The sequence below is a fragment of the Pecten maximus genome, chromosome 15 (genome assembly GCF_902652985.1).
Source record: "Pecten maximus chromosome 15, xPecMax1.1, whole genome shotgun sequence".
NCBI lineage: Eukaryota > Metazoa > Mollusca > Bivalvia > Pectinida > Pectinidae > Pecten > Pecten maximus.
The window spans coordinates 28,932,390-28,993,337 of record NC_047029.1 but is presented as its reverse complement, the minus strand read 5'-3'; the positions used below and the strand labels follow the sequence as shown (position 1 = coordinate 28,993,337).

General features: G+C 34.2%; 6 protein-coding genes across 7 annotated transcripts in view; 5 read left to right on the top strand and 1 right to left on the bottom strand.

The window, feature by feature from the left end:
- Positions 1-489: 489 nt before the first annotated feature.
- LOC117343596 (tubulin alpha-1A chain-like) lies at positions 490-4,345 on the top strand. The gene is made up of 3 exons (XM_033906027.1): positions 490-618; positions 902-1,124; positions 3,085-4,345. Exons 1-3 carry the CDS (start codon positions 616-618, stop codon positions 4,212-4,214), a joined length of 1,356 nt encoding a protein of 451 aa, XP_033761918.1. The 5' UTR covers positions 490-615; the 3' UTR covers positions 4,215-4,345.
- Positions 4,346-9,171: 4,826 nt separating this feature from the next.
- LOC117343593 lies at positions 9,172-16,827 on the bottom strand. Of its 2 annotated transcripts, XM_033906024.1 has the most exons (6): positions 16,697-16,827; positions 15,714-15,845; positions 14,004-14,702; positions 13,135-13,392; positions 12,059-12,236; positions 9,172-10,294 (listed from the first exon to the last, which is right to left on the bottom strand). In XM_033906024.1, exons 3-6 carry the CDS (start codon positions 14,695-14,697, stop codon positions 10,063-10,065), a joined length of 1,362 nt encoding a protein of 453 aa, XP_033761915.1. In that variant the 5' UTR covers positions 14,698-14,702; positions 15,714-15,845; positions 16,697-16,827; the 3' UTR covers positions 9,172-10,062. The 2 variants fall into 2 exon arrangements, with proteins under 2 accessions (XP_033761915.1, XP_033761916.1); XM_033906025.1 differs by lacking the exon at positions 15,714-15,845.
- A 6,564-nt stretch (positions 16,828-23,391) lies between these two features.
- LOC117343592 (monocarboxylate transporter 13-like) lies at positions 23,392-30,026 on the top strand. The gene is made up of 5 exons (XM_033906023.1): positions 23,392-23,569; positions 23,910-24,053; positions 27,404-27,547; positions 28,437-29,249; positions 29,651-30,026. Exons 1-5 carry the CDS (start codon positions 23,509-23,511, stop codon positions 29,992-29,994), a joined length of 1,506 nt encoding a protein of 501 aa, XP_033761914.1. The 5' UTR covers positions 23,392-23,508; the 3' UTR covers positions 29,995-30,026.
- An 8,515-nt stretch (positions 30,027-38,541) lies between these two features.
- On the top strand, positions 38,542-48,819 carry LOC117343591 (monocarboxylate transporter 3-like). The gene is made up of 7 exons (XM_033906022.1): positions 38,542-38,594; positions 38,882-38,972; positions 42,491-42,634; positions 43,777-43,920; positions 44,555-45,437; positions 46,133-46,292; positions 46,676-48,819. Exons 2-5 carry the CDS (start codon positions 38,912-38,914, stop codon positions 45,055-45,057), a joined length of 852 nt encoding a protein of 283 aa, XP_033761913.1. The 5' UTR covers positions 38,542-38,594; positions 38,882-38,911; the 3' UTR covers positions 45,058-45,437; positions 46,133-46,292; positions 46,676-48,819.
- LOC117343367 (monocarboxylate transporter 4-like) lies at positions 45,177-47,004 on the top strand. Its single transcript, XM_033905708.1, has 3 exons — positions 45,177-45,437; positions 46,133-46,292; positions 46,676-47,004. Exons 1-3 carry the CDS (start codon positions 45,177-45,179, stop codon positions 47,002-47,004), a joined length of 750 nt encoding a protein of 249 aa, XP_033761599.1.
- Positions 48,820-53,670: 4,851 nt separating the features above from the next.
- Positions 53,671-60,948, top strand: part of LOC117343590 (monocarboxylate transporter 12-like) — a 7,651-nt gene continuing 373 nt past the window's right edge. Inside the window, exons 1-6 of the mRNA XM_033906021.1 lie at positions 53,671-53,809; positions 55,904-55,973; positions 57,423-57,566; positions 58,107-58,250; positions 59,058-59,972; positions 60,653-60,948. The exon at positions 60,653-60,948 is cut by the window's right edge and continues 373 nt beyond it. Coding sequence (XP_033761912.1) covers positions 53,702-53,809; positions 55,904-55,973; positions 57,423-57,566; positions 58,107-58,250; positions 59,058-59,972; positions 60,653-60,909 — 1,638 coding nt within the window. The 5' untranslated portion in view covers positions 53,671-53,701 and the 3' untranslated portion in view covers positions 60,910-60,948. The remainder of the gene's footprint in view (positions 53,810-55,903; positions 55,974-57,422; positions 57,567-58,106; positions 58,251-59,057; positions 59,973-60,652) is intronic.

Sequence of the window (60,948 nt, the reverse complement as noted above, 5' to 3'; positions counted from 1 at the left end):
TATCGCCGTTTTGATCAGTCGGAAATTCTCACAATCAGTCTTTAGTTTCGTCAATAAAAACGGTAATAAAATCCCTGGACATTCACATACAATTTATTGACAAATCAAAGATTTTGCGTAACTTCAAAACGCTTTTTTAACGTAACCATAAAATACCTATAATTTTTATATATTCACTCCAAGTTCTTAGGTGCATTTCAACCTAAATGTAGAAGCATTCCGAACTTTGTCAGTAAACCATATAAAAATCAAAACACTTTTACTTATCATAAGTACTGGAAATCAATGCCACTAAATATTGATTTCTACCAAAACATATGTATACTGTACAAATCGATATGACCTCACAAAAGGTATTTTTACTGAATGTCATACACTATTACAGTACTTTAAAAGCCTAACTGCCAGGCCGTAATTGTAAGCTCTCTCGAGTCAAATGATCCTATTTCACTCCCAGACTTCCAATCGATATCGGTGTTTGTGCGTCGTCCATGACGACATTCGAGTACGCCAGGTATATAATAAGCTGTTGTGAGTTTAAACCCCACTACAAATCCTCACACAGACCATTACAGTTCTACTTGCGAGCCCTTTGGAAAGCCTTAAAAACCAATCATGGTAAGTGATATAATTTTTTGAATTTAGAAATAATTTTTTTTTAATTTTTTTTTTTTAAGATTTCGGACTTATTTTTACATGGCGTTTAACATCATTTTTAACAATAAAGTTTTCCAATTTGAAACAGATATCATGTGTGTCTTATTTACATCTAATTTCTAAAGCAATTAAATATTGCATTAATTAAGAAAATGGTCTAATTATTATTGTGTTTACCTGGAAACATTCACAAACTCTAAAACGGTGGAAGTTTTAAATATTTCTTTTCTTTTCCCCCTTCCAGAGGGAATGTATCAGTATCCACGTTGGACAGGCCGGAGTCCAGATCGGAAACGCCTGCTGGGAGTTGTACTGTCTGGAACACGGTATCCAGCCTGATGGCCAGATGCCCTCAGACAAGACCATCGGAGGCGGTGATGACTCTTTCAACACCTTCTTCAGCGAGACTGGCGCTGGCAAGCACGTGCCCAGGGCTGTCTTTGTTGATCTTGAGCCCACCGTAGTCGGTAAGCATCGATAGCCAACATTAAGTAGTAGTCAACATTAAATTTCTAAATTGACGATAAATTCAATCGTATTCTTTAAGTATATGAGTTGAACAGAGCATTGCTAGTTAAAGCTATGACAATTAATGTATAATACATAAATGGAATGAATAAATGTTAATGGAGTAATTAGGCAGAGACACAGGGTTTCGCTTCTAGCTTAAAGACGGACACAAATGTACTATATTTAATCTATATACAGTATAATTATAAACTTAGAAATGAACTCCTGTGATTAATGATACAGTATGCAGAGGAATTGTTCGATAGGTTACCAATAACAAAAACTGTCTGCATGTTTATATCAGTCTAAAAGCTTCTTCACGACACCTATCCGGGAGTCACGTTCAGACAGGCTGTACATTAACACGCTTAAATGTCGACATTCAAGTTTTATCACGCGGATAAACCTCCAATAAAAAACATACCACTCGTTAAGAGTTAAATATCAAATTAATCTGATTTAATCTGATATAATCTGCTACAATTCAATTCTACTTTAAAACTTGCTTCGCGCTTAACGATTATTTGATTCGAAATCCCGTCATGCGATTAAACAGGGTTTAGATTGTACACCCGCAATTAAGTCTTAAACGGGCAATACATATAATCAAAAGGTTAATTAAATTGATATTGTGATAGATATTTTATTACATGTAGTTTGATATGAACGGTTACAGTTAAATTACACTTCAATAACTTAATTCGCCATTTGATTCAATCCCTGTCATGCGACTAATCGGGGTTAGGTATATATATATTCATTAAGAACTTTAATTGAATGGATATTGTGACTAATATTTGATTCAAATTTTATCATGCGGTAAATCAGGGCTTAGGATATGTAACAATCTCTAACAGAACTTAAACTTATATTAACTTCATACCAGCTTAAACACGTTACACGTGTATCACGTGATTTCATTTCATTTTTTTTGAAATTCAAGACTAGACAGATAGACAGAGTTAATATCTTGAGTAGATGAGAAATGATATTTCACAGGTTCAAATATTTGCTGTTGTCATACCAAAAAAGAATGGAAGAAAAAATTAAAATCTTAAAATATCGATAATAGTCTACCCCGAAAAACACGACAATAAATGTTTATATAAAATACCCCTATCGTAAAAGAGTGCTGAGATCCACTTTAGATAATTCTGATAATATACCCTTAACACATCTCACGTTTTAAATGTTCCGTTTTAAATGCGAGTTGGCCATTCCGTTTAAGTAATCGGCTTTTCAGCTGGCGAGATATTGATTTTCACTTATACCCGCTTCAATTAAACTTTTCAAAACCTTTGTACAGATTAAATGTTTGGACACAGTCCAGTAAATCCATATAATTAACAGACCCTGGGATTAACAGTATTGTTAGTTATTCGTTGGACATGAAGAGTTTTTCTCTTAGCTGGGACCATAAGGATCGATTATACTTTGTGCAGTTTACGATAAGCTTAAACTAATTGCCATTGTGCCAATAAACCCAAAAGTTCATATATAGAAATTAAAGCGCTCTGAGTACATGCCAACTGGCTATTGTTATAAGCATGTGGGATTAAGTTCCATGGGAGGTTTTTGAAATCAGATAGGATTAATACATATATGTATATACATCAATTAAAATACTGTTGGGAAAATAATGACAAGATACTTAGACAGTTAGGTAATCAATCCCACTGAAATGCTTATCACAGCTTCTCTTAATCTACCACTCTCCTGAATAAATCCATAAATAAAAAAAAATAAATCAATAAAAAAAGAAAATGTAAATAAATGAATAATTTTATCCATGAATGGATATATAGGTAAATCAATAATACGAATAAATAGATAAATTCTACTATGTTTTCATCTTTATTTCACTTTTTTTGTGTGCTTTTATTCTCATTCTCATAATCTTTCCCTTGTGTTTTCCAGATGAGGTCAGGACCGGAACTTACCGCCAACTGTTCCACCCCGAGCAGCTCATCACCGGTAAGGAGGATGCTGCCAACAACTACGCCCGTGGTCACTACACCATTGGTAAGGAGATCGTCGATCTCGTCCTTGACCGCATCAGGAAGTTGGCTGATCAATGTACTGGACTCCAGGGATTCCTCATCTTCCACAGCTTCGGCGGTGGTACCGGATCCGGATTCACCTCCCTGCTCATGGAGCGTCTCAGCGTTGACTACGGAAAGAAATCCAAGCTGGAGTTCGCCATCTACCCAGCTCCCCAGGTCTCCACTGCCGTCGTTGAGCCATACAACTCCATCCTGACCACCCACACCACCCTTGAGCACTCCGACTGCGCCTTCATGGTCGACAACGAGGCTATCTACGATATCTGCCGTCGTAACTTGGACATCGAGCGACCAACCTACACTAACTTGAACCGTCTGATTGCCCAGATTGTCAGCTCCATCACCGCCTCCCTCCGATTCGACGGTGCCCTGAACGTCGACTTGACTGAGTTCCAGACCAACTTGGTGCCCTACCCACGTATCCATTTCCCTCTGGCCACATACGCCCCAGTCATCTCCGCCGAGAAGGCCTACCACGAGCAGCTGTCTGTTGCTGAGGTCACCAACGCCTGCTTCGAGCCCGCCAACCAGATGGTGAAATGCGATCCCCGTCACGGCAAATACATGGCCTGCTGTATGTTGTACAGAGGTGATGTTGTGCCCAAGGATGTCAACGCTGCCATCGCCACCATCAAGACCAAGAGGACCATCCAGTTCGTCGACTGGTGTCCAACTGGTTTCAAGGTCGGAATCAACTACCAGCCACCAACCGTTGTGCCAGGAGGTGATTTGGCCAAGGTCCAGCGTGCCGTGTGCATGTTGAGCAACACCACCGCCATCGCCGAGGCCTGGGCTCGTCTTGACCACAAGTTCGATCTTATGTACGCCAAGCGTGCTTTCGTCCACTGGTACGTCGGAGAGGGTATGGAAGAGGGAGAGTTCTCCGAAGCTCGTGAGGATTTGGCTGCTCTTGAGAAGGATTACGAAGAGGTCGGTGTCGACTCCGTCGAGGGTGAGGGCGAGGAGGAGGGTGAGGAGTATTAAACTCTTTTACCGTCTACTCAAAGAACTTTGCCAAAATAAAATGACGTCTACAACATCAAGACGTTTATGATGTAAACAAATGGTTGAGCTGTGACAAACCACCTATGCCAGCATTAAAGCTTAATATACAATTTCGTGTTTATTGTTTGGTATTTCTTATGAACGCAAATGTAAGCTTGAATTATTCACAAATTATACATCTGTGTTCTTATTCAGTAGGATAGCGCTTTAGGAAATTTCATTTTCTACCGACTTTTGCTGAAATTTCACAAAAGAAACAGACAGACAAAAACAGGCTTATATCCATTCATCCAGAGTTGTCGTTCCTCATGTATTGCCTAATACTCTCTAAATTAAGATCACAGGATGATGAAAAGTTATCAATTTTTTCGTTTTTAATACAACTTGGCCAACTTTATATCATAATAAAATATTCATGTAGGTTTTTCCGATTCTTGTAAATTGAACACAGAGTATGCAAATGCATGGAGCGACAACTCTTGGTAAAACCGAAGTACTCCATTGGAAGATATTCTACATACGCAGCATGTGAACATGAGAAACATGTTTCTCGAGATGTATATCAAATTGAATCCAACGCTCATGTCCATGTAAAATTTAATTGGTTATCTCTTTTCGTTAATTTCAGATAAACTCATAAAATTTCATAAAAAAAATTATTATGTGTTACCGGGGATTCCGAGGTAGATTATCTATATAAAGGTATGCTTCTAAGAGTATAGTCAAGGTAACAAATACTGCCGTATTTAAATCTACATCACATGCATAATAACATAATGACATAATTTTAATGGCTATAGAAACTAAATTTGAATGAAATATAGTTTCACTACTAAGAAAATAATTAGGAAAGGTTTACTACACGACAATATGGTACAACGCACTGTATGGAATTTTCTATTGTCTTTGGTAAGAACATCATACTATTGATAAATTATTGATGACTTTCGTGCAGTTTATTACTTTGTTAAAGTTTAAATAGTTTGGTGTCAGCTCAGAGAATGATTATCAGTTGAAACTCATTTATTTGATATACAATTATACCACAATGGCCGGCAAGGCTATATAGTCTAAGCGTCCTATCCACTTTTTTCTGTACCTTCTTCTAAAGGTAGAAGATACGGAAAACAATAGATAGAATTATCCCGTAATTGTATGCGTCCGACATGTCACCATTTTCCATTTCACAACATATTTGATATTCTTTCATCCCGTTATAAAACGTTTATACCAATAAAAAAAGTTTATACAAATATTACATAAAACTGACAATATATAAAATCATACACAAGATAAGTCCGGTAATTGGAATGGTACACAGGTATGTTTATTTATGCGAGTGTTTATGTCACATAACATGTAGCTTAACAATGACCGTCAAATAATACAAAATCTCCTGTGGTGTTTTGTTTGTTGCACAGTTGTCATTTTATGATTAAAACAAAATATTAATTGGTCAAGGCCACTTTGGAGTTCTCTAAAACCTGCATTACATTACACAGTACCCAGTATCACAAAACGACTACAAACCTTATTTTAAACTAATAAGAATAGGAATAAGAAAAAAAATTCACAGAGACAGAAACGACACCAGGAGATTTAGATATTACAGAAAAAACAAAGATAATGAAAACGAAATTTAAAGTGCTGCAATAAAACTGATTTATATTTGTCTTGTGAGGTAACTTGGGCAACCAGATAATATAATAATCCAAATAAACACTGCCTTATGATTAAATTAAATATAGGGTGCATTTATACAGGAAAAGGTCAACCACAATAAACAGATGAACGTCAAACCTAGACACAATTAAAAGATTAAAGATATACAATGGTGATAAGAGTTGGTTGGGGGTAAGTTTACATACCTTTGTGATATGGAATAGCATAACAACAGAGTATCGTTCTAGACATGTATATACAGTATAACAGTATAGTAGGGTAGTTATAGGTAGTCCATAAATTAGAGCGAAATATCAGGTAAAGTGATGACAACAGAGCGTGGTTCTAGGCATGTATATACAGTATAACAGTATAGTAGGATAGTTATAGGTAGTCCATAAATTAGAGCGAAATATCAGGTAAAGTGATGACAACAGAGGTGATTCCAGGTAGCTTTAAATGTGTTTCAAGTGGAAGATACAGATTAATGAGAACATTGCGTGTTCTCACGGACAAACATTCAACTATTATCTGTAACAAGTATGGAAGGGATTTCATCGTCAAATACGTCATTTTGATGTAAAACAATGACCATTTATGGAACGCCATCGACCGCTGTAAATGTGATATTAATAGAAAATACCATTTGAATCGGTGTATTTTCATCATAATGTATGATTTCATCATTATAATATTTATATGGTTTCACCATTATATCACATTACATAATATGGTTTTATTGTTGTATACTTTTGGCGTTATATGTTTTTATCGTTATACAATTTCGTCATTAGTTTAATCACAAATATCATAAATATGATTGAATAACTTCATTATAATATTATAATAGATAATATAACTTTAAAAGCAGGGCTGTATCCTTAAACCATTTCCACGCTGAGAAAGGAAATCTGTACTTCGCTTAACTTTCTTTAAACTCGCCTAAATGATCAAATTGACATTGTAAATGATATCTCAGTTTTGCGAAAAATCAGATATCATATCGTTTACCAAAAGTGTTTGAGCCTGAGAGCTAATATGTATTTGTTAAATGGCCCAGGTCATATAATGGCGGATCCATACCAGATATAATATAATATAATATAATATAATATAATATAATATAATATAACAAAATCAAATTATGTACTGATGAAATCATAATCATAATATGATACAAATATCAATTTATAAATGTTCTTACCATCTGTGACAGATATGATGATCCATAAACATTTTTGCTTTGTGGTGTTGATGGCAATCATTTCGTTTAAAGCAAAACATTAAAAGCCAAAACCGTATACAAGTCTTCTCAAAACAACCTCGCTCCTTGAATCCTTGAATGAACGCTTATCATGCTACAAGTAAGCACCTTTTGCATTGTGATGTTTCCTTGACATAACTTTGACATACCCATCATATATCACCGTTAGAATTACAGACACAAATGACGTATCCTTCAGATCAGAGGCGTTATGTAGAATCGAGAGCATATACGTTAGTGTCTTGATTATAGGAGCTCGAAGATTTAAAAAATTGTTTACTCCTTCGTGACTTTCCCGGTTACCTAATATTGCCAGCGATGACTCTTTAGACGCCAATCTCAATATATGATTGAATGGCAGCAAGCGGTATATCATTTTAATTACACTCACAGGGCATAAAGATAAAAAAAATATTTGATATCGAAGCCTTTCTTCTTACAACATCAGAGATTTAGATTTAAAAAAAGGGATTACAGTCAAACTTTGTTGTCTCGAACTGTGATTCAGCTACACAGGAGCTACAGTTCCAAGGATTTTATAACAAATTCACTCTGTAACAAACTTGTAATGATTCCATGATGTTTCTTCGTGATAACGGGGTTGGACTGTACGTTTCTCTTCAATTAGATATTAGTGATATATTAGGGAACTTAAGCAAATTAAGCTATTTCTATCATATCTGAAGATGAGAACAGGGAATAATTAAGGGTCTGTCTTAGAAATAACAAAACGATTGTTTTAATTTTATTTCTATTTTTTATTTAACTCAACAAAGATGGCATGATATAACAATACACGGTCAAAGAAAATGCACACACCTCACTGACATAATTACCTTTCACCACGCTTGTATGATCAAACTTATTTTTTCGGTCAAAGTAAAACAAGTCTCCAGTATCACAATATATTCCACCCAGTGGAAAAGTTTTATGTAAATCTTTTTAATTTTTTTTTTATTGGATTTTGCTTTTGATGAGATAGTTAATTAAAAGCTTTTGATTTGCTCATTCAAAACTGAATATTACTCGGTCTGTCTAAAGAGGCATTACACATTGTTACAAACTAAGTGATATTTCCGTCCTTTGATTTAAAAAAAATTAATAAATAAATAAAAAAAATATTTTTGACTTTTCGGTCGTTCTTTAAAGTTGCGCAATTACTGCTGATGTATGGAAATCGTACTTCTTAGGGTCTCGCCAAATTTCAAAATAATCGCTATAGATTTACATTATTTGCGTACATTAGAAATAAAAAGACATTTTGACAAATTATACAAATATTTAGTGATCGGTTTCCCAATTTTGGGCGACATAGGGACATCAAATCTGAGAACTTTTATTTTTAATTGAAAACTGAGCACATGTTTATACGGATGATGTCAAACACAAGTTAAAACAGACCAAACAAGATTGCAACGGGGACCATAATAAAGTCTCTAGTACTAATCCAACATACACTGTTTGGTCGAAATCAGACAACGTTTTGTCTAGACCAATCGGAGCCAGAGAATATTAGCCGTTTTTAATCGGAATGGGCCTTGTATATTTTCAGATCCTCACTAATATCCATGTGAAGTTTCATTTGTTTACGATAAGTAGCTTTGGAGGAAGCGCGTAAAGTAAAGGAACAATGTAATCCCAATTAGCAATAGGTAGCAGTGTACGGTAAAAATGCCCAATTCTGAAAAATATGGCACATGTTTTAGATATGTGAACATTGCCAGTTAACCCTACATATTACCTCTAATAAAGTATATATATTTGTAATCTTTACAACATTTGCAATTTTAATACAGCTCTGAAGGATAAGTAAACTTAATTTTTCTGTGATTTTTAGAGCTGTGAATACCATGGTAACAGCTTAAAAAGTGCTCAAAAATTGCAAAATATTATGATATTTGACCCAAAAGTACACAATTCTCTACACAATTTTTTTTCTGAAACCTATTTAAAATTAAATATCTCTTTCTTAAAGACAGAATTAATCTAGTTCAGACATATGTTGTACATTAAGTTTTCCTGCTATCTTACCTCTTCTGTGGGCTTCCATATTTCGCTGTAGGCAAAACTAAATTTCCTGCTTAAACACACCTTCGGCAAATCCGGAAATTTAAAATCCGGAATCAATTTATTAATTTTTGTTTTAACAAATGTGAAGCCTGTATGTACTACTTCACACTGAATATACCAATTATAGTGTACATTTCTTTTTTCTTTTTTTATGCATATCATAATAAAGTTATTTACTTAACAAAAAAATTGCCCATGGCCAGCCTGTCCTACTGTAGTCGCAGACCTGATCTTTACAGACACGCGATATATTTCACGTTGTGCTTAGGAAAATACAATTTTAATAATGGAAACATTTCAGTTTTAAGTTATGAAAAGGAAACTTTGGTTTGTTTGGTTTGTTTTGTTTAACGTCCTATTAACAGCCAGGGTCATTAAGGAAAAGGACACAAACTCTACATTAACTAATATGCACAAAATTACGTCACTGTCACTATCAAAGTCAAGTATTTGTGACATATTGTATGTTATATAGAGTCACTGTATTATAGTTATTGAGTAATATCTACTAGAAATGTACTATCTTGTATGGTAATTTACCGTTGATTTTATAACATTGTTTACTCTTCACTGAAAACATTATTTTTTGGTATCCATACCTGAATGATTTACGAATAAATCTGAATTGAAGACAACTTAAAAAAAAAACCCAAAAAAACCCAGTACAAATAAGCTCTATGCATCAAAGAAACAAGTAACATTTACACTATATTTAGATATTTGAGAATTCTGCCTTTGTATCAAGTTAGATTTCTTCTTGAATGCTCCCTAATTTTTGTTCAAGTCTTGGTACAGATATGTTTGCGTTGCCTCCACCAATATATATGCCAATTATAACGCCTTCTGGCGGTTATACCGACAATTCAGGATCTTGGTGATTTCCTCGGTCAGAACCTTCCACTGAGTCCCATGCTCCTTCACATTCGCCCTGTCCGGATGGTAGTTTACCACGGCATGTTGGTAGAGCTTCTTCTTCTTCTCAAGATCTAGTTCCTTTAATTCTTTTGGATCTGTCGGCATAACAAAGACTTCCTTGTGAAGAGGGTTCTTCGGTGGAAAGTTCCTATTTGATGAAATTTAGTCTAAATTTAGACAATATTCAGTATAGGCGTATCAAAGATACACAATGTTAGCAAACACGAAACACTTTGTCCTGTATTGGACTATTTACATCCTCGCTAAACAACTTACTATACAATATAACAACTATGGGGCGCCGTTTTACTATTTATTAACAAAACTGGATATCCATAATTCGAATTTTGGATATCCATAATTCATTTTTGGATATCCAAAATTCGAATTTATGATATCATTAAATAATTTTGGATATCCAATATTAATTTTGGATATCCAAAATTAATATTGGATATCCAAAATTCGAATTATGGATATCCAAAAATGAATTATGGATATCCAAAATTCGAATTATGGATATCCTAAATTCAAAGCATTTTAAGATATCATAAATTCGAATTAGGGATATCCAAAATTCATTTATGGATATCCAAAATCCGAATTTTGGATATCCAAATATCATTTCTTGATATCATTAAATCGAATTTTGGATATCTTAAAATGCTTTGAATTTAGGATATCCATAATTCGAATTTTGGATATCCATAAATCGGGGAAATGTTAATATTTTACTGTCTAATGATTTCTCCCTGCTACATCATGTTCCCGCGGGCGCGTTTTTTCGTAGGATCGGAAGTCCTCGGACTTCACTATACGAATCAATGCGAATGCAAGATGGAGCGAATGGTGTCAAGTGCTTTAAGAGCATTAGACATGGACTTGGACGATGAATTGTTCAAGAGTTGTTTGGACAATCACGGCATTTTCTTCTGACACATTGCCGTTATATTTCATGACTTCTATGTTTCTAGATGCTTGTCGAAGATCGGACAATATTGTGTTGCAGTAAACGTCGTCACATGATAAACAACGTTGCGCTGCCAAAATCTTCCCCAAAATGTGCCGCAGTATGTCTGTCGCCATGTTCTGTTTTGTACAAATTCCTCCGTTGACTTGTCGGAGCACCCTAAGTAGTAACTTTTGGTAAATGTTGTATGTAAGGGCCTAAGGAACTTTGTCCTTTGGAACTCCTCTGCTGTATTCTATTTCGTAAACTTTGTTTCCGGTCCATTACGCGTATTTACAAGTTCGTAACAAGGGTCGGTTTTGACCGGTAGTAGTGCCGGAAGCAATCCAATTTGATAACACTAAGCATTTTTGGATATCCATAATTCAAATTTTGGATATCCAAAAATGAATTATGGATATCCTAAATTCGAATTATGGATATCCAAAGATGAATTAAGGATATCCAAAATTCGAATTATGGATATCCTAAATTCAAAACATTTTAAGATATCCTAAATTCGAATTATGGATATCCAGAAATGAATTATGGATATCCTAAATTCGAATTATAGATATCCAGTTTTGTTAATAAATAGTAAAACGGCGCCCCATAAACAACAAGCCCTTGTTAGAATGAAACAGAATATAGGTCTTCCATAACTAGAAGTGTCAGTGTATTGGGAAGTTTGCCCGATCTATTTTCCCATTGCAAAACTGGAATTTTCATATTTTCCTTTTTCCCCGTTTAATCTTTCTTTCGCTACTTAATTCCCTTCTGTTAGTCCCGCATTAATACTCTTTTTCATATAACCATGACTGTTAATACCAACCCACATCAATACCAATAACACTACCATAATTGCTTACATCAATGATTACTGCGAGTTAAACATTCTCCTGTTATGTTCAAAGACATCACAGTTTGTTTCTATATACAAATGAACTAGATACGTAGACGTACTTGTATAAGTATTCGAGAAGTTCTAGGTCTCCCTTTTTCTCAGCTTTGTAGAGACTTTCCAGTTGTTCAGTCATTTTCTTCTTAACCTCTTCTCTTTGTTTCTTCCATTCTTTGTCCTCCTCTGCTGCCTTTTCATCTTGATACTTTTTCAAAATTTTAGAGGCTTCTTTAAACCAGTCTGTAATGAAATTAAGCTTCGGAATATAACGACAATCTAAACTAATGATACCCCAAAACAGAAAAAATTGTTATATTTTGAAAAAAAAGCAATTAAATAATTTTACTTTGCATTACTCAACTCTCGTTGCGATACTTTTTTTCGGTTGTAGTCGTTTAGGGCCACGGTGATTCGTTCGTTGCGATACATTGTAATAAGTATCAGTTTACAGGTATACATAGAATGTGGTGTTGTCAGTAGATATCCTAAATTTAAAAGCTCTACTTAATCAATCTAAATTGTGTTCTTTATTGAAGTTAGCAATTGAAAATTACAAACAAAACTATGCAGCAACCCAATTTAAATGAATATCTTTTTATCTCAAAGTTTCCAATAAAATGCATATGAAAAACGTTCGGCTAATTAATTCCATGATTAATTCCGTAAAAAGAGGACTTATAGAACCGAGGAAAGGAGAATTATTTCTTCTATCATATGGATACATTAAGTTGGCATATACTCTGATAGAAAAAGTGAAGAAGTATCGTGATTCGATGTCACAGGTCGGCTCCTAGTTTTGTATTGATCTGAATATGGCATTATCGCTGTTAAAACAGCGGGATAGACTTTATCTACACATATGCGGAAATATAGTATTTGTATTTTATTACAATTATATTCGGAGCAACGGACAAATGAAATCTACATGAAGGGTGCGCAGTAAGCATTTATAAGTAATTTTGGCTCCCTATACAAAACGAAGAATGCACCCCATACGTATGTGAGCGAGTACGGATGGACGATAATTGATGGTATCATCTTCAATTCTCATTTGTGTAAATAAGTTTCGATCTTTACTACAATTCAATCTCTTGTTTCATACCAGACTTAGATTAAAAAAACATTTCAGTCAATTTACCCTCCGATGTGAATGTTCGAGGATGCATGCTATGTGCCAGTTGCACAGACTTCATCACATATTCATGGGCCTTGTCCTTCATCTTCAGCACCTTATCATATAGTTTGCCTAGTCGACTTGTTGCTATGGCTTCCTGTTCCATTTCTGTCCTCTCGCGCGTGCGCAGAACAGCAGATTTATACCAATCCACGACGTCCCAGACGATGTCCATGTTAATGTTCTCTTCGTCTTTCATTATTTTCCTGAACAATTTGTCACCTGGTAAAGATGTTATATTGTTTGGTATAAATGAGCCATGTTCTTCGACCGAACGTAAATTTTACTGAGACAGTGTTATAAATAGGAAATACAAACATAAAAAAAATGTCACTTTAAATAAGTACATGGTAACTTACTAAAATTTGCGGAATTCTGCCGGAAATGGAAGGAATCTGTTCATAGAATATCATCTCATTTCAGAGTTATTACTATTTTTTTCGATTTGTCCCTACGTTAAAGGGGACACCTAATATTTTTACCCTCAAGAGACGAAATGTAGGTATGTAGAAACACTAAAGTGAGTAGGTTTTATCACAATATTGATTAGATACTATTGTATGTCTTATATTATACAAAATGAATGTAAAAGATATATAGAATAATGGTACCAAAATAAGGTCATGCATTCTATCAGAATATAACTGAAATTAACTTACAAATATAATATCTTACTCCAGACCTTACAATGTCTACTTTCCAAAAGTATCATGAACTTGTATACGGCAAATGTTTATCAATCGTCATTTTTTTTATGGTTTATCAAAGAATTCAATTTTTCGAAAATATTGCTTCTCGAAAATTTCAAATATCACAGTATACTTATCACTTACCCACATCTATTGCTTGCATGGCATCGGCAGTACACTGATGCATGATGACGTCATCCTCTAAAATATTACACTCCAGACCTACATTGTTGACATCTAAACAATGTTTCCTAGCTTCGTGTATCGGCATAGAACAGTTTCTCATTTCGGACAACCCACGTTGATAGCGTCCATTCTGAATGGCTGTTACGCCACTCCGGAAATGGAACCTTGCAAGATTTAGATAAAAGTTCCCGCGTATATAATCTATTTCAACCGTCTCAAGAACATTGTAATAATGATCGATCCTATCTTCTAGAGAAGCGTGCTCGTTCATGAAAAAACTGAATTCCGACCAACATTCATCAATTGACGAGAGCAGCTTGGTGATCCAATCGCTGGGTTTGCACGAAATACCATGCCTGTAAGCATAGGAGAAATACTTAAATGCCTCTTTATAATTGCGTGCAACTCTATCAGGTTTGGTATCCATTTCAGTTTCAGTTTCTGCTATTCTCCAGAAGGTCATGGCTGCATTTTTGGCAGCTGGTACACTCTCTTCGTCACCCTTTGCCGCATCAAACGCCCTACGGTAGCTATCTGCTGCACTACTAAACCTCGAAAATTTGATCGAGACGCACAGGCCGTCCCGTACAGAGGTGTACACATCATTGCCTTCCTTTCTTAACTTCACGGAAAGACTGTTATTGTCTGCCATATTTTCTACAAGACGAATAAAATACAGTAATTCATTAAATCAGGTTTAAACTTTTCATCACGAAGTCCATTTAGAACGAAGTATTCGTTACAACCTCAGATCTTCGTGTGATGTCAGATTCTAAGACCTCGTTATATATAAGCAATCTCTACGATACAGTACCCTTAACTTTTCTTTTAATTAGATATTAACACATTGCCTACTTTTAAAATGAAAGGCTCAAAACTTACTGTAGAATGCGAAATATTTTCGTTAATAATATGTATTGCAATATTATGATGAAAAATGCTTAACACCCTCTAACCTAGCAAACTCCAAGTCACGAGGGCTGATTGATATGTTGTGAATCTCGTTTTGAAGGAGGAACGCAAGGATGTTATTCTTAAATCATACTACTTTCTGACAATATAGGGCCGTGTACCAAAAGACTGGTCTCATTTGGTAAGTTTATATCAACGAGATAACACTCTAAAGTAAACAAGACAACCGGCTTTTGCAGGCACCCTAACCCTAACATGCAGTTGATTACTTTCTGAATAGCCAAGAAAAGGCGTTCTATAAAAGTGGTATTAAGGCCCTTAAACACCACTGGCAAAAGTGTATAGATGCTGAAGGGGATTATGTTGAAAAATAATATGTCGGGAAAAATTCAAATCCTTCAATATGAGGCTCACAACTTACCAATCAGTCCTCGTACTAGATCGAGTAAACTACATCCTTTCCCTACTGTTTAATCTTATAGCACCATTCTGCATCCTACTCCTATAACACCTTTGCCATATCTTATACCATCCTTCTACATCCTATAGCATCTCCCTGTATCCTATAACAGCATCCTGGATCCTACACCACCCTTGCAGACCCAAAAGGCACCCGTTCGAGTCATATCAACACTCATATATCCTATAGCTTCCTTCTACATCCTAAAACAGCCTCAGAGATCATTACACCATCTCGAATTCTGTAACGTCCTCATAGACCGTTAAACACCATCCGGAAACCTATAACATACTCACATCCTGTCACACCTTCCGAAATCCTATAACGTCTTCATAGATCCACACCTCTAGAATCCTGTAACATCCTCTTATAAGCAATAACACTCTCATATATATATATATATATGAGGTTATAGTTCTGACCACCTCCTAGATTAAAAAAACCGAAATCCATTTTTCCAGTAAAGGGTCTCAACTGATGCACATAATACTTTAATAGTAAGAGTTCAGTCAAAGTTATGTACAATTTAATAGTTATGTTTGTTTATTGATTAGGTAGATATAAAGATCGTATGCATACATCTGTTATATTATCATATATTCTTGTTGACACTGACATTGACACTAATATCGGCGTTATATGTTAATCTCGACTTCATAGCTCATAAACACTATGTATGCTCTCAGTATAATATCCAACATGAAATTGTTCATGACGTTTGTATTAGCTAATTGAAAAAATAAGAAATAAAAAACCACAATAAAATAGATTTTAAAAAAGCAAAACAAACAAAATAACTAAAAAAACAGACATTTAAAGATTGATTATGCCTTCGTTATCACTGTAAGTATCCTTATCGTTTTAGTTCTGTGTAAATATCGACTACCGTATATATATACAAAGGATTAATGCCTTAGACCACGGAATAGTTATACACTCTGACCAACTGTGTGAGTACAACCGATAAAGCCTGTGTATAGAATTCTGAAATCATGATTACGTACGTGTTCTAGTCTCGTCAATTATAATGACAGCATATTATGAAATCGAGAGAAATACAAGTAATGAAACACCTAGTACGATTTAGCTATGTGTCGTTTATGGGTACTGACTGGTCCCCAATCAATATCGTCATAGGAGGTCATTCTGGTTCTGACTGTTGCATGTACTGCTTTAAAGTATATACAGCCTGTGTAATGTCTATTAATAGATACTACACCAGTTTTGTTTACTTTGGATTAACTGCATTTTACGTGACTGTAGCGATGATAATACGTACCAAAGTGTCAGTGATTGAAGTAAGATATGGAATCAGAGATAGTATCACCAAACTATGTTAATGTGATTTGAATCGATATCCATTTTCCTCTCAGTGGCTTATACGCAAAGCCTCAGACATATCGCCATGTTGTCAGACTTGCCTAGTAGTTTATTTATACTTCCGGGTTGCTAGGGAATTCTAGTTAACAAATCAATACTTATATCCGGAATATTCGGATGTATTAAAGCATCAATAACTCGTATTTATTTTATCGTGAAAGTATAATGCCGTGAATCTGGAATAATAAACACTTATTGTCAATAGTTGATGAATACACTTCTGTAAGATATGTAACTTAGGTTTTTAAACTATAAGCTTATGTCCAATAAAACGAGCACACTCAAACGCTATAAAATATACTGCATACTAGTACTGTGTTGAATACTTACAAATAACTAGCATTTTCTAATCCAACGGTATCATTCATGACGCAAAATTTGTTGAAATGAAAATGAGCCATACATTATTTTGCAAGTTTGCTATAACAATAGCTTAAATCATTGAGTGTATATTGTAATTGCCAGGAATTGACATTGATTGACCTTTATTGGATCAATATTGGGTTAGTGAGAATACCATTAAGAACATAATTGATATTTGTTACAAATGAAATATAAACAAATTTCGACTGAAATAATTCGAGTCCAAGATATCGTATCGAATATAACGCTTCTTTAATGCAAATCTGAACACTGATACGCTATACGTTTGCTGAATATACATAATATATCTATATAAGCTATACATATTTGAATAGATTAAAATAATTGACAGTAGGCTAATGAAGAGCTGAAATGTACCATGCAGCTGTTTCAACAGTCTAGGATTCATTAGTGACGTCAGTAAACTGTGTTATTTGATAACCAATATTCATACACAAGTCATTTTGCCGTTATGACGTTACAACTGATTCAATTCTTTAAACATGGTAACTATGCAGGTCAACGTTGACATTTCCTACATCTTTTGTAGTGTTTAATTTGTTATTCACAACAGATTATTGATTAAATTGAATTGCAAGCGAGCTGTCGTCATCTTCAAAGATTTTACTGAACCCACATAAGATATCAAGACCTTGTAAGTGACCAACAAACAAATTGGTTTCACGTTGACTTCAGTGAAATTTTCACCTGTTAGTTATTATGATTTGAACTTTTGAAAAAAAATCAACAGGAATTTTATATCAACATTACATATTAATAGTTACTTATCGAGCAATATATCTATTTTGGAACTTCATTATATACTGGCCAATCAGTGGCTGGCAAACTTTTTATCCCTGGCGTAACATTGTGTACAAAGGGAACCATTCAATTGGTTGGTTGTTCCCTATACACATCAGATCGAGAGTTAGACACAGTAGAGCCAAAATGAATTAAACTGCAAATAGCCTTAATTGACCAAGCAGGCGAACAAAATCTCAAAATAGGTAAAACAAATGTCAAAATCTGGATAGGGAATGCAAAAGATCTATTTTATATCTGTTTATTTATCTATTTTTTTTTCTTCATAATTTTCGATATTCGGTTTCAAGGTTACGAGCATGTTCTCTGAAAAGCTGCGCGATCGATATCATACGAAATCAAGTTCTCTTCTTTCTAATTAGCTTATATCGTTATTGGTTTGTATATCTTTGGTGCAAGAATGTGAATGATTATTGAAGCAGAATTTTAAGGAATACCTAAAATAATAAATTAGTTATTAATGTTCACTCGAACACAGCAAATTAAAACTTTATTGATTTAAAAACATGCTGTACCAACTTATATTAATCACTCTTGTTTTCTGGGGTGTTGATCCACGTCGTCGGACAGTTGAGCCAACACCCTTTTACGTCCGATCGGGGAAACGAGCTCCGGCCGCCTAGGTGAAAACGCAAGTGTGTTACCAAACGTTTACATTTTAAAGTTTTTTAAAGGTTTTCTGCTTCCAAGTTGTATTTATTTGATGATCCCTAAAATGAAAATTGAGTGTTGGCACATACATAACGAAGCACAACAACATACCTCAAACATATCGCAAAGGAGTTTAAAAAAATGAATTAGATCATGATGGCGACCACATAACGTTCGCATGGTCTTTCATCAATCAGCTTCTTTCGATATCTTGTGCTGTATTTCCTTCAGCACATGCTATTCCATCAGTAATATGATTTTAGTGAAATCGCGATTAATCATTTCGCTTTCTTATGATTGCTTCAATTGAAGTTCCGTTAAGCTGTTTATTATTACACAAATCGTACAATACGTATACCAATTCCTCAATGCATTAGTCGTACTGCTTTACAACATTACTGAGCCCCAATACTTTTGCTTTTGTGTATAAATCTGATGAGTATTGGTATAATGAATGTTCATATGGATAAAGATGTTTCATGAAATATCATTACTACAGAAAATAAAACAATAATATGCAGTCTGAAAGGAGACAGTGTCATATTGAATATCACGTCTACCCCTGAATGTCGTGGATGGTCACAGATAAAATGGCTAATTCCCAATGCCAATATTCGTAATATGTTTCCACGTACACATCTGGTTCTTGATTTACCGAAACATGCAATTATTTCCCATTCACACAAGGTTAAAACTCCTTCCACAGGATGCCCTGTGGTAGCAGTATTATGAACTGATTTAGCATGTATTATATATACCGCCATACATTTAACGAGACATCCTGAAATCGCTTGATTATTTTTTGAATTTATTGCAGTTATGAATATTGTTATAAAATAAGAAATGATAGAATAGGATGAATTATAATACTGAGCAACAGCTGTTTGAAATCAAATTCGAAATTTAAAACCGTAATATGGGTTTAATATCTGTCATATTTGTTTATGATTCGTGAAACATGGAGATCCTTGGCTCAGTTGTTCAAATGGTGAGTATGCTAATAACAGTTTAACAAGAGTATTTCTGTAAATATGTTTACTTCATATACCTGTAACCTTTTTATAGATTTACATCAGTTAACATTAAAGGCTTGATCATATTTATTCTTCTGAATTTTAAACAACTTTTTTTCCCCCCAGGAATTTTAATAAAGATCTAATTCATCAGTTGCCATACCGTACGTCTATATACACATACGACCCGCTTATTGACACCTGAAGGATAGGAAACAATGGGATACGTCGGTCGCTTGTCGTCGCCTGAAAGGATTTAATATTTCTTCTTACAACTGTTAATGCATTTCGTAAGTATCCCTGTGTTTTATGTGAAACGTGGAATGGAAAATAAATGTTAATTATGATAAGACGGTTCGATGACGTAATTTGGCGATGAGAGAAGATTATCTGCCGGTTAGGTAAAGAATGCTTTTTATACACATCGTACTATTCATTTAGGTTGCCCTTTTTGTAATTCTTGTGCACAAATGTTATGTTTTACGAAAAGCAGAAGATTAAATGACCTTTTAAATTCACTCGATAACCATCGAAATCTAATCGGGTAGAGATCGGAATGACCCTACAATTGATTTGACATTAAACAAAACTGTTGAATGGTTCATCATATATTTTGTCACCACGTGTACTGTGGGACCCATTTTGGAACCCGAATAACACGAGATAACACGAGATTATCTTGGTTTATGGTGTCGGCGATAAAACAGAGGACACTTAAACAACCCGGCTTTATTCTCTTTATAAACTTCAATTGTCTATGTGCAATTTTACTTCGATATTTTGTCCCTCGCAATGTTATAGCATTTATAACCGGAGGACGACACATATTCATACTCTCAGCTAAATAATTAGGTCATCTATTTTACTATAGTCATGTGTGAAGAAAACCGTAAGGAGACATTATTTTAAGATATAGTTACTGTTTAAACATAAAAGGTCAAGGTTTTTATGTTATCACTGGGTTACAGTCCCACGCTGAAGAACTGTGGATTGATGCTTGTTTCTATATATATACTTCTGGATTTACTCCGTTCCAACAATCAGGTATACTATATCACACAAATGAATATTGCTTATAGCTGTTTTATGAACGGAGCTATTTTTTTTTACATATCTGTCTTTGTCTTTTGTCCATTACAATGGATGATTAAACGCAGTAAGTGTTTAACGACATGCCTGGATTAAAACTCTAGTTATTGCATGCGTTATGCATGTGTATGTATATGAGTATGTCAATGAAAATGACATGACCAACTAGCTAATACACATGAGAAATCTGGATTTAAACTTAAAGCATATATATTTCGTATCTATATGCTCATATTCACAAACCGGATGTTATCTATAAGCTGAATGAATACACACACACACACACACACACACACACACATATAATATATATATAAACCACTGGTATACATCTATGTGAGTAAAGTGTGCAGTCTTGTTTGTTTAGAAATCTATATCTAGCGACACTCTTCGCTGGTGATCAGAATCTTAATCAAGCGTTCTAGTGACTGATCGCTGGTGATCAGAATCTTAATCAAGAGTTCTAGCGACGCTGATCGCTGGTATCAGGATCTTTATTGATTTACTGTCACTTGAGTTTAAAGATACATCACATTTTATTCCGAACAACGGAACACAATTGAATCCCATATGTGTTTCCAAACTTAAAACGTAAGCTCTTGAAATATTTTGTTTTTTTTAAAACAAAACGTGCTTTTAAGGACGAATGGTGAATTTCAGACACGCCATCTTAGGTCAAAGTGGAAAGGTTTTGAAAACAAAGTACGCAGACCTGCTCGGTACGGCTGAGTTCCAGTGCGAACTGTACTGGTATAAAGTGACACAGACTACAGTATATGATAAACTCTTTGCATCCATGTGACTTCGCGTTTCTACAGTTGTGTAACCCATCAACGTGGTTCCGTTGCCATTCAAATATGAAGTTTTCTGTTGTCAGCTTACAATCCATGTTGTTAACCTAGGTCATGACAGTCGTTAGGTATCACGATAGCATCGTACTTTTGAAATGAAGTTGCTACTCTATATATACTAAAGCTTTAACACCTTTTATAACGTAAACACACTTTGTATGCACGGTAGAATGTTAGTTGTTAAAACAATAGGTGGATTACTTTTATAACCTTAAATGTAGGATAATTGTAGGTTTCGATGTTCTTCAAGCATGTTGTTGGTTGACATTGAATTGATTATTTTACAACTTGTCATCGCTATCATTTATCTTTAATAAGTTGTTGGATTTGTTAAACACAAAATTTAAAATTCATGAGAAAATATGCCAAATATTAAAAACACTATTTCTCCAAGACCAAAATGGTCTTATTTAGACTCGTGTGTTTCGCTTTTTCATTTCCGAGATTAAAAAAATAGCCCTATATTTACCTGATTACCCCCGTGTTTTACAGTCATACCTTATAAAAGAAGGACACAATTATATCATACAATCGATAGAATTAGGACAGAGATATGAACAGAAATATATCTACACCCGTTAGAACGGCAGAATCAAAGCAATTTTTTGGCATAGTTAACATATTTTGTCTCTTAAAGAACACAAACAATGAAACATTTGTGTTAACAGATAACACGTGGTAAAAACGAACATTAAAACCACTCTTCATTATAAAGTACGATAGAAATGAATGTATCCTTTTGATATGTTGTCAACAGATATATTTGCAATGACTACCGTTGTTGCGTGAAGGAGCATATAACCACCAAGAAATGGAAAGAACAAAAAGGAAAAAGAATATGGTTACGCTGCTTATAACAAATGGAAATATATCACGAGTGATAACAAAGCCATTACAATTAAACCAGTAGTTTTTTTCACATTACATATTTAGGCTATTTTACAATATACATGGATATTGTGATGAATTTCAACGTAACAGGGCTTTCTTATCTAGTTCATATATAACCTGCCGCCAGCACGTCAAACGTATCCCCCCCCCCCCCCCCCCCCCCCAATTCAAAGTTGAGACCATATTTTTTTCACATAGTAATCTTTGTAATCTACTGCAAAAACTTATAAATTTAAAACAATAAGAAATTGGAATATGTTATATTGATTTCAATTTAACAGGACGTCTTTTGTTGGTATTCATTGACGATACATTATTTGTAAGTCGGTTTGTACAAGGATACTCAAGAATTCCGCTGTTTATAAAAACCGGAAAATGATTCCATAGAACCTAGTAGTATATCCGCAGCACTTCCGCAATTTTTCTTCTTAAAGGGCAACAGCAGATATATTAGTAGTTAGAACCAGCAAGTAGGCTTTCCTTAGCTATGTATGAAGGTGGGATGAATCATGTGACCTGATGGATTGTTTATTGACGCAATCAGATATTAATTTTGATATCGGTGTCAAAAATACATTTTTCCTTGTAGATTACAAAATTGATGTTCCCGTTATGCCGCCATATCTTCATGGCTTGAGAAACATTGTCACCAACGAATCAGAAAAGAGCGTTTACAAGCGTGTCTGTATCATAAAATAACCGTAATCATTCTGCATCTTCGATTTCGTTCTTTGACAAGAAACTTAACATACATTGTAATGTTTTCTTTTTATCTTCCCAGATGCTTACTATCTTAAAATATTTTCATGTAAAATCCGCTTTATCTTCCCCTTTAATATAACAGAAGTTATAAATTTCAATTAACGGTATCTGTTGTACGGAAATATGTCCTCATTTTCATTTACAGAGTTGTCAAGGTATCGCCTTCATTGTACTGCCAGCGTCCATAAATAAGCAACAAAAAAAGGTCCGGGACGATGTGACGTAAAAGGTTTGGGTATTCAGCTAGAAGTGGACTTAAATCTAAGAGGATGCCTACAACAGCGGAAGCTATCCCGGTGGATTCTGGATATGCATGGGTTATCCTCTTTGGTAAGATTCATAACATCGAGAGTTTGATTAAAACCAGGCGAACATTACATCTGACATAGGTTGCATCAAAGATAGTTCCAAACTCAGTTCTTAAGTACAATTTGATCATTTAAAATATATCACTTCATCTAAAAATCAAATGAACATACATTGAAGGTTTGTAAACATTTAAAGTTTAAGCTTGCTAAAAGACATAAATATCATTGGAACTCACAATTTCATTGTCAGCATCGAATATTATCCATTTCCACATACAATGTACATACCATTGGACACTAAATGGTCCTTCAGCTGCAAGCGGAGTGTCCGCCATTTTGATTCTGATTCCTGGTTACTTCAGCTAGTTCCAGTCTGTATATGTTACTGTCGGGAGTGACAAAGGCGTTTGGGATACTGTACACAGAACTCCTGATTGCTTATGATGTCGGGGCTGGAAATACGGCGTGGATCGGCAGCTTACAGTCATTCCTCTACTTTGCTATGGGTAAGCTAAGGACAAAATATCCTGCGTCACGGGTAAAATTTGGTTTCAAAGGTACGCATTCAGTCCAACCTTGATAATCTTAATAAAGTTTGTGCAAATCAAATAGTTAGGCTTACCAATATACTTTGTGTTTGGATGTTGCCGCTTGTTGTTGCATTTTAGCAGTATCCAATTTTATTACAACATTTAATGTTATGCTAGTTCTGTCTCTTATTGTAATGAACTCATGCGTCGAGATATCCAAGGGGTACACATTTCTTTTTTTCAAATATTAAGTATAAAAAAAAAAAAAAAAAAAATACTGCAACTGTGAATAAGATTATACATTTGTATGCAGAAATTCCTTGTTTATGCAAACCATCATTATGTCTCGAAGGCCCTTCGCGTTTATATGTTCTCATGAAGTGTTACTTTTGTTTTTCTAATGAAGGCCCCGCGTGTGTATATACGTGTATGTTTTGATGACAGTCCAACATATGGTTATGTTGGTGTCTTCTCACTTAGCCAACATTCTGAATTTTGAGGTATACAGGTAAGGTATATTGTTGGCCAAGTGATACTAGGTGTGAAAGGTAGAACAATAGGCGATGATTACAGGTTAGGCTATAGACTGCTTCATAAAACTTCAAACATTAATGAGGATGTCATCATGATTAGAAAATAATAATGTATAGCATAAGAGTAAATAAAATGCATAGTAAGAACAAATACGGTATATAAAGAGCATACACATGTAAAATAGAATTGATATCCGAAATAAATATCATCTAGACAATCATGTTATGAACAGCAAAAAACCTAATTCTAAAAACAAATCTCCAAGTCCATCTGAAATATTTCAAGTAAGAAGTTAAAAACCTGTCAGAAACATGCCCAATGTAGTAAGAATTAATTTGGACAATTCATTTTCTTATATTAATCCGGCATTTACAGGGATAAAACAGATTCGAGCTACTTAACCTTAAAAACCGATCTGGAACTTAAAAGTGAAATAGCTACAAAGTTCTATCAAGCTTTGGTTTGGTATGGTTTTATTTGTTTAACGTCCTATCAACAGCCAATGTTATTTAAGGACGGCTTCCAGTGTTTGCGATATGCATGCGTGTGGTGAGTGCGTATGTGTGTTTTGGGAGGCTACGGTATGTTCGTGTTAATCTCCTTGTGATAGGCCGGAACTTTTGCCGATTTATAGTGCTACCTCACTGAAGCATACAGCCGAAGACACCCAGCAGGTCACCCCACCCGGTCACATTATACTGACAATGGGCGAACCAGTCGATCAGGCTATGTACAGATTTGAATAAACGTATAAAATATATGAATTTACGTCTATATTCCAGACTAGGAAAGTTGAATTGTGTACACATTTGCAAGCAAGATAGACTACCAAAGTTGATTTAATGCAGAACCTTTAAAAACTTTCTTTGTACTACTTCAACCTGGTGTATGAGTTGTTTGATATGGTGACCATATTTCAGAGCAGTCTTCTAACTGACCTTACCATACTTATGTACAGAGAGCAGATAACAGTCACGTTTGTAAATGGCATGCAAGTACGTTTTAAAAATCCAAACATTGACATCGTGTAGTATCCGGACTGACATCATATATAATTTTTTGGTATCATCTCACTAACATCATCTTATCAAACTTCTTCACGGCAACCTTGCTTTACTTCATTAAGAAACACATCCGCTGTTGGTTTGATATAATTTTAAACAGTAAAACACTACAATAATATTTTATTTGAGTGTCGACGTTAAATATTCACAACTTTTGTTCTAATTTATCGTATGAGCGAACGTCTATGCTTTATAAATACTGGTATGCACAGAATAGATTTCATTTTCCCCCCAAATCCGTCATTTTGTTAAGAAAAGATACCTAAACGCAGATTTAAGTAACAGTGATTAAAGACAATTGTACTGAATACATATACTATCAAAAGCACAATTTAAACTTGAAACACTAGATATGAAGCCAGGTTTCATAATATATGTCGATTAAATAAAATTGGGTATTGTTTATTTACTGCAAACATCTAAGCTTTATTATGATAAGTAGCCTACAAAAATTCATTTAAATCTTTATGATATAAGTCATATTCAATTGTCATTTTCATATTTTCTTTCATGAAAAGTAAGACAGACTATAACTGAAACTCACTCAGGTGTAAAATTTAACATGTTGGCCAGGTAATACAGGTAAATTAATCCTTAAGTTGTCATGAAGACCCCAAATATGTATATGTTCTAATGGATGTTTCACTTTTGTCTGAAGGCCCCGCGTGTGTATATTAACGTGTATGCTCTGATGACACTCTCATGTTTGGTTATGTTATCATAAAATCACTACATATGTAAATATTTTCATAAAGGTCCGACGAATGTATACTTTGTGGTAAGATGTAGCATGAAATAGTTCTAAGTCACACAAATAATCAAACCTGAAAAATAGCCAAGCTGATATGCTCATAAGTGTCTTTAACACAGGGTAGGAGCATTTGTTTGACCGGATTTTACTTAGGTACGTATAAACACTTTATTTTGTTTTGACATTGAAATGCAAAGGGCGGTTGTGAATATTATTACACAAATATGGCATAAAGGTAGGCATTTCAATCAATACAAATACTTCAATATCAAACTGTTAAGACAGTTGATCTTAGTAAGAAGGACATTCTTTAGACAAATAGTTAAACTGGTGAGTTTGGGGGCTTTATCGGAAATATGCATACTTTACTCCAAACTCAAAGGTCGACGATCTTTTCTAAAACGCAGTCTTTTCGTCGTTTCTAGAGTTCTTTATAGTGTCTTATATGAACATTTTTGATGTTTGAAATACCCACCTATACTATATGTGAGTGGTATCATTCACAACAACCATTTGCGTTTCAAGGTCAAAATAAAAACAGTGTTTATACATATCACAAAGTCAAATCTGGTCAAACCAATCTTCAAATATTCCTCCTATTTTGTGCTTTAGACTCTCGTGAGCAAAACGACAGGCTATTCTGTGCAATATAAGCGAAACAAATGAGGAAATTATGTCCCCCTGAAACATGCATTTTCCGCATGTTTTCTTGAAATTTACAAACAGCTTAGCAAATTGCATGTCAACAACAAGTCCCATGATACATACTAAAATCCATCATGCTACTTCTGTTAAAATGAACTATAGTAGGAATTTATAGGCTTGTAAGAATGTATAGGCTTGTAAAACATCACTGTTTTGACTGGATTTGCTGTTTAGATGCTGCTTAAGAGACAAATCGAATATCCAGTAGATACATGTTTTATGTCAAAAGATAATACCCTTCGTAATAAACATGTGTCCATCTTACTTACCAGGACCTATAGCGAACCACCTGGCCGTGAAATTTTCGTTCCGCATGACAGTGATGCTGGGAGGAGTAGTAATGTCGATTGGGTACCTTGTGTCTGCCTTTGTACCACGAGTTGAGTGGATGTTTCTCACCATCGGTATTATATCTGGTCAGTTAACTTGTCGTTAGAACTAGTAACAATATCACAAATACACATATATTCTTATTGGAGTTTTAACCAAAATATGGAGTATCAGAATAGCAGCTAATCAATGCTTTTGCACGTGATTTGTAAAACCTCATCAAAGATACATCCGAAAATTTGAAGAACAAAAAAATAAGAGTCACATGTTTTACTATGGAGAAAGCAATCCAATATTGGTTACATAGAAAAAAAAGTATAATTATGTATAGGGCTCCAATTAGTAAACTACATACAGTGAACTTGCAAGGAAGGTTTGATAATGATGTGAAGCACACTGTATACGTTATATACACAGTCTGTATATTCATTATAACAAGAAACATTCGAATTACATCCTCGATTCTCCCGATGTCACGTTCACGTTTGCTAATTTGCACCCTGGAATATGTCATGGTAAAACTGGATTGATATATATACTGTATCAAAATGAATATGGAGAACGTTGTAACGTTCAATTGGCTAGTTTTGAGCCTGGGAGTCACCCCTCTGTAGACGTCGAAAGAAATACATCGGCGTATCGATTAGTCAGGCTTTTTTCCTGATACCAAATAACTAGTCGTGTTCCTTCAATTCTGTTATGACATATTCCAGGGGAGCAGAAAGCAACATCGAAGATAACCACTCGAGTATTAAGAATGTTCGGATTAAGATATGCTCACATGTACAAAAATGACAATTATTTTCAAAATGTAACTTGTATCAATATATATATATAATAAAGAATTAAAGGAAAAACCGAACGATGTTTTTTATCAACCTGATTAAAATCTTTATGGCTTGTACCAGAGACCAAGCCATGAACATCTGATTTTACTCAGATTGATCTTTTTATTTTTTTTCCCTTTCTCTTCAGGATTCGGAGGCGGTTTACTTTATTCGCCTTGCACAACGTTAGTCAGCTTCTACTTCACTAAAAGACGAGCCCTAGCCAATGGAATAGTTTTATCCGGAAGTGGATTAGGCAGCTTCACGTTTCCCTATTTCTATCGATTTGTTATAGATGAATTTGGTTTCCATGGCTCCATGTTTATAGTTAGTGCTGTTCTTCTTCATATCTGTGTTGCTGGGGCGCTTCTTCGTCAGCCTTATCAGCTAACCAAAGGCAAACGTTTATCAGACCATACACCGGAAGTGAAGGCAAACTTGATTGGAAATGATAAAACAAAAGAGAAGAGAATTAATAAAAAGAAAATTCCTATTGTCGATCTAAGTTTATTACGTATTCCTCGACTAGCAATGTACGTTATGTCCTTGACCATCAACATATTTGCATTTTCTGCAAATTTTTCGGTCTTTCCAGCGCATATGCAATCTATTGGACTAGAGAAACACAAAATAACTATAGCATTATCTATGATAGGAGCGACAGAGATATTCGCTAGATCATTTTTCGGTTGGTTAGCTGATTTAAAGATATTTGAGAAGAAAAAGATAATGATATGTTCTGCTGTTGCAAGCGGGACAGCCGCCATCGTGATTCCGTTTCTTCGAAACTTCCCTGCAATGATTGCTTACGGTTGTGTTGTTGGAATATTTCCGGGGGCATTCTGGAGTCTGATGGCTGTAGCGATGCTGGACTGTGTTAAACTGGACAGACTGACATCAGCGATGGGAATACTGACAATGTTTTTATCGCTTGGTCTCGTTATCGGTCAACCAGTGATGGGTAGGTACTGGTTATTTAGAACATTTAACCTATAAAATATTATACGGCATATTTCTCCAGACATGTAGTTCCGCAAATAAATAATTATTACGGTTGATCCCTTTATGTAGATCAACGGTAGCAAAACTAACATGTATTTATATCCCCTTTATATCAGGGAAGCCCTAGCCTTTGCATAGCATTTATTTTCAACGAACTACGTTTTAAAAAGCTTTAACGAAATGTAATATTTTACGATCTTAGAAATATTTTATTTTATTTGAATTATTTATCTATTTCTATTTCTTTTTTCTATTTTTTTTTTCTTTTTTTTCGTAGATAATTTCGTTGACTACCATTGATATTCATAAACTCTACGGATATGTAATTTCGTATATTGATGATGTTTATCTCAATCTTAGGCTGGCTTGAGGATGCTACTGGATCCTGGAATCTCTCCTTCAGGGTGATGGGAGCATGCTATTATATTTCCGGTGCTATTTTACTTATGGAACCTTTAATCGAGAAACTATGGCACTACGATCCGGAGACCAAAGAAAATCCGAAGCAGAACGAAGAACAAATCAAAATGCTGATAAGTAGGAAAAGTGAAACCAGATTGCCAGAAGATACTTCCGAAAACTGTCACAACGGCATCATTTTATCTGAAAATGTTTCCAATTCACTTAAACCTGATTTAAAAATAGATATATCAGACAGTCAAATAGAGAAGAAAGCGCCCATGACAACATTAAGTGACGTATAACAGTATAACCTGCATAGTGTACAACAGATAACACTGGTTTAATACATAATATTTATAAATTTTATGTATGTATGTATGAAATATTTCAAAGTATGATGAAGTAATTAACGTGTTATTTCTTTTCTTTTATATAAGGTATAATCCTTACCAGTTATCGTGTAATATCGACGTATTTACAGTAAACCTTTGGTATTAATTTGCATGTTCAAAGATGTAATCCAATCCAAATAGCGTGTAAAGGGAAATAACTCTTATTTGCCACAGGAGAACCTATAAAGATATATTCCTTAGGATTACAACCCCTACGGCAGAGTAATCCTGGATCTAAATACTTCTTCAATCAGAGGAAATTAAGACGTCGCACAACCGATAATTAATTACCAGGCCCCAATTTTTATCAATATTTCGTAAGTAAATTCCTTAACTTCAAATTTTACACCGGAAATCATTATAGAAGTTCCTTTACTAAGACTGTTTCCGTGAATACAAATGTACAATCTTGCCAAAGGAAAATTAAAATAAAGTTTAGGAATTTCTTAGATATAGAGAGCATTGATCAAACCGAGCCAAGGGAATGAGCTTTTAACAAATTGAAGCCGGAAGATTGAATGGTAAAAATAGCACACAGGGACCTATGGCCCAAATATTGTGAAAATATCATACATATATACGGACTGTGGATTGAGAATTTTCGATATATCCCTGTGACATATCATACAGGAACTAACTTACACAATAAACACGGAAACGAAGTGTCACAGACGGACGGACGGACGGCCGGACGGACGGACGGACGGACGGATAGACAGACGGACAAACCCAAATCAATATCCCCCGTTTCGGTGAAAGCGAGGGACAATAAAATGGTGAATTTACAATGAGATGAGGATGGGGTTGACCTTAAACTTCCTAGAAAATAATAAACTGTACTGGTATCGGAGTGTTCAAATCAATATAAGTGCTCATGACACCAACGGTAGTTTCATATTGTTTTTTAACTATCTTGAAGTACTTCAGAATGTTGGGAAACAATGTGTGTAAAGATCTCGTGTGTATACATAATATTAATGTAACAGGACATACTCCCTCTAATCATCATAATAAACATCGTGGTGTGAAGATGGAACGTGGACAATAACATCAAGTTCCAGAAATGAAATATCCGGGAGCGTGGCCTTATATTTATATTCGTAAAGATGTGACCATTATAAATTGTGTTTGAAGTACGCACGTGCACGGTATACTTTAGAAGAAATTATTACTATACGGCAGCACAAGCTACAAGCTAGCTTAAAACGAAGTTGTGACGTCTTAGCAAAACTGAATAAAATTGATATCGACATATTTCTTAATCATAAGCGACCGCACACGTGTTCAAACACGTGGGAATTGTAGTGACCGCCAGTTTATTGTATTGTATTTATGGCATATGTACTGATGAGCTGTAAAGTCAACACAAACAGAAGCCGTTTTAAGAGTTGCGCCCCTTGAACGGATATTACTTCGTAATAAGTATCTTACATGGGCAAACATGGCGATATATGAGAGAAGAACATATCTTACTGATATGTAGTACCACAGACACTCACAGATATTCGAAGAAATGAAAATACATTGATATATATATATACAGATGTTACATAAACATGTAAACAAGAGCAGCTGTATTTAACAATAAAGTGACGTCATGCTGTTCTTGATTTTTTGATAAACATGTAAACAAGAGCAGCTGTATTTAACAATAAAGTGACGTCATGCTGTTCTTGATTTTTTGTTTTTTTAACGTCCTATTAACAGCCAGGGTCATTTAAGGACGTGCCAGGTTTTGGAGGTGGAGTTAAGCCGGAGTACCCGGAGAAAAACCACCGGCCTACAGTCAGTACCTGGCAACTGCCCCACGTAGGTTTCGAACTCGCAACCCAGAGGTGGAGGGCTAGTGATAAAGTGTCGGGACACCTTAACCACTCGGCCACCGCGGCCCCTTGCTGTTCTTGAAAATACATTTTTATTTTTAATTGATATGCAGTTTATAGCCTTTCACGTGACTATATTAGATAATATATTGTGACATGTGTTGAAAATTGGTGTGAAATCCCTGTGCACGATTTATACATTTTTATACAGTTGTAGGTGAGAGGTTTTGTTGAGTTACGGACCTTGGTGCTCACTTTCCTTATGGGTTTCCCCAAAATTTTCAGAAAACCACAAAAAATGCTAATTATTTTTCATGGTTATCGCTACGTTTAACTTGCATTAATATTCATGAATCAATTAGCCTAATGCGAATAACGAAATTTCCTCAAAGCAAACAATTGTATATTTTAGCAATTGTTTTGTCAGATTCAATTGTTTAAATAAAAATTCGACTAATTTTAATTACATAACAAACTATATTGTTTGATCAACACACCAATAAAAACATACTCTATAATGTTGATACACATGTTATATATATAAAACTGATAATTGACAAAAGAAGACGTTACATTTTGCACTAGCGCTTTCACTCTATTAAATCTTCAGTGCATAGTAACAGCCTGAGAGGGCAGAAAGGCCTTGCGGCAAAGTCTGTTTTTTGTTGTTTTTTATACATTCACCTTCGCAAGGACAGATTTCAATTTCTTATATACTATATATATATATATATTTAATTGACTTACAATTACGTCCAAATTTATTATTCATTCCTGAATAATTTTTTTGCATTCAGATGTTATAAAACAAATTAATCTTCAAAAGTTGACACATTAGTCATACGTTTCAGTATCTATAATCTTGAGATTGTAAAATGATAAGAATGCTGTGTGATCCTATTACCGGAGTTTAAAACCTAACAGGACAGGGCAATTAAAGGAATCAAGTCACGTTCATACTTTAAGTACGTGAACTCTGTAATTCACGTGCACGAACGCATGCATGTCGCTTTATCAGGAGTAACTATTTGTTTCCATGTAACCTTAAAACACTAATCTAACATGTTTATAACTTTAAAAAAAGGGCGTGGATTATTAGGTTATTTCCAATACGTCACGGTAAGATGTATGTTACATTTTTACCAGGAAATCATGACGGAGTCGTAAATTAGACGTTGGAGAAAAATGTCTTGTAATAATACTGCATTTATTGCTTTTTTCGGCATAGCCGGCAGGTGGCGTTACTGGTCAAGATGAAGTATGTGATTGGTCAATGTAGCGGTAAATGCAAAATATAGATATGCAGTTAAAAAAGAAGCAAAGTTAAGAATGCAAGCTGAATAAGTAGATGTATCTTTTCAAATGACGCATTAATACAATTATATTACTGATTCAAATGCAGTCTTATTATCACCAAAAATGATTAAAACTGATCTAATTTTGCTATCCGTGCTGAAACGCATACCTTCGTTGATTCATTTCACCAGCAGTTTTACATTATAAACCACCAGCATTAAAACTATGCCGTATATCTCTTTTAAAGATATTTCTTGTTTCATCTGTTGTCCTTATGACAATGATTTCCTGGAGCAACATATTGTAAGGTGTCTCAAATAAAGTATTGAATTTCTATCACACAGATTTCAAATTGAACACAAAGATATTGTAAGGTTCTGTTAAGCTATCGCGATGCCCTTTATGGCCAGATCGTTTGTATGTACATTTGTGTTGCATTGGATGCATGGGGTTGTGATATAATGCATTGAACAAATTTCCTTACAAGATACATGTATATTACACATGTACATTTCTACCTCGCTGTTAGAGTAAAACAAGTTTAATCCGTGAAAATCTTTAAAAACGCAAAGTTACAAAACGATATCAAAGTATATTAAATTGTATTGTATTGTGTTGTATTTAACAAAGTACAAAATTTTATAAAATCCAGCGGAAGATTTTAACAAAACAAGATTTTAACAATATTTAACATGTTTGAAAATTTTATTGACTTTGTTATATTATTTTGTGTGAGTGCCTAATGTTATGTAGGCCTATATCTCTTTCGTACTGCAGTTGATCAGTCTGTAATATCATCTGTTGTCTATGTAACTATTGTAAGGAAATGGCTTCATAAGTTGTAATAACTTGTGCCAAATCCTATTTGCAAATATGTGTAAATAAAATATGTTTAAAGTCATCAAAGTATCTAGTTCATGTTTGTTTCTGTAACACCAAGCTCGCTTGCTCTCACTGCACAGCATTACCTCAAACCTCAACTTTATCATTTATTGGATACAGACAATTGTTCTTTTTCTTATGTTTGTGTAGATGTATCACACAATAACACAATAAGGTGCCACATCATAACTAGTTCTGACTGATAATGCAAGCCTATTTTTAAAGTTATAAAATAATCAATGAAACAAAATAAATATAATTTAGATGTTATTTTTGTATTTTTTTGCTTCGAAAGAACAACCCATCTCCTGTGTATTCATGTTTTTGTTTACATTTATATTACATTTGTATTACATTTGTATTACATTTGTTTTACATTTGTATTACATTTGTATTGCATTTGTATTGCATTTGTATTAAATTTGTATCATATTTGTATTACATTTTTATTACATTTGTTTTACATTTGTATTACATTTGTATTACATTTGTATAACATTTGTATTACATTTGTATAACATTTGTATAACATTTGTATAACATTTGTATTACATTTGTATTACATTTGTATTACATTTGTTTTACATTTGTATTACATTTGTATTACATCAGTATAACATTTGTATTACATTTGTATTGCATTTGTATTATATTTGTTTTACATTTGTTTTATAGTTGTTTTGCATTCTTACGCTACCAAATGTAATTCCATGCTTGTATTTTGACGAGATGAATACTCCTAAAACTATATATATATATATATATAAATGATATATCGTATACCCTTCAGTCAATACAAAGTAGTCTTCTATTACATATCCGGCGCGTGAGTGATCGTAAAATAAAATGGTAGTTTTGTGACTCCCCTAAGCTAAGTACATGAATTAACAAATGTCTTAAAATCATATCCGGTATTACAATCCGGGAAAATGGGATTTTGTTGTCAACAAATTTATCATCCATGCAATGTGCCGGGACCGTGTTTCCAGCATTTAGAGTTATCTATCTTGATCAAAAGCTAGATACAATGTAGCAGGCCACTAACAGCTGCGTTTTGTAAAGTCCGGTTAAGTTACAACGTTGATTTGTACATTAGCAACGGGTTTTCATGCTCACCTTGATCTCAAAACCACACAAAAGACACAGGTGTCGTTATTAATGACACCATACGATTATTAATAATCTTTCTTAGCACAGTCAGAGATGTTTATCCTATCATCAAGAAACGGAACTACATTACATAATAGTAACGAACGAATATGACCTCGCTTATCTGTCAACGACGATGTCAATATAAACAGGATTCTCTACTTGAAAGGATTCACTTGAAGAGAAAATAAAAAGTCAAAATTCTGATGGAAATCAGCCATTTCGTTTCCGAGATATAGCGAGGTGAAATCGCTGTTTGACAGAAATTAATTAGCTGAGAAAGTTTAGTCTCAGATGCTCACTTCATGATAAAACTGTAAAGTGTTTGATAAATCTCAAATTAGATTGAAATCAAATGAGACTAATTTTATAGTAAGGTGACAAATTGAAATTATAAAAGACTATATTGTCTCATACTGTAATATAAACGGGCTGATAGCATGGTCTCGGGCTGATAAAGGGTGTGATATCAAAATTGTCATATAATAACCTCTTATTATTAATTTTTTACCAGAGAAATATCGAAAATTATTCATTTTATAAAAGTGATATTTTTTCCCTAGTGGATGATATCACTTTTTCTGATTAGACCAATCAGAACACTGCTTACAAACGACAACTGGGGAAATTAAGATTTGCATGTAGCTCTTCGTCATGTTATATGACGTCATAATGCATGATAAAATACATATCGTCAAGATTTGGCGGACATTTGTGAGCCGTTGACATGAAACCGCAATGAATTCTGGGAGAGATTAAGCTGCCTCGGTATATTTTGCTATAAAATTAAATGAACAGAATATCTGAATGTAATAAACAGAATATCTAATACCATATATATTTATCTGTTCTCAACAAAACTATATCTTATTGCAAGACATCTTTGCTAGCTTCCGATTACGTTATACTCCACGAACCCTTGGCAGATATAGTCGTGTTTGAACCGTCGCGCCCTGGAATCCCAGGGCACCCAATCAAATCTCGTTTTACATTCAGGCTTTAGTTTGCACAGTAAACATAAATTGAGGCGCCCAGTACAGAGCCTACCTTGTCGACTATGTCATGGTATTTTACCTAAGAGACGTCACAATCTTTGGGAAAGATTTCACAGTGTTTGGTCAATTAATAGAAGTTATTGATCACATATCTCATCAAAATGACACAAGTCTCCGTGTGTGTTTGTAAACATCACCGATGAAGTACATCGGCAACACTCGTTTTGATTGGTCAAACATTTCATGTGTAAAGGGTGGTAATTTCGAATCTACGCAAGAGGGCCAGAACTGACGGTTATATATCTGCCAAGGGTTTGTGGAGTGTAACGTAATCAGAAGCCTTGGCTAGCGAAGATAATTGCAAGGCGGATGTCGTTGATGGAGCAGAAGACGCTTACCTTTCGGAACACCTTGTCTACCCTCTCGGAACACCTTGTCTACCCTCTCGGAACACCTTGTCTACCCTCTCGGAACACCTTGTCTACCCTCTCGGAACACCTTGTCTACCCTCTCGGAACACTTTGTCTACCCTCTCGGAACACCTTGTCTACCCTCCCGGAACACCTTGTCTACCCTCTCGGAACACATTGTCTGCCCTCTCGGAACACATTGTCTTGATCGAGGAGCTCTTTATTATATATAAGTTGTTCGTATCGTCCCTGTTTGAGCTTGAATTACAGTTTTGTTTTTATATTTATCATCATACAAAAAAGTTTTCATTAAATTAATATTTCAGTTTTATATCCTTGTGTCAAACACATATAATATTGGATACATCCTCATAAACAATTGTCCGTTTTAATTGATATTACTATACAATGTGTAATACAAAACCATAGAAAACTTAATTTAACCTATATGTATACTATTACACGAAAATCGTAAATTTCGTCTTTTAGAAATTGGTAGATAATTATCATTGGCACGATAATTTTTTTTTTTATATATATAGAGAGAGAGAGAGAGAGGATATGTGTCAAAACTGACTAACTTTTGTTGTATTCTCGTATTTCACAAGAAAATGTGAATAAATGAGATATCACAATGGTTTGAACACCTCTGTATCTTTTATTCAATAAAGAGTAAACACCGTATCAATGTGTTTGTCACTTGATGATTTCAGCAGATTAATATTTGTTTCTGAACAAGTCATGTGGAAATGTTTATCTATCGTTTTACGACAAGCACCTATCATATTTGTATAAAATACATTTTAGTTCAAATTACACTCGTGGTCACCCCCAGCGCCAGCCCCACGGAGCCTACGTTTCACTCCTTTAACCTGTGGCAGCACTGGTTTGAAAACATTCGTTTTGGCATGGATGTTAATATTTTATCGACCAATCAAAATGCTTCTTAGTAATCAATGAAGCTCTTCTTCTACTGGAAAATAGAAATGGTATACCAAAGATGGCTGCGCCCATATGTCGACATGGTTTGTTATCTGACATCTTCCCAAACAAATTAAAGAACATATAAAGCGTCGTTTCTGATTGGTCAGCTATTCCGTACCCATTATCTACGGAACTTATCAGTTTACTCGATTCGATTCAAAGATACATTGTAAGTCATGGATACGATATTTTTGTGCCAGTGCCCCCACGTGATCGATCGGAGCTATGGAAGACAGATCACATGGGAACCGTTGACGGGTCACCTCTGTTTTTATGCAATGTTAGGTCAGCGCTTTGGCTTCTGGGATATCATCGATACATAATTAATTAGCTTAGGTATTCATTCGGCCGAAAACGAAAATGTCAGTGAAAATAAATTACTGTGAGGTATTTGTATTATTCATTTATTCAATATGAGAGTCTTTTCCCCGAAAACTTGGCATTATTTTTACACATGAATAACGTAGACTTTAGGCTAGACAACCAATAAAGTTTATGATTTCGTCAACACCAAGTGTAAATTACCTTCATGGTTCCGTATTGTGCATAACTGTGCATCCTGCAAAAATAATCAAAAATATAATTTATATAATATATTACTGAAAGCCAATACTGAACAAAACATTTTCATTTCTTATAAACTTTAATGATTAGTCACTACGATTTGATATTTCCTTGACATTTCACAGTTCAATATCATCCATTTAATTATTTTTATACCTGCCTACAACATGTACATTATCTAATTACCTTTCGTGACGTCACTTTATGCGAACGGGAACTTACGCGGGCAGTTTGTAGAAGAGCATTAACACCGTAGGATGTCTGACCCCTACGTTTATTTTTAGAAAATGATGACACGTAAAAGCGTATAAATACCTGTGCATACCTGTACTTCAATACACAGGGTCTTAACGGTGAAATCTGGACAATCTGTGTGTCTGGATTCATCTGTGCATCGATACACCAAGGTTTGGATGACAGCTTAGTTTGAGAGAGAGATCTTATCGTACATGAGATATAGCTATGCTTCTTGTCGGAAGCAAATTTCTTTGTTTAACGATGAATGTTTTGTCAATATTTAAGCAATATTTTTATTTTCTGATGTTTTGTAGCATGTATGGAGCAGAATACGTTTAATTGGCAAAAACTTTATTAATATAATATCTTAACATGGACACGTTATTTTACAAATAATTGTAAGCTGTTTAAAGAAGAAGAAAAAAAAGAAAAAACTGACTGCATTGATTTTGCTTAGTTGAGACGTGTCCAGAGCCCACAACTGACAATGGTTGTGGAACAGGCCACGGTTACCATGGACAAAGGATACGCATGGGTGATTTTATTTGGTAAGTAAATTAATATAAATATTGATGTATGCATGATGAATTTTCACGTTATATTACTTAGAATAATGTCAGTCGCCGAAATGAAAACTTGTTTACCACTAGTATTCCGTTTTATTGTTACAATATGTATGTCTACGATATTCTTTTATCATGAAATACCAGAATACAAACGACAAATACCACTAGGACTGCCCGCATGATTCTTCGTAGGATAACGAAGAGTGAGGGGTTTGCCACTCTTGGACTTAATTTTCCCGATATAAGCACGTCTTTATAATTTAATTATTATCTATTTATAAAGGTTGTCAATGCACATGGTATTTTACAACACAACTTTAATTTTATAAAGTAAAAAGACGGTCTATTGAAGCTTGCTCTATTCCGACTATACTATATCATAAAATATATATTTTACGATATTTTTATGTATTTTACCTAATAAGCACATCATGTATTTACAAAAGCTCCCCCAAACACACACACAAATCGCTTAGAAACTTATTTTCGAAAATGGCTTTACGTGACGTCAGGCTTGGAAATATGATGTTTATACTATGTATAAAATGCATTGTTGAACGACTGCATTACTAAAGTAACACGACAGCTTTTATGTGCTTTTTTCATTACTATTATACTTTTTCCTGCTTTCATCATTTTTTTATACACACTGTATATTCGGAATTCAATAAGATGAAAGAATATGCATATATATTGATTGTTTGTCCTTCCTTCCATGACTTTATCACATATCCTGAACATCAAATAATTAATCAGACTGTATATCGACATACTCAGCTTTCCCAGATTAATGTAGTGTGCATTTTAGGAGCAAGTGAGCTTATTAGGGTGAATAAGGTATTTATGACATAAAAGGATTTCTTTCTTTCTTTCATGCAATAGAATCTCTATGGTATTTATGTTTTCGGTATCCATGGGAACACTATATAAAGTGTATCATTTGAACGAATTCTATGGGATACTGTATATACTTTATTGCATATGAACATATACATGATATGCGCTTTGACGCGTCCTCATACTCATGCAATGATAAAAATATCGTAAACTAAGCATAAACTGTGACCTTGTCAGCGTGCAGGACAACTTGACAATATTTTTGTGTCTAAAACACGATATAAGTTAAGGAATGATACAAGCTTACCTTTCATGCATATTCCTTCCCATATATATTCATTCCGAATATATACCTATAAAAGAAACATGAATACACGGTATATCTAAGTTCTTTATTAATCGCATATCAAACCACATGGTCTTTTTATAAGAATGGACGCACAACCTCACTCAAGCATAATTTTGAGTTATTAAATAAAACTTCGCATGGCATTTATATCTATATCTACATGTATATAATTACTTATACTAATGATGATGCTTACAAAATGCAACTTAAGTTAAAAGGATAATATTTAAGGTACATTTAGCATATATACACATTTGCATAAAACCTTACAAATCAAAATACTGTATCACCTTAACTCATACTGCAAATAAACATTGTTTTCGGTATTCCTATCTGGGGAGTAATCAAGAAGTGTACCATGCCAACAAGATGTTATACCCTTTTATACCAATTGAGAATCAGATAAGCGGATCCAAAAAGAATTCAACTGGATCATTCATGTTTCGTGCCTTTAGGAGTTGTCAGTGATGCAACATGGCTAAATTATTGATACTTAGAAGGGACATACACATATTACTTGTACATAATTGTTATATGTACAAGGATCTATAGGTGTAGGGTTTGTTATTTAGTTAATATCCGTAACTCTAACACACATTATATATGTACAATCTGTGGTTTGTTATTTAGTTAATATCCGTAACTCTAACACACATTATATATGTACAATCTGTGGTTTGTTATTTAGTTAATATCCGTAACTCTAACACACATTATATATGTACAATATGTGGTTTGTTATCTAGTTAATATCCGTAACTCTAACACACATTATATATGTACAATCTGTGGTTTGTTATTTAGTTAATATCCGTAACTCTAACACACATTATATATGTACAATATGTGGTTTGTTATCTAGTTAATATCCGTAACTCTAACACACATTATATATGTACAATCTGTGGTTTGTTATTTAGTTAATATCCGTAACTCTAACACACATTATATATGTACAATCTGTGGTTTGTTATTAAGTCTATATCCGTAACTCTAACATTATATATGTATAATTTGTGGTTTGTTATTTAGTTAATATCCTTAACTCTAACACACACTATAGGTGTACAATCTCTGGTTTGTTATTTAGTCTATATCCTTTACTCTAACACACATTATAGGTGTACAATCTCTGGTTTGTTATTTAGTCTATATCCTTTACTCTAACACACATTATAGGTGTACAATCTCTGGTTTGTTATTTAGTTAATATCCTTAACCCTAACACACATTATAGGTGTACAATCTGTGGTTTGTTATTTAGTTAATATCCTTAACCCTAACACACACTATAGGTGTACAATCTCTGGTTTGTTATTTAGTTAATATACTTAACTCTAACACACATTATAGGTGTACAATCTATGGTTTGTTATTTAGTCCATATCATTGACAACAATTTTAACAGAAGCCACTGGAATGTATGTCGTTCAACTTCCGGTCACATTCTAAGGTTAAGTAAATGTCAAATATCTTCATAGCATGTAAGAATATTTAAAGGGATGCGTAGCATACATGAAATTATGGTGGTAATGTTATACGTTCGATCAAAGGGAGTGGAAATTTCCAGTGTGTCATGTTCCATTTTGTTATAGAAACATATGTAACTAGATCATGTACCTCATCTTCAGGACAGACGTGCTTGTTTGTATGGAAAATGTAATATCTCCATATGTCATACTATGTATTTACACATTCTTCCGGTTAACATCTTCGAATGTAGGTTTTCTAGTCAGATAATAGACTTTTGTAAATCTAAGATGTTCGTGACAAATTTGTGATTGGCTATATGCCAAAGAAATAACAGACATTAAGTAGCTAAGGTAAAGTCTATCACTGACCTATGGTGATTAGTGGTAACGTTTAACTGGTTAAATTGAGAAGTGCATGTTTCAGGTGATATAGCCAATGGAATGTATCTTAACATGTTTCGATGAACATTGACGAGTTTAAAATAAGTCATATTAAATTAATACATGATTCTGTTTATCGCATCACTCAGATATTGTTCAAACTTTTGTTAAAACGGTAATTACAGGTATGGCATCAAAAATGTTAATAATCCCACTCTAGTCTTCTCCTTTTTGATAACGTCACAATATGTGGTACCAGCAAATTATGACGTTACAAATAAAACAATATTGAAGTCCACAAACAATTTCGGCTCCTTATTCGGTTCATAATTAGATGTAGTGGGTGTTATGACACAAACAACTTTAGGTAGTTGTGTGATAAACAATATATTTGACCATTAAATAGAAACTGCTAAAATGGTGAAAAAACTTCTTTTTTCTTTCTTGTTTCCCCTTTCAAGCCTGCTCCAGTATATACGTTGTAATGTCGGGAATGGCTAAAGCGTTCGGGATACTTTACACGGAGCTGATCAATGAGTTTGATACAGGAGCTGGAAGCACCGCATGGATAGGGAGCGTCATGATGTTTCTCTTCTTCGGCCTAGGTAAGTATTATAGCTATATCAGGTCTAGTTGGTTAGGCGGTGGTTCCATGTTTAACCACTTCCTAACAACAAGCAAAATATTTCAAGTTGTAAACTGTCCAACTGTTCTCTCTCATTTATAATGTGCGCACAAGCATGGCAGCATGCTGGTACTACAGGCTCACAGAAGCACCCATATCCGTCAAATTAGCCCAGACGAGAGATCATTGCTACAGAGGACATTGCTAATCATAATCAGACAAATAAGAGTTATACACGATCCCCAATTACAGGTATACACCCTTACTTGATTTCAAAACGATACGACAGTATTGCATGAAATATCATTTATTTATCAGAAATGTCGTTTTTAGTATAAATAATAAATACGATTTTGTTATGATTATTATTTGAAATCAAATAGTCGTGTTTCTGTTAAGGATTTTTATTTAAAGATATATATACCAATACGTCTACTTTGAAACTCGGTTAACTCGAAGACTCGGATAACTCGAAGTTTTTTCACGATCCCGATGACTTCGAGTTAACGAGGTTTGACTGTACTTATAATTGTTAAATGCTGAGTGTCGGTCGATAGTTAGGAAAAACTGTTTAGGAAAGCACATGCAACGAGTGCTTATAATTAACTCATTAGTAGAAATATATTTAAGGGTTGAATAAAGTGATGTTGAGGTGTATGGGGGTATAAACCTCAATAGGTCTTGAGACAAATTTGTTATGAACTGCTTCTGTATAATATTTTGTCCTTGACAAATAGGGACTTGTGCAAGTCTACCACGGAACTTACCGAAATGTACGTCATCGCTCTTCGTCTACATATGGTTATTACTTTCATGAACAAACTTGATAACGAATTAAAACAAATATGATTTTTAATGGAATTTATTTCATATAAATATGATCATTTTTGAAAAGGAATAAAAAAAATATAGTCCAAGCTCGACAAATGTATTCCTACGCCGGACTTGATATAGTTTATTGAAAAATGACTTGAGTTAACTGTGGTAGGTTCGTTGAGTCTGAATTAAGTGGAAATATCAATATTTTTAGATGAATCATTCTTCATGAATATATAACAACACCATTAATAATCAAAAGAAAATAAGTATTCTTGCTCATGTTTTTAATGTTATTATATTAAGGGCCAATATCAAACAGGCTGGCAGAAAGATTCACATTTCGAAAAGTGATAATGGTTGGGGGCGTCCTAACGTCCCTTGGACATTTCCTCAGTGCATTTGTCCCCAGAATGGAATGGATGTATCTAACCATTGGCGTTATAGCTGGTAAGTTAATTGATGTAGATGTTAACCACACAAAACTTTCCTTTGATTGTCGTAAACTTGCATCCCTCGAGTATTTTTTTCTGTCAGCAGTTAATATATATTACAGAAATCTTGATATTCAAAACAAGTCCATGTATATCGAATCAACTAGGAAATGTACCATATGTTATTAAAAGCAGGAATATTACTATTAGAAATAGAAAATGGACAATACAGGAATTCACATTATCATGCTCCCTATACTGAATGCATGTTCTTTAGTAGTTCTGATACACATGGTCAATATTTTTTTATTTAAAGACAACAAATCATCATTTTAGCTAAAGGTGAAATGAAAAGGCATTGTAAGGTCAATACAACTTGTTCTTATAAGCTCTTCAATGCAGTCCATTTCTTATAAATGAGAGAGAGAGAGAGAGAGAGAGGGAACAAGACAAACAAGTCGGCCAATAGAGGGATACAACTTCTTCCCATCGCAACAGTTTGTTGGAAGATATTGCCATCAAAACTCAGCAAAGACATTGTCAAGAAAGAATAGATGACATTCATTAGCACAATTTCATCATCGTCATGTTTCAAATACTTTTTCCAGAAATTATTTCAAGACAATGACATATTATTTTTTTAAATCCAGGTAGTGGCTGCGGGTTTGTATTTGCTCCTAGTACAACAATCATCAGCTTCTATTTCGAGAAGAGACGTGCAATGGCATTGGGCGTGGTTCTGGCGGGGGCTGGACTCGGAAGTGTCGTCTACCCGTATTTCTATCGGATTATACTAGACAGCTTTGGATTACGAACATCTCTAATTATTGTCAGTGGTGTTTTGATGTATGTTCCTTTCGTTGCTCTCCTATTAAGGGAGCCTGCTCAACTTGCAAAGAAAACTGATGACAATTTACCAGACAAATTCAGCAAAGACAAAGATCAAAACCAATCGATAACTACAAACAAGCCATATTACGTTGACAGTTGTGTGCCAAGGGCACAAACATATTCTTCTGAAGCAAGTCGGCAACATGTTATTCTTAGTCGCGACGGAATTCGAAAGATATTTGATGTAAATGCTAACCGGGAAGATACGAAGACCAATTCTGTGGAGACCAATTCAATAATGATAATGAACGAGGTGGTCTGAAAGATAAAAAAGCAAACAATGACATCCTTGAACAAAATGGAAGGGAAAATGGCCGAAGTTCGTTTTGTTCTATGTTTGATTTCTCGTTGTTCCGGATACCAAAGTTTACAATGTACGTCATGGCGTTTAGTTTGAATATTTTAGGATATGGAGGTAATTTCACAGCCTTCCCATCATACATTGTTGAAGTTGGATACCAGAAAGACGAGGTAGCAGTAGCAATGTCAATCATTGGCGCAACTGAAGTCATCGCTAGACCATTCTTTGGCTGGTTCGCTGATTTAAAATGGTTGAGCGTCAAACATATATTAATATTTTCAGCTATCACCAGTGGACTTGCAGCGATCCTGTTGCCGTTGTGGGATTCATATGAGATTATGGTACATTTTTTATACATTAACATATGCTAAAGGGCCGATATGTTTACCACAATATAACCAATAAGTTTCCTCTGACTGCATTTTTATCTTTGGTTTTAATATCTGTTTTTTTTTTGAAAATTTCCTGCTACCTGTTCTTATACTTTCCTTATTAAGGAACATCTGTTGGGACCTTAGTGTTTTCACATTTTTGCAATTCTGATTTTGAAAATTAACGTCGTCGTATAAGTCAACGCGAGAACCTTCTAATGTATCGAATTGACAGAACTAAGTAAGAGAAAAACACTTTAAGTTATCCAATTAAAATGTTTACTTTATGTCATAGTCTTAGTTAATCTTTTAATATCAATGTATTGGCCAAGAAACTAAAAGAATACTACTTGATGTATTATTTGGTATATATATATCTCTACTTTTTTTTCTTTCTTGATGCATGAGTTTCATGATTTGATAATAAAAGTAAGTTATTTCATATTCCGCTTTAGTAAATAAATTTTAAACCAGGGAAACACTAAAGGGAGAGAATTAATGTCATTTACCAACAATTCTTTTTTATGGATATATTTTTTGTTAAAGTTTTGAATGTCTTAACTCTAATCTAGACGAACCTCTATGTGTTTTTTGCCTCATATTGATGAGTATACTGTAGATATATAAAACCATGCCATTAAACAACTCACGGACGTCTGTTTCAGCTTGTGTACGCTGTAGTGGTTGGGACATTTCCAGGAGCATTCTGGAGTCTTATGGCTGTGGCCATGTTAGAAAGTGTCACGCTTGACAAACTGACAAGGGCGATGGGTCTTCTATCCCTGTTTATGGCCTTTGGCATCGTTCTTAGTCAACCATTGGCAGGTAAGATATAAAAAAACAACAAAGTGTTGTTAATGATTTCTGTAGATGAAATTTATCGTTAATTTACAATCCCGTTCGTTCCAGTTTCCCTATACATCTCCATTCTACATTGCATGTACTTTGTAGTATTGAATAAAATGGCAAAATCAATTCTAATATCAGATAGCATGTATCTCTTTCCTTTGGTCAATACAATTTTCAAATCGATACATATATGGAGAGAATATCACTGGAATGCAAACCGCTAAAGTTAAAATATTGAAAACAATTAATATAGATTTGAAGCGAATAGCAAGAGAAAACACTTTCAAAGGAAATAGTTTGTTAATTTTTTTCTATATTTCATAGTCCCCGATACATAACATCTACAATAACTATTTTAGGATGGGTGAAGGATGTCACTGGATCCTGGGATTTATCCTTCCGGATCATTGGAATGTTTGTATCTGTTGCTGGACTTGTTGTCTTAGCAGAGCCTATTTTCCACCGTGTTTGGAACCGCAATATGGCAGATTCATTTCGGAGGAATGAAGAATTGGGACACGGTGTCGCTGAACAGTGTTTTGAAATAACGTTTGAGCAGCCGATGGAGAATGATCGTGACGCAATGAAAAACGTAGATCTAGTGTCATCGAGTAGTTTTGGTGAACTGACACAAAAGGATACAGATAGCGTATTTATCATACCAACTTCCAAGTCTACGTATTTGTAATGTATCTGATAGGATACGGTTAGAGGATTTACAATGTTGAACTTTAATATCCGAAGTGATTCTTTAACTAATATTATCTTGTGTTTCAGATTGGATTCAGGTTCATATTTAATAAATTAATACTTTATTAGTGTAGTGTTGTTTTGCATGCTATTGCATTCTCAAGTATTAATTGTGTTAATACATGCATGTAGCCAGGGTTTTCTAAAACGTATACACTAGTTTGGTTATGAAATATATTTTCATAGATATAAAGGAAGATATATTGTTATGAGCAGCATAAGGTCAACATTACTTACCCTCCGAGATAATCTTTAATCTTGATCCTTTCAATATTTTTGGCTCGGTGTGCATGTTTTTTTTATTAAGTGCCTCGTTGCTTAGTATTGTAATCCTATATTAATTGTTGTCTCCTTTATGTTCATTCACTGGTAATTGTTTTAAATCCATTCTATATGTGCGGATGATTAATTTACAGTATTATTTAGTTGGACTTTAACACTCTGACTTACTGTTATGTACAATTCCAATGACTGGTTAGTCAACTCTTTTTTTATGTCTTTTTATAAGGTTTTCGGCGTATCTTTAACACACTTAGATTCATATGTGCATGTTATTTATACATCTATTACTATTGTTTATAAAACTTAGTTTTGTGTGTATAACATATTTATTTCTATCCGTTTTATTGTACGTACAAGTATGGCATATCTTAGTTTTGTGCGTATACCATATATTAAATGAAGTTTTGAACGTACTACATATCTTAGTTGTGTACATATTACATATCTTTGTTTTGTACGTATTACATATACTAGTTTTTCGTACTAGTATCATTGTTTTGTACATATAACATATCTTACTTTTGTACATAGTACATCTCTATTGCACATACTTTGCACGTACTTCATATTTTTGGCACGTATTGCATATCTTAGTTGTGTACATACTACATATCTTAGTTTTGTACGCACTACATATCTTAGTTGTGTACATACTACATATCTTAGTTTTGTACGCACTACATATCTTAGTTGTGTACATACTACATATCTTAGTTTTGTACGCACTACATATCTTAGTTGTGTACATACTACATATCTTAGTTTTGTACGCACTACATATTATCTTAGATTTGTAAGTACTTCATAACTTAATTTTTACGTATTATATATCTTAATTTTGTACGTGCTACATATCGTAGTTTTATACGTACTATATATCATAGTTGTGTACGTATTGCATATCTTAGTTGTGTACATATCACATACATTAGCTGTGTGCGTACTACATATCTGTTTTGTACCTATCTTTATTTTGCTAATTACATAACAAATTTATCATCTAATATTGTCCGTATTAAATTTTTGACATAATTATTTTAGTTTTATATCTACTTCATTTAATATTTGTTTTGTGTTAATATAATACATGTTTAAGTGTAACCTAGTCATTGATTTGTAAATTATGCACTATATGTTTAAGTGTTGTGTTATGCGATAGATGTTTACTCATACAATGCAATCTTTGTGATTGTGATATTTCTTGTGAATACTAATCAATGCACATCAGTATTCAAAATTAGAATTTTTCACAATTTAGTTCACTTGAAATCTTGTACGATATGTTTCTTTGTTGTTTGGTTTCATTGTAATGGATCAGGTTAAGGTATCATAAATATTAACATTGTGTTGAACTACATGTTTATGTCTTTTTCTGTCGGTCCAATTTAATATACTTCTGGTATCTAATACAACGGTCAATGCATGAAAAAAACCTGTAGTCGTTTGTGCAAATAAAATATCTAGATATGATCACAAAGTCTGGTTATTCATAGTAAACAGTTCGAAATATATCCTCAATATTATAACGTCCCCTATGTATAATGTCGGTTCTATTTGTTTATTAAGCCGATTAATTAAAACATTTCATATCAGTTCCGGGACTACTTCTTTTCCTCAAATCATCAAGACAATTTCTTATCAAATTATGACATTTGCAAAAATAAAAAAAATAATAAAAAATATAAAAAAATACTTAAATAAATAAACGATTAAAAGAAATAAATATCCCGCGGGATTCATATCAAAACCGATAACGAATCCGATGATTCAACTACGGAAGAACGTGTAATCACATTCTGTCCAGAGTAAGCAAGTGAGAGTACATTTTAGATGAGTTAACTTGTACCACAGCGGTGGTCATAATGCTGTTGAAAATATTCACTTTATAACCGTTTATCGAATATATCCTATCCTGTAACGTAGGCTATATATACCTTAGTGAATATAAAGTACGAAGCAGCTTAAACAGTTTAGAGTTACTTCCCTTTGAAATGTATTTAACTTTCATTCTGAGTAAATATGATGTTCGTCCTTTAGGTAAAAAAATAATAATAATACGGCGACGACGACGACAACGACGACGACAACGACAACGATAAAAAAACTCATTCTGTAAAAAAAAATACACGAAATTACATATTTTGGGGCTCTAAATATGTTAAAAGTAGTTGTTTGGCACCATGTTGAAGATATAGATCTACATTGGGAATATTACATATCGTTTCTCTATATAATTTAGATATCTATAATTGCATATAGAGTACTTATGATGAAAAAAATGTCTTAATTAACTAAGTTATAGTGTCACAGTCACGATATTAACGCTAGTAACATACTATCCGTCTCTTACAGTTTGAGATGTATCTTAAATACCGTCTTTCCCTTCCTTAATCTACTTTCATTTGTTCTAGCAGTTAGGTTAACATATTCTAATTTTTCTTGATTTCCAATCGTCTCTCCTCTTTCCTCTCCTTTTTTTGACACACCTGTCACATTCGCGGAATACATTTGAGAATAAACCTTGGAACTCACATTTTTTTGATTGCGCGAATTCTTTATTCTGGAAAACAACAAGACAAACTGATTATCAATACCAATACATCAACGTATTATCCAATATATTTGATGGTCAGGTGGAATATCTATGTTATGTATACAATAGATTCATCCCTTCCTCGCTCACAAATGCCAATGTTCTTACCTAAATAATGCCATTACCATTTTCCCTTCATTAATCGTCGTAAATATTAGCTTAGGAGACCTGCACTTACTCATTTTTAACGTTTCAAATTCAATATACACAACTGCTTATCATATTTCAACATCATTTGTTTTTCATATCATAAGATTGATCTCCCTTACATCGTAGTAGCCTCTATCCTAACTCTTCACGGTTTGACTGAACAAACATATGTCTTGTCATATTTGAAATTTTCCCCGGAAACATTAAACTTTTTAACTTTATACCTAAAACAGTTTGCTTCGATATCAATGGATATTTTCGATATCGGTAAAGCAGTACCAGAAGGCAAACTCGATAATGCAGCAATAACCTATATATGTTTCATTTCTGGTCGAATTGTGAGTTAACAGTTAGCAACCATTTCTAGAACTCATTTACCAATTTGTGATAATTAAAAATAAAATAAAATTGACCGATTTCAAATTGAGATCGACCACTAGCTATTGTGTTAAGCTCTTAAAATCATTAAGATATACAGCCGTTACAACTCAAAGACTCTACTTCCTCGATGTAAAATTTCAGTTCAGACAGTAAAATCTTAATCATATTCTGCTACCTCGAATACTACGAATATCTCGAAGCTTTTTATGGAATCCACTGAATTACAGATAATGAGGTTCGACTGTAAATAAAATCTTTGTTTATGAGATTATGATTTGCTTATAAAATTAAGTATCATGTAATATAACAAACTCTTCAAAAGATTCAACCACGGCACTCAGTAGGGTAACGTTAACATTGAGACAACTGCCATCACCACCATGCGGTCGAACCATGTGGTAATGTTTCCATCATGTGGCAATGATCCAACCCTGTGGTAATGATCCAACCATGTGGTAATGAGCCAATAATATGATATTGATCCAACCATGTGATAATTATCTTATGTAATAATCATCCAACCAAGAGGGATGAAGGATGAAATAATAATCATTTAATCTTGTTTGTAACCAGCATTTTCATTGGCTTAGAAATGTATGTCATCAGTCCATGGCGTCACTGTCTATTATGTCGTTTTTGATTGCTGGATAAACCAGCGTAAGAATTTGTAATCTAGAACAAGTCATCCAATTTAGTAAACCTTTCGGGGTAAAGATAAAATTATAAGGATTAACTTGGATATATGTGTTTATGTTATGGAGGTATAACACAAAAATCTGGAGTGTACTCTCTCGTCATAAACCTCTATTTATCTAGAGTCGTTCAAGTTAATTATAAATTAGTACTAATGCTATGATATAATGTTTGATTTATGAAAATAAATGCACACAAATAAAATAAGAACAGACACAACTCTAAGTATGTAGTACATGAATGAACACTCCACCAGTCATAGTTAAGACTTGATCCTGGATCTGGAATATTAGCAATTTAAATAAAATTGCCCTCTATGACTTTGGTCTCTAGGAGGTCTGAGGTCTATGTTTTAAACAAGAGGGAGATAATCTAATATTCGAATTTAGCTGAGCGATTCTTCCAACTAAGGACTGGTGGCCAGTCTTACTAAATTTGATAACACGTAAAATGTGAATCTCTCCCCTTGTTTCACAACTGATATGGCACGTGATAAAATGCGTAGCAGTGTGTTATTGTTTTTGTTTACAAACCGCAGTGTGTAACCACTTTCTAAGCCTCCGATTGGTCATTTGTGACCTACAACAAATCTGATTGGCTAACCTCTGGCCTTTGACCACGGACTATTTTTATTACTCTAATTTTTTTGTCGTCTGTCTTCAAAAGATCAGCATGGACGCATTTTGTAGATTTTTCGGTGCTCAACATTAGTATTACTGGGTTAGAGGGGTGTCCTCATGGAAATGTCGATAAATCTGGGGTTGATTCGTACGAAATATAATTCGATGATGGTAAAATAGACGACGCACGGAGGCGAGATATTGCAATCGATTATAGGCCTAGCGAACCAAAACTACCCCCCCCCCTTGATTCTAGATTGCAGTTGACCCCGATAGCCATGAATTAATTATCAAAACAATGAACAAATGTAATACAAAATGGTTAAATCGCTGTCTCTAATCGTAGTCATTTGAATGAAACGGTCGCAGCATCTAACATCTAACGTTAACTGTTAGGCAGCTTCCCTTTTAGTTGGGTGTCATTCGGTACGTTTGTACCAGCAGAAAAAAAATCAACGAATAAACACTTTCTTATCATTCCACTTACCTTTATTACGAATATATTTATCCCAAACACAGAAATGTAAAAATCATCTTGGAACATTTGTCTCATGTCAGTAAACTGACGAGATTTCGAATAAACACACTGACAAATGTAAACTACATAGGCCTACATGTACATTGTATGTTGCTCAACTCTCCAGCTCGGTTTCCGAAATATTTGTTGAAATGCACGATGTCTTGAATGAAGAAATCTCAGAATGAACATTTAACATAACAATAACCAGTAACAAGTACCTACGATATCCAGGAAAGGACCGATAATTGAATCTGACAATGATTAGTCTAATATTCAGCCACAGGGGCATGTCTAGTTTTATATTACAAAAAATAGTCAGAAATACCTATATATATTATAGGTATTTCTGACTATTTTTTGTAATATAAAACTAGACATGCCCCTGTGATTCAGCGGTGACTTTCGACTTCGCGATGACGGTGTCGTCTTCAAATATTTTGAGCGGAGTTATTTAAACAAGTTACCTATTAATAAATTACACAGACACAAGGACTTCCAAACTAATATTTAGTACAGAAGATATGAGTCGTGCATCTAAAATAGATGATAAGCTTTCGTTCATAACGACCTATATTTTGTCGGGTAGTGATTTGGTTCACGGAATTTAGTTGTTACGTTAGTTCCCCTACTCGTGATGATTGTTTATTATTTATCCAACTCTCGTTAGTTAATTTTCTAATTTTGAAAAGACACGAGCTTTTTAGCGAGTGTCTTTTCAAAATTAGAAAATTAACTAACGAGAGTTGGATAAGGGGCCGCGGTGGCCGGGTGGTTAAGGTGTACCGACACTTTATCACTAGCCCTCCACCTCTGGGTTGCGAGTTCGAAACCTACGTGGGGCATTTGCCAGGTACTGACCGTTGGCCGGTGGTTTTTTTTCCGGGTACTCCGGCTTTCCTCCACCTCCAAAACCTGGCACGTCCTTAAATGACCCTGGCTGTTAATAGGACGTTAAACAAAAACAAACCAAACAAAAGTTGGATAAAAATGATAAACAATCTCCACTCGTTGGGGAACCTCTATATATACATACTTGTGTAAAAAAGAAAGACATGTTGAAGGTAGGGCTATAATGTTGTTATATCACAAACAATCGGAGACATCTGACATGTTATCTATCATTAAGATAAAGATCTACTGTTAAACCTCTGGACTAGTGGAGAACGAAATCAAAGGATTCCAGGAGTATTCAAATGAAGGTCAAATACGAATTATTCTATATAATTTTATACAATCATAGCGACATTTATAAGTCTTCATTCACATTGAAAACTTGAATTATGTCCCAGCATAAATTTTGTCCAATAGTTAACGTAGAAGGTTCACGTCTCCGAAAAGTAGGTTAATGATTCATACGACGTTACCGCGATATATATTCATATGTAAGGCGAAGGGAATGACCATCCATATAAATTTTCACCCCAGAATAATTTCGGAAGTCATTATCATCGAATGTTCTCTTAAGTTGTATACAACCTCAGTCTCACTAATCACAACACAACAGGTAATGTATATCTTGGTTTACTTACGACTTATATGATATATCTAAAGATTACTAGTTACCATAACGGTATCAATGTAGATATTAGGTGTTTTCAACATCATTCATCGTCGGTAAACTATGGTGCTCTCGTTACATGTCTTGCAAATGTAAGCAAGTGTACACCAGTTTGATTTGATTTTGTATTGTTTAACGTCAAATCAAAAGCTTTAGTCATTGAAGGATGGCTTCCCCTGTATGCGGTGTTTGGGAGGTTGCAGTATGATAATTGACTGATGGTGTACGTTAGTAACAGTATATGCAGAATATGGATTTGTGTATATCATAAGAGGGATTCCTATCCTGTATTTAAATGAGATTTGATTCCATGTTTCGCAGAAACAATTGAAACATGTGTTAGGCCTAATACCTAATTGTGAACAATAATAGATATACATGGATGACAAAGGTAACGTGTTATTCGGAATTAATAATTTAAAGCAAAATAGTACTAATTGATAATATTAGTCATTATATATTTGTAATCTCCATGGCAATTGTTGTTACTTTACTGTTGATTCGCTGACTGAGCTGCATTTTGATTTGGTACATGAAATAGTCTCTTTAAATAGGAAATGGGTGAAAACACATGTGAATGTAGAGTTAAAAATTGAGCGCTTTATTTGTCACAAAGATTTATCAATATTGTAAATAAATACAATACAATCGAACAACCGTTTGATTGTTTAATATAACTTAATATCATTTGATAATATGCACGCAAAAGCAAAACGATTTTTTTCATCATCATACAAGATGTTTGAAATATGGATTCAAAATTTTAATCCTGGATTCTTTAAGATATCCAAAGAAATGGTATGAAACGATGTTACAATTGCACATTGCAGAATAACATGAGCTATTTATTTTTTATTTTCATTTTCATTTTATTATTTCTGGATTTACAAAGGGTATGCTGATGTAATCAAGTTTTTGAGCATTTGTACTCAGTGGGTGACAGATACTTGTATTCAAGAACGGGATTCTGAAATAAGGAAACATAAGCGAACTGAAATTTAATGAGAATGTTAAGAGTTTGATGAAAACTGAAAATCATACGGAAGAAGAACTTACGTAAGCAGTATTCACCTTGAAATAACGCGACGTGAATGTACACTTGAAAAGCATGAAAATGTAAAATGTATTCTTCAAACTCGTGATAAAAACTAAAAAATATTGGTTGATATTTTCACCTGGCTTTTGAAGCTTTGAATCACAGGATGATATTGATTAGGGAAAGCCACAAATATATAATATTTGTAAAATGTGAATAACAACACATCTATGGTCTGTTATATGATATGCTGTTATGGTGTAACATGACATGTACTATCGATGAGCAGTTGGCCTTGAAAAAAAAATCATAAAATATACACAAACTTGTTTGTCATTAGAGATAAACACGATACAATTGAAGTATTGAAGGTACGGGTGTGACATCTGGAGATCAACGTTAGGTCAATTTACGTAGAATTTGCTGATTTTCATAACACAGATAGGTATTTATGGACGAAGTTAGCATATATAACACATTTCTGAAATGATGTGGACTTTTTGAACTAGCATTGCTGCGGCTTTTAAGTATGGCATCAAAGTGAACGAGTTATTACTGACAAAGCTATCAATCCAATCGCTTTAAGTTTAAACTATACTATAAGTCCAGATATTTCAGCAGTACATGTAATGTAGGGCTGTTACATTTGTGGATTGCCATGGTAGAATTTCTTGGAAAGACACTGCTATGGACTTCCAATGTGTGTCATCGTTTATATATTTTCCTCGAGTACGTATACCCTTACTTAGTAAATAGGGTACACAATAATCACTAGATAGGTTCGTGTGTGTAAAACTTGTGTAGAATATATCCCATGATATCCTGGACATATCTAGAACATATACTGTACTCAAAGTATTCAAATTATAACATAACACCATCAGGGTCTACAATTTTCGATGATCATCTGTCATAACAGAAAACGGAATTGCGATTTTGATGTGAAAGACTAAAAAAACGCCTGGAAATATATGTATCCATTAACTTTTACATTGAAACTGTAGAAAATGTCACCACCACGTCATCTCAAAGACACTCCGATGGATTCTGGGTATTCATGGATCATTCTTATGGGTGAGTTTTAAAAGTTTGAATATCCATTTTGTCGAAACGTTATCTAGAAAACAAAAAAATACGTCAGAAATATGTATTTCTTTTGATCAGATATTTATTAGTCGAACTGAAATATACGAAACCTGCTTCAGATGGCATTGTTTGCCTCAAGTGTCTGACAGTTGTTTCCTGTCAAAATGACCTTTCACACATTTGTCAAAAAACATGTATGGCAATTTCAGAGTTCGATTGGAATTGAAGTATTATTTGATAGAAACTGAATATAGCGCGTCATAATTGTGTCAAAAATACGTCCATGGATTAACACATGATAAAGTAACTGAAATTGACAATTTTCAATCTCAACTATATCGAAAATATGAATATTTCAGATACAAAATACATCATCTTTTTGCAATTGACTCTCGATAGAGGATAGGAATACTCAACGCATGAAAAGAACGCCTCTTGAACGATGCTGATAGATGAAAAAAAAGAATTCAGCAAAAACATTTCAATTTGAAAAGATTCGACAATTTGAAAAACGAACGTTGGCACATCTCTCTATCAATATTATTTGGGTTTGTTAATGAGACATTATCTCAGCCTGACAAATATTGTTGTCGTTTTAATAAACTCATGAATATGTATCCTAAGTAAGGGTATCATAATACTCGCTACCGAATAAACGATCGGATTTTAAAATTCATATTTCTGGAATAATATCAAATCGAAGGACTGCTTTTACATACATAGTTTTATGATTATTCATCATTTACTATTTATCATTATTCATTGTTACCAAAATCATGTGTTACAGATACCACATGGAATAATAAAACCTGTATCATAATTTAGCTGTTTGATACACGATACACTAAAATAGAAACAGCTGCACAGCACAAACACTATAGATTCAACAAAAAATATCAGTTCAAACTGTAAATTGAGACATGGGTGAATCTGCAATGCTGTGTAACGTAACAACTAGGGAAACATTATTCTAAAATACATTTTTTAGTCATAGAAATGGAAACTACTATTGAAAACGGGTCATGACGAGGTCACAGAAACAAGAAATACCAAACATAAGACGATATTAAAAATACTGAATCAACTACAAAAATCCAATGCCATAGATATTTCCACTGGTAAACAAAAACAAAAAAACAATACAAAAAAGAAGCAAAACAGTGACATTAATGAGTCATCATGGAGGTCTTAGTGATGCTACGTTTTAGTCTGAAGTAATATAGCTCCGCAAAAGCATGTAGCATACATATGACATAGACAGTTACTAATTAGCACACTCAGAAGATAACTACACCATGTATCTCAGAATCCCATTGGTTTCGCGTTGTTCTTTTGGTTAAAAACATTAATACAAACTAAGAAACTCCTCATAATCGTTTTAATACTTACGATTTACATATGGTTATTGTTGATTCTGTATTATCCCTGTCATTTCAGCGTCCGCTGGTATATACATGCTTCTTGGAGGGACTGCAAAGGCCTATAGCATTTTCTACACAGAATTTCTGCTGTATTACGGCACCGGATCCGGAAATACCGCATGGATAGGGAGCGTCAACTCATTTTTATTCTTCGCTATGGGTAATGATAAAAACAAAAGAACGGCAAAACAATATAAGTCCGCTTGAATGAAATTAAATTCAAATACAGTCATGAAACATTAATTTCTATTCAAAATTTCATGAGAACAAACTATATATTTACCTTGGAGACGATAATGAATTTAAGAACAGGGTCCAGTTGTTCAAATGATGATTAGCTTCATCACAATTGAAAAACAATTGTTAAAATCCTTATAAAATGATTTCTGGTGAAATTAACTTGACTAGAAAACTCTTCCGACCCGCTCAATTTTAATGCATACACACAGGTTCTGAAGTAAAAGGAAAATGAGATTTTCACTTATAATGATTAATCTAATCACATTTAGAACAACAAGACCTAGGTGTAGCGGTAAGCATCTTCTTCTTCGTCTACGGCATCAGTGCATCATCCTTCATCCACACGATTTTGTTCTTTATTATGGGTTATATACTTATCACCTTTTTAGTAAATAGTCAATTGTTGTTCTGGCTCCACTACGTTCGTAAAATTGTATTTAATTGTATTCCACTTCTACAGGTCCACTTGCGAACCGTCTGTCGGAAGTTTTTACGTTCCGTCGAGTAGTCTTACTGGGCGGTCTGTTACACGGGATTGGAGTGTTCGCCAGCGCGTTCATGCCTTATATGGAACTCCACTACATAACTATCGGGCTGATATCTGGTAGGTATACATTTGACACATACGGGTATACCTACCTTAGCATTCCTTCTAGTATTTGAACGATACCATTTTACAGGCAAGTCTGTGTGAATCGGTCGCTTAAGGTTCAAGAAAAATTGACCGAGTTCGAGAGTTGGCTGCTGAAATCAGGAGCAGCTACATTGTAGATCATGTGACTAAAAATCAAGATACAATGGTTTTTATTAAATTGCACACGTACTTTATTACAAATACATGGACATGTATGTACAGTCAATCAATTAGAAAATATTATGCATTTATCATCACACATATGCAATGCATTTAGAAGACAATATGCTGATGTGAGTGTATGACGTCATATATACCAGACATTACAGGTGTAACGATAAAGTACAGCATACATCGCGTGATAACATAGACATGGAACGCAGGATGCCATCATCGGCATCATGATCACTGTCATCGTTAAATGTCGACTTGTCTGTTTAAAACCACTTTAAACTCACAATTGAAATCCCATAGTTTACCTACCTTAGTTCTGATACTAGCAGTTGATTCTATTTAGTTTACCTCACTTAGCATCACTACTAGTATTGGAACGATACTGTTCTTGGTCCAGGATATTTTCTTCGGAAAAGAGTACCGTAATCTTAACTTTTTGGCCAGTTTTGAAATTCCTTGATTTGTCTTCTGGATTTCTATTCCATTGACCAACTGCATCACTGACGAGTCCTCGGCATTAGTTATTTAGTCGTTTGTACAATCTTTGTACTGTATAACACCATTCACAAGGCTACTTTTGTTTTGTTCTCATTTTCGTTCCAGGCGTTGGTGGAGGATTGGCATTCACACCAGCTAATACGATTGTGAGCTTTTACTTTGAAAGAAGACGTGCATTGGCCAACAGCATTATGATTTCGATAGCGGGGCTGGGCAGTTTTCTATTTCCATATGTAAACAGATTCTTAATTGACAGATATGGGATTCATGGAGCGCTTATGATAATTGGCGGCTTCTTAACCCATAATTGCGCCTTCGCTTTACTTCTACGACAGCCTTCTCAACTTATAAACAAGTTCAGGAAATCCAATGCTCTTGATAATGCCGAAAACATTAGGAACAATACAGATGCATCTGTGGCAAGTCAAGAAGGCGTCATAGAAAACAACGTAAACACAGATAAATTATTGGAGTGCAATGAAACACACGTCGAAATGAAAATCGATCACACAAAGGACAAGAAAAATCGTCCATCGTTATCAATTTCAAACTTATTTAATTTTTCCTTGTTTCGTAATCAGAGGTTTGCAATGTATGCTATGGCCTATACAGTAAATACGTTTGCGTATATTGGAATATACAGTACATTACCGGCACACATTATATCACTAGGCCTGGGAAAAGAAAAAGTCGTCACTGCACTGTCAATAACAGGAGCAATGGAAATAGCCAGCAAACTTTTCTTTGGGTGGATTGTGGATATTAAAATAATGAGCGTTAAAAAGCTGCTACTTATAACCTTCATTGTGAGCGCTATTGCTTCCCTAGCAATTCCATTCTTTGAGAATTTTATTGCCATCGCGGTGTATGCTGGGATAGTAGGTGTGTTTCCCGGAAGTTATTTTACTTTAATGGCGGTTGTGTTGCTGCAGTGCATCCCGCTCACGGATCTAACAAGTGGATTTGGCCTGACTTTTCTATGCTTGTCATTTGGTGCAGTTCTTTGCCAACCAATAGCAGGTAATTATATAACTGTAAAGTAAGTCAGTAAAACTGGCCTTAGATAAAAAAAAAAAAAAAAAAAACTAAACAAAAAACCGTGTTTACTTATCAATGATTTATCATTTGTTTACACAATGATGACCACATAAACGTTAATACATGTAAAATGTATCCAGACACTAGCGCTGAATATATTTAAGGACTTTTACTGTATTCCGGAAGTGATGAAATTGCTGTATTTCAACATGCTCAACTATCTACCGAAACTATTTGATTACATGTGTAAATATTGAATACCATTTTGTTATTATCATATATATATAATTATTTTTTTCAAGTTTGAATTTGTTCTTCTGATTGTGTTGTTTTACAAGTTTATTGTATCGGAAACGAAATTATGAACTATATTTTTCACAAAGCATTGGTGCTTCACGGTAATAATCCAGTAAATGTATTTGGCACGATATCAATGCGCTCGTAATCACAGTCCAAACACAATCACAAAAGATTGTGAAGATGTTAATATTAACAATAATTCATATTGTATTGACGTTTTAAAATCCATGTTTTGTTATTGATGCTGCTTTCGTCTTTTGAACCTTGATGATATATCACTTATTTTTCAACGTTGTTTATTACCTCAATGTTTTTCATGCCTAATACCAGAAATAATACAAATATTTTGCTTGATCTGACAGGCTGGATTGAGGACGGCACAGGAACATGGGATGCCTCCTTCTGGTTTCTTGGTGGTATGTCTTGTCTGGCTACCCTTATAGTTCTCTGTGAACCATTATTTGTCAAACATTGGTTCCTAAGAGTCAAACCGAAAAATAGCATCAACACAAAAAAGCCGGAAATGACGTCAGACCTGAAAGACTCTGGCACACTTGACAGGAGATATAGCCTGGAGCTTGTGACACGCTCTGACAAAGACTACAATACTGCATTATGAATTAATGGCATTGTGTATTAATGAATCCAAATGTCCAAT

What these genes read in the sequence shown, in the direction of transcription:
- LOC117343596 (XM_033906027.1), top strand. An exon ending in TCTTGAGCCCACCGTAGTCG is followed by an intron (nt 1,125 to 3,084) that starts GTAAGCATCGAT and finishes TGTGTTTTCCAG; the next exon opens with ATGAGGTCAGGACCGGAACT.
- LOC117343593 (XM_033906024.1), bottom strand. Translation starts at nt 14,697, where the DNA reads ATGGCAGACAATAACAGTCTTTCCGTGAAGTTAAGAAAGGAAGGCAAT. An exon ending in CATGCAAGCAATAGATGTGG is followed by an intron (nt 13,393 to 14,003) that starts GTAAGTGATAAG and finishes CATCTTTACCAG; the next exon opens with GTGACAAATTGTTCAGGAAA. An exon ending in TCGAACATTCACATCGGAGG is followed by an intron (nt 12,237 to 13,134) that starts GTAAATTGACTG and finishes ATTTCATTACAG; the next exon opens with ACTGGTTTAAAGAAGCCTCT.
- LOC117343591 (XM_033906022.1), top strand. Translation starts at nt 38,912, where the DNA reads ATGGTTGTGGAACAGGCCACGGTTACCATGGACAAAGGATACGCATGG. An exon ending in CGCATGGGTGATTTTATTTG is followed by an intron (nt 38,973 to 42,490) that starts GTAAGTAAATTA and finishes TCCCCTTTCAAG; the next exon opens with CCTGCTCCAGTATATACGTT. An exon ending in AACCATTGGCGTTATAGCTG is followed by an intron (nt 43,921 to 44,554) that starts GTAAGTTAATTG and finishes TTTTAAATCCAG; the next exon opens with GTAGTGGCTGCGGGTTTGTA.
- LOC117343367 (XM_033905708.1), top strand. Translation starts at nt 45,177, where the DNA reads ATGGCGTTTAGTTTGAATATTTTAGGATATGGAGGTAATTTCACAGCC. An exon ending in GGGATTCATATGAGATTATG is followed by an intron (nt 45,438 to 46,132) that starts GTACATTTTTTA and finishes CGTCTGTTTCAG; the next exon opens with CTTGTGTACGCTGTAGTGGT. An exon ending in TCTTAGTCAACCATTGGCAG is followed by an intron (nt 46,293 to 46,675) that starts GTAAGATATAAA and finishes TAACTATTTTAG; the next exon opens with GATGGGTGAAGGATGTCACT.
- LOC117343592 (XM_033906023.1), top strand. Translation starts at nt 23,509, where the DNA reads ATGCCTACAACAGCGGAAGCTATCCCGGTGGATTCTGGATATGCATGG. An exon ending in CACCATCGGTATTATATCTG is followed by an intron (nt 27,548 to 28,436) that starts GTCAGTTAACTT and finishes CTTTCTCTTCAG; the next exon opens with GATTCGGAGGCGGTTTACTT. An exon ending in TATCGGTCAACCAGTGATGG is followed by an intron (nt 29,250 to 29,650) that starts GTAGGTACTGGT and finishes TCTCAATCTTAG; the next exon opens with GCTGGCTTGAGGATGCTACT.